This window comes from Acipenser ruthenus, chromosome 20, assembly GCF_902713425.1.
Source record: "Acipenser ruthenus chromosome 20, fAciRut3.2 maternal haplotype, whole genome shotgun sequence".
Taxonomy (NCBI): domain Eukaryota; kingdom Metazoa; phylum Chordata; class Actinopteri; order Acipenseriformes; family Acipenseridae; genus Acipenser; species Acipenser ruthenus.
This window is the reverse complement of record NC_081208.1, coordinates 12,151,958-12,224,046: the sequence shown is the minus strand read 5'-3', so window position 1 is coordinate 12,224,046 and position 72,089 is coordinate 12,151,958. Positions and strand designations below refer to the sequence as shown.

Genomic DNA, 72,089 nt, shown 5'->3' with positions numbered 1-72,089 from the left:
ATGAGAGAGGGGGTGTTGTGGAGTGTCACATGGTCGGGAGAGATTCTATCAGGTCCAATTGTTTTCTACTTGTGAAAAATACTATTAATGGTGAGTGTTTAAGAGTGTTTTTCTGATTTCCATTACACGAGAGTAGATGTTAAAACTTCATGCTGATTTGAACTCGGCTCTCGCCAAGATAAGCACCAACTAAGACGTAGCTTTACAGTAAACTAATGTGATCCATATGCGTCTCCATCCATTTACGTTTCCTTCCATATGATGATGTAGATATCCTTCTGTCTAGTGTTAATGGCTGAAGTGTAATGCTGGCTCCAGGGATCAGCTTATTTTGCCTCCCTGGCGCATCAGCACACACAACGGCTGCGATGCTGGCTCCGGGGATCAACCAAAGTGCGGCCTCCCCAGCGCATCAGCATGACAACCGTCTGGACTGAGCTAAGTAGGGTACATCTCTGGGGTTTTCAAGTGGGCACCTTCCATCCTCAGTGTTTCGTCGACTAGCCCACGACACCTCAAGAGGGCTCGACGGTGATTCTGGCGTCCCAGCATCACCCCCCTCCGTCCCCCACTCAACTCAGCCCAGCTTACTTACCTGTCCCCAGCCAGAATCTTTCCGTCTCAACCACAGCCAGTTGCTTCTCCTCTCTGCTGCTTCAGATAAGTTCTTCACTGTGCGACGCAACTCTTGGCCACTGAATCCGACGTCTCTGAGAAACCGGGTTGTAGAGTGTGCCACAAATCCTCGACAACCCACTTCCACTGGGTAAACCCGAACTCTCCATCCTCGCTGTTCCGCTTCAGTGGCTAGTTGAGCATACCGCAGTTTCTTCCTCTCATACGCCTCATCTACAGCATCCTCCCATGGCACTGTTAACTCTACCAGGTGAACAAGGCGTGCTGATCCAGACCAAAAGACAATATCTGGTCGAAGGTTAGTGGTGGCAATCTCAGGTGGAAAAATAGGCCGTTGACCAACATCTGCCAGCATATTCCAGTCTCTAGCAGCTTCCAGTTGTCCTGGGCGAGGATTGGTTTTAACACCTTTTCTTGGTGGTTGCTCTCCTGGGCGGAGGAATGTTGTCTTTTGTGTGTAATGTTTTGATGGAACTGGCTTACAAAGGGAGAGAAATCGGGATGGTCCCGTATTAAGCAAACAAGTGCACATGTTTACGTCGATCGTAAGACGTAATACAAGGGAAAGTTAGACAGATTCTTCTCGTCTAAAAGAACATAAACAAAAATAGGTAAAAATTGATAAAAACTGACCAGGATATTTTGAAAGTGATCACTTCATTTATGCCTAATTGAGTAGATTATTGGAAATTGATAATACTCTTGACTTGCAGTATACATTGAGTGGGATGGATTGTAGTTATCTGTTACGGATCTCGCATTTTATTTTATTTTCCTCTTATTTTTTAATCGAGAAGTACCGTCTGGAAACATGATTTTTAATTTGCTGTAACCTCAAGACGTATGTTGAGTATTCTGGCGGTATGTTTTTCTTTTTGATGTAACTAGACTATGTAAATGCTGTTGGTTTAATTTACAGTTCTGGTCACCTTGTTACAAAAAGGATATTGCTGCTCTAGAAAGAGTGCAAAGAAGAGCAACCAGAATTATCCCAGGTTTAAAAGGCATGTTGTATGCAGACAGGCTAAAAGAATGGAATCTATTCAGTCTTGAACAAAGAAGACTATGCGGCAATCTGATTCAAACATTCAAAATCCTAAAAGGTATAGACAATGTCGACCCAGGGGACTTTTTGACGTGAAAAAAGAAACAAGGACCAGGGGTCACAAATGGAGATTAGATAAAGGGGCATTCAGAACAGAAAATAGGAGGCACTTTTTTACACAGAGAATTGTGAGGGTCTGGAACCAACTCCCCAGTAATGTTGCTGAAGCTGACACCCTGGGATCCTTCAAGAAACTGCTTGATGAGATTCTTGGATCAATAAGCTACTAACAACCAAACGAGCAAGATGGGCTGAATGGCCTCCTCTCGTTTGTAAACTCTTATGTTCTTCTTATGTACTGTAACCCCAGACGAAGTTGGGTATTCTGGCAGTATTGTTTTTCTTTTAGAACTTGTTTATTTCCTGTAAATCCCTAACATAATTGGGTAAGGTAGGTGTGGCAGTCTGGCTCGCAGTGGTGATGTGGATGACGTCACGGACCAGGAAGTAACTCAAACCAAAACAGTGGATGGGCGGTTGAAGCTGAGTGCTGGTGCACTCAGCGTATTTAATAAACAAAACAAAAACAAAAAGATTTAACAAAACACCAAACCAAAGGGCACGAGGGCCGAACGAATAAACAAACAAGTAAGTTTCGTGCTGGATACTCCAGCACGTTTTAGCAATTGTTTTCTTCCTCTCTCTCTCCCGTTCTCCACTCTCGAACACTCCACACCCCGAGTGCAGAGTGCTGCTGGTTTATATACTCTGGCCGAGGGATTTAACTAGTTGGTAATTATCTTATTATCCCCCGGCCAGAGTCTGCACGTGTTTGGTAAGGATGCATGACTGTCAGCTAGTTAAATAATCAGTAGCTGATCAGCCATGCATCCTCACGAGGTTTTTAAATATAACAATAAAAGACGCGGCGCTTTTACCCGCGCCGCAAACAAAAATACAAATAATAATAAATAGGGGCGGGACACTCCGCCACACATGCCCCCCCTTGTGCGCAGCACACATGGCCTTTTCGGCCACCTCCCCCCTTAGTCCCCAAAGTCCCGGTTAGCAGTCCCGGCGCAGGAACAGGGGCAGCAGCGGACCAAAGGTGGCGGCCACGGTGGGATGTCCTCCTCCCACCCAAACAGCCGTAGCGTTCCAATGGCCCGCGCACCGGCCGGCTCCTCTGGCCAAAAAAATTTTGGGGGTGGTCTCCAGACCTGCCCCCCCTTCTTCATGGCCGGCCACCCTTTCTCCTGCAGCGAAATTGCTGCGGGGGAAGCTGGTCTCCTGACCTCCCCCCCCTTCTTCATGGCTGGCAGCTGCCCTTCATGGGGCTCCAGCCACAGTATTTCCTGCCGCGAAAGTGCGGCTGGGGGAGCTGGTCTCCTGACCTCCCCCCTCCTCTTCACGGCCAGCAGTTCCCCTCCGTGGGGCTCTGACCACATGATCTCCGGCCGCGAAAGTGCGGCTGGGGGAGCTGGTCTCCTGACCTTCCCCTTCCTCTTCATGGCCAGCAGTTCCCCTCCGTGGGGCTCTGACCACCCAAACTCCTGCCGCGAAAGTGCGGCTGGGGGAGCTGGTCTCCTGACCTCCCCCCTCCTCTTCACGGCCAGCAGTTCCCCTCCGTGGGGCTCTGACCACATGATCTCCAGCCGCGAAAGTGCGGCTGGGGGAGCTGGTCTCCTGACCTCCCCCCCTTTCTTCATTTCTGGCAGCTCCCTTTCATGGAGCTCCGGCCATCGTGTAGCGACCCCAGGCGAAGCAGGATCCCTGGCGACCCCAGGTGACGGCAGCAGCAGCGGACCCTCGGAAGGCGACGGCAGCAGCAGCGGACCCTCGGAAGGCGACGGCAGCAGCAGCGGACCCTCGGAAGGCGACGGCAACAGCAGCGGACCCTCGGAAGGCGACGGCAGCCGCAGCGGACCCTCGGAAGGCGAACTCGGGAGGGGAGCCCCTGGCCATGGAGGCGGCAGCGGGAGCTCCACTTCTCCCTCGTACCCTGTGTCCTGTGGAGAACAAAAGGCAGCCCCAGGCGATGCAGAACAGCCATCCCCAGGCAATGGCAATGGTGGGAGGGGAAAGCAGTCCTCCCACAGCGGCTGAGACGGAACCAGCAGGTATTCACCCTCTGCTGGTGGAGCTGGGAGTGGCAAGCAGTCCTCCCACGGCGGCTGAGGCGGAACCAGCAGGTATTCACCCTCTGCTGGTGGAGGTGGGAGGGGCAAGCAGTCCTCCCACGACGGTTGAGGCAGAACCAGCAGGCATTCACCCTCTGCTGGTGGAGGTGGGAGGGGCAAGCAGTCCTCCCACGACGGTGGAGGCGGAACCAGCAGGCATTCACCCTCTGCTGGTGGAGGTGGGAGGGGCAAGCAGTCCTCCCACGGCGGTTGAGGCAGAACCAGCAGGCATTCACCCTCTGCTGGTGGAGGTGGGAGGGGCAAGCAGTCCTCCCACGACGGTGGAGGCGGAACCAGCAGGCATTCACCCTCTGCTGGTGGAGGTGGCGGAGGCAGAGGCAGCTCTTGCTGCTCTGCTCCTGGTGATGGTGGAGACAGAAGCAGCTCCTGCTGCTCTGCTCCTGGTGGTGGTGGAGACAGAGGCAGCTCCTGCTGCTCTGCTCCTGGTGGTGGTGGAGGCAGAGGCGATGGGGCGGATGCTGGCCACTCAGAGGGAGGCTGTGGCGGTGCTGGCTCCCTCTGCTGTGGCGGCTGGGCTGGTGTGTGCCGTGCTCCCTTCAGCAGCATAAATAGAGGCTGCTGGGGAACACCAGCATCCTGCCCTTCTCCCCCCCAGAAAAATTCAGGGGGTTGAGCCTGTAACTCCTCCCCTTCTGGCTCTTGGGACTGCAGCTTGGGTCCTAGGGCTGTGGAAGCCCCGACTTCCCTCTCTTCGGGCCGTGGACACACCGACTCCTCCCTTTTGGGCTGTGGACGCACCGACTCCTCCCTTTTGGGCTGTGGATGCACCGACTCCCCCCTCTTGGGCTTAGGACGTTCGGGCTCCTCCCACTCAGGCGCAGGACGTTCGGGCTCCTCCCACTCAGGCGCAGGACGTTCGGGCTCCTCCCGCTCAGGCGCAGGACGTGCGGGCTTCTTTGCCTTCTTAGCACCGCCCCTCCTTCCCTTCTTCGGGACCAGCAGTTCCACCTCCTGCCATGGAGGGGGTTGGTCGGGTGCTTTGTGCCCGACCTTGCCGACGGCAAAGCACCACTCCTCCCCTTTGAGGCAGGTGAGGCAGGTTTCCTGATCCACCTGCGGCGATGGTATGGCCTTCAGGTGGATCCACTCCTCCGCAGTCTCCACCTCACCTCGATCAAAGGCCTGCACAAAGAGGGGGTCTTCATATGGGCACACCTCAGGGAGGTGCCCATACTCCAGGCAGGCGAGGCACCATGTAGCCCCTCCTTCCTTCAACTCCCTCTGATGCGCATGCCACCTCTCCATATAGGCGTCCACTTCATCCATTTTTTTTTTTTTTTTTTCAAACACAAAAAACACTATTTGAAAAAACGAACACGAAAAAAACTTCCTTTGCTGTTCCTGGTCCGGCTGTTGGAGGCGTTGTTTGTCCCACGCAGGACACCATATGTGGCAGTCTGGCTCGCAGTGGTGATGTGGATGACGTCACGGACCAGGAAGTAACTCAAACCAAAACAGTGGATGGGCGGTTGAAGCTGAGTGCTGGTGCACTCAGCGTATTTAATAAACAAAACAAAAACAAAAAGATTTAACAAAACACCAAACCAAAGGGCACGAGGGCCGAACGAATAAACAAACAAGTAAGTTTCGTGCTGGATACTCCAGCACGTTTTAGCAATTGTTTTCTTCCTCTCTCTCTCCCGTTCTCCACTCTCGAACACTCCACACCCCGAGTGCAGAGTGCTGCTGGTTTATATACTCTGGCCGAGGGATTTAACTAGTTGGTAATTATCTTATTATCCCCCGGCCAGAGTCTGCACGTGTTTGGTAAGGATGCATGACTGTCAGCTAGTTAAATAATCAGTAGCTGATCAGCCATGCATCCTCACGAGGTTTTTAAATATAACAATAAAAGACGCGGCGCTTTTACCCGCGCCGCAAACAAAAATACAAATAATAATAAATAGGGGCGGGACACTCCGCCACAGTAGGGCTCTTGTTTCTCTATTTTTTTAAGCAGCTATTAGTCTAGGGAATCGCAGTAACACAAGCACTACTGTGAACTACTGGGTGAATGCTGTAGTAAGAGTGTGTAAAATGGATGAACTTGTGGAGCAGTCCATTGCAAAGCATGGGCTGAGAGAAGACCCGTTTGAAGGTATAGAAAAGCAGGAAGACCCTATTACATAGGGCAAAGAACAGTTTGAAACTAGTGAAAAGGCAGATTGGCTACTGTTTTATCAGGACAACGAGGTATGGTGAAAGTACTACAGAAAAAATGACTATGTCAGGACAATGCACGTAGGTTAAAAAATTGAAATGAGTTTGAGAAAGAGCAAATGAAAAGTATGGCGAGTAGTGTTGCGCGTCTGGAGTCGCAAGGGGCGCTGGCCGCTGACTTTCAGCTTCAAATGCGTAAGGAGAAAGGAGTTATTGGAGAGCAATTGCAAGTGATTAAGATGGAAAATAGGGATTTGAAAGAGCAGTTGCAGAAAGTGCTTATGATTGTTTAGTGAGAAAGTGTGTTAATACACCTTCTTCTCAGAGCAGATCGAATAGTACCGTGATTGATAAACTTAAACAACAAATGTGTTTGATTGAGGGACACATTGCAGCTGTGGGTGTTCCTCTACCACAGGGTATGATGGATGATGACACAGATCACGACTCAGATCAGGGCGAGGAGAATGGGGATGAGCCCAGCCTCGTAGAGGAGGAGTGGAATTGGCATAATGGTGGGGAAGTTAACGTAAGCAGATGTTGAAGTTGGAAACAAAAGGGACACCCAAAGGGGTTGCCTCTGCATAGGGATGTTTGGCCTCAATCAAGCCAGTGGTGCCATTGAGTAGGGATGACTGGGGCCGTCCAGTTGTCAAAGTTACAGTAGGAGGCCACTGTAACACATGGTTAGTAGACACTGGAGCCTCCCTCACTATTCAGCATAACACGTGAGAGATACTACACTTGAGAGGTTCAATGGCAAAGTATCTTTGGCAACAAAAACCTAGTTGTTATCGTTTCAAATTGGCAATGATAAATTTAAAGAGAAAATAGGGATGAGTCCCACAGGGGATAGCAGGAACATATTGAGTTCTGACATAATTGGGAAACGTAATTATATAATTGATTATTGTAACAGGTATATATGGCAGGATACTAATGGGACCACAGGGAAAACAGCATATGTATCAAATGCACACACAGTGTTCGCAATTAAGCAGGTGGAGGGATATGACTTAGACACATTGTTACAGAGTGACAATTTAAATCTTTCCATTATACTGCAGCAAAGAAAAGCAGTTTTTGCAACACACAAACACGATTGTGGAAACATGGGCTCTTGCAACATACAGATTTAGTGCAGGGCAAGGATCCACCTCCACAGCGCCAGCATAATTACCCAAGAAAGGCGATCTCACACATACAAACTACCATTGACTTACTTCTCCATCAAGGTGTGATCAAACCTTGTTCATCTCCTGTTAATGCTCCTATATGGCCAGTCTGGAAACCAGATGGTTCATGGAGATTAACTATTGATTACAGGGTATTGAACAAATACAGTGCCATCTGTGTACTGATAGTTGCCTCAGCACCTGATGTAATGGCTGCATTATCTTCCACGGCGAAGGTTTACACAGCATTGGACATATCTAATGGATTTGGGTCCATACCTGTGCATCCTGATGGCCAGTACAAATTTGCTTTCATGGTTGGCGGTCAGCAATATTGTTGGGCATTTATGCCTCAGGGATATGCAAATTCACCAACACACTTTCATCAGGCTCTGGTATCAATATTGTCTGCATTTTCGAAACCACAGTGTTTGTTGCAGTATGTAGATGATCTATTATTGCAAACTGAAACTGAGGAGGAACAGTCACAACTATTGGAGGAGTTGCTGTTGTTGTTGTTGTTGTTGGAAAAAGCAGGACTTAAGTTAAACCCTAAGAAAGCTCAGTTTATGAAGAAGGAGGTCACTTTTCTGGGAATCAAGATTGGTGAGGGGGGTCGAACACCTGATCCTCATAAAATAGCCTGTGGTGGAAAAATTACTCTTTGCTTTCTGTTTAAACTCTTATGTCAGAGGTGCCAATACGATAAGTAGAAAAAGAGTTATCAAGTAATATGTGTTTTGACTTTTAAAAGTATTATAAATATTATATAGAAATAAATTGATTTCTATCTCTCTCTTGTCCTTTCTAACTTCATTTTGACTTGTGTTTGCAGTTCCAAGTACTCTTTCTGTGTACTTTGTTTTTGGTCCCTTTTAAACGCTCTGTAAAGTGCCTTTTTTTGCTGAATATTTTTTTTAAATAAGACATTTGAATTGGAACAGGCCTGTGAAATAAAAGTACTGTGTGATGTTATACACTGACACTCGCTGGTGATTCTTGGAACTGCAATGAAATAAGTTAGGAAAAGCATTGCCAATTGTAGTTTTAATTTTTCAATGGATGATGTTCTAATTACAAGAAGATATTTGTTTGTGTTGAGACAAAGGGATGATTTGCACTTTGTATGTCTCAATAGAGATCTTGCAAATTAATAATCATAATTATTATGATGAACAGATCATTGAAAAAAGAAGCAAACATTTCTTCTCTCGCACAGACTGCATTATGTGGGCAGACATCAGGTGCAGAGGAAAGGTATAGGGGTGAAAGATGTTAACAAAGAATTGATACTGCATTTCTCTTCGCAGGTAAACGAGAATGTGGATACTACTTTGTTTCCTGGGAAATGCGATTGGAAGTTGTCCTATTGAATCTCTGGGACCGGAGAATGGTTTGGTCTTCAGCTCAGATGATCCCAGACCACTGATTGATCAAGTATTATGGATTCGAATTCCAGTGGTGTTGGACTTCACTTATGGAACATTGGATATCAGAAACTGTGTGAAAGTTTTTTGTTGATACAGGTGTATACAATGACTTGATTCAGAGACAGTTAAAAGAATATAATACTTGAACCCAAGGCATGTTTGTCAAGGAGCAACATCAAGGTCAAAGAAAGAAGAGAGAACTACTAAGTGACATTATGGGAATGTTTGGGTCGGGAAATTCTTTGTATAAACATTTCAGATTGAAGAAGTTAAAAGATACCTGGTAATTAAAAGAGAGATTGGGAATAGGAAAGAAAGATCAAGATAGTTTCATTAGAAATGTGATTAAACAACAGATCCATATGATAAATGCTAGTGAATTAATTGTGACAACGCTGATGAATTACATCGAACAAAGTTCAGCTAAGCAAGCATGTGATATGATAGGACAGCATATGGCAAGTACAGTGTCCAATGTGGTGAGTGATCTCTTGGAAGCAAAATTTCCTAGACATGTAATGCCAGAGTCAGTGTTACGTGATGCTTGGAGCAATGGTTGTGACAAAATACAGCAATTGTCTAAAGATATGACTTTATGTGAAATGGCTGTACCTAACCTTTACTTTGCAACTACAAAGACATGTTTTTACTATTTGAATTTGCACAAAGAAACTTATCTCAGGGAGTTGTTGATTATAGGAATTTTTGATTTAATAACCATATCGATGACAGGTATTCGAAGATGGGTAAGATCTAGAGTGCATCTAGACAACCTAAGACAGAAGCTTGTCGTTGGAATTAAATTCAATCTTAAATCAATTCCTTATAAATCACTGCTTTTGATAAAGTTTGTATTCTTTTGTATCACTGTTATGTAATTGGATATGAACTATTATGTACTGTGTATGATGGTGAGATACTCTCATATATTATATTTATAGAATCTAAGGGAGGATTGTAAGGAAATTTGATAGTCTATATTAATATTTGGGATGTATGGTACATTCAATGGAGAGATACTGAGCACAGAGTTTAGGTGGGGTATTTTGGAATGCAGAGTGTGTCTCAATACATTGCAGGGTCAGCAAATATGACCATTTAAGGGCATTTCTGAAAAAGGTCCCCTGTTTTACAGCTCTGCTCTGTTTTGGTTGCATGGGAGATGGGAGAATCTCAGAGATAACAGAGGCTTGGCGACTGGCCACGTACACAGGTTTACATGGGGAGGGTCTCAAATGATGTAATTATAGGGGAGTGTTCTATGTTATTAAAAAGTGATTGCAGCCATTGTCTGAGGCACAGATTCCATCCGCTGTGACCCAGAGCATTTGTCTCTGCTTTCTTCAAATAGTTCTATTCTTGTATTACACCAATAAACATATTTTTGACGATCACTGATATTGTATTTCAGGCTTCATCAATTTTTCCCTACACTACTGTTATGCTTTGTAATGCTTTGGGGTGAATTGAAGGGATGAATTGAAGTATTAGTTACTGGACTGTAGGATTTTACTTGTTAAATAAGGTTGTGTTTATATTGTGAAAATGTGTTTTCTGTACATGTTTTAGGAACATACAGTTAGTTATATTGTTCAATTGTATATTATTTACAAGTTTTAAGACAAGGGTTAGATTAGTAATGTTTACACGTTTTAGCACAGTTGTTCCTTTAGAAAATGTATTCAAAATATTTTAAACGATTAAATTGTAGCAATAAAACATTTTAATTGATCATTTTCAATGTATTTTAAACTAATGTCAGCTTTCAAAATGCGATACATTTCTTAACAGTTCATAAATTAATAAAGTTTGTCGATATAACAATGTGTCAATGTCACTGGTGTTACTTTGTGTCAGTGGTGTTACTGCACGGTGGATTGATGTTCTGGTAAGAAGAATCCCACAACCTAAATATTCATCATTTCAACATGCCTGCTTGTAACATGAATTGAAAGACAACATGTAAAGGACATAGTTATGCAGGTTTGATGACACATATTCAATTATTGTTTAATTTTGAGGAAAAATGGGCCAGTTTAAATCGATAATTACCATGCAATGCAATTTTACACTTACTTTTTTTTACAAAGAAATAATTATAAAAATCTTATTTTAGAATTCTTAGAAGACATTCCTTTCCTAAACATGTTGAGCAAAAAAAAAATAACAAATACGATTGTGGTTAACCAATATTTGCATTTTAGGTATGAGTAACACCACTGACAAAAGAGCTGCTTAACCACAATTTGATTAAAAGTATTAAAATAACTGAAATTCATTAAGCTCTGAAATTAGTCATATAAGAAAGAGAAGATGTTCACAAATGCATTAACACAACTTTTTCTTAATGAATGGTGAGTTTCATTTCCAATAAATTTTCAGATCCAAAAGCCACCGCATTTGTAGAATGATCCATGAGCTCGGGGAAAATACATGTTCGTTCCCCCGTAGTGCACGAGTGTCAGACGGCCGGGCGAGGGTTCCATGAGCTGGGGGGAAATATATGCTCGTCCCCCGGCTGCAGAGACCCATTAGAAACAGCTCTGGAGTTCGGCGAAAACAGCCGAGTATTAAACTCTGACCGAGCGAGATCCCTGTAGCCTTCCGCAACTTAAAAACGAACGTGACTCTGGTCATGTAAACGGACCAGAGTCACGTTTATCTTTAAGTTGTGGAAGGCTACAGGGATCTCAGTCGGTAGGAGCTTAATGCTCGGCTATTTTCAAGGTGGGCGGGACGGCACTACGAGGCTCCATTAACGGCTAACTCCCCGCGATCCCCACTGACCGATCCAAGACGGTTTAGCGTTCCAGGCAGTCGGATACATTAGTGCCTCAGCAGCGGGGGACGACCACTAACATTGCCCAGGGCTGCACGAGTGTCAGACGGCCGGGCGAGGGTTCCATGAGCTGGGGAAAAATATTTGCTCGTCCCCCCGGGGCTGCAAGAGTGTGGGCAGGGTCACGTGAGGGTCATTCTACAATGCGGTGGCAAATGCTGGCTATTTATAGTAATTACATTCAGATTAAAATGGCAAATAATCACATAATACCAAAATACTTAGTTTAATTATGAATATTCACATTATTTTCTACTCTTTTAGCAGCAAAAGTTGAATTTTATTTTACATTTCAAAATCAGTGAGAGCATGAAATTTGGCCCGTCACTCATATTATGAGCAGAGGTGTTATGACATTTTTCTAGTGTAAAAAATATATATTTTCATAGTTTTTAAAGCTTGGTTGTAAACAAGTGTATTTAAATATTTGCATAGATGTGTGGAGAAGTAGTAGCCTTAAATAATTCTTTAAATATGTTTAATTAAAATGTGTCACTCAATTTAACGTCACAAACGACACCTGGCACCTTCCCAGCACGAGCACGGGCCCCAGTTACCCCGCGTGGGGTCCCAGCAGCTCGGCAAATGACAGCTGGCACCTTCCCAGCACGCTCACGAGCCCCAGCGATGCCGCGCAAGGTCAAAGTGGCTCGCCAAACGACACCTAGCACCTTCCCAGCAAGCACACTGTCCAGAGCTACCACTCGCGGGGTCCCAGTGGCTCGCCAAACAACCCCTGCCACCGTCCCAGCACACGCACGGGCCCCAGAGACCCCGCGCGGGGTCCCAGCGGCTCGCCAAATGGTCCCTGGCAACTCCCCAGCGCACGCACATGCACCAGCGACCCAATGCGGGGTCCCAGCGGCTCGCCAAACCATCCATGGCGCCTCCCCAGCGCACACACGAGCCCCAGCGATCCCGCACGGGGACCCAGCTGCTCGACAATTGGTCCCTGGCACCTCCCCAGCGCGCGCACTGAACCCAGCGACCTTGCGCGGGGTCCCAGCAGCTTGCCAAATGGTCCCTGGCAACTCCGCAGCGCGCGCACAGGCACCAGCGACCCAATGCGGGGTCCCAGCTGCTCGCCAAACCATCCTTGATGCCTCCCCAGCGCGCGCACGGGCCCCAGCGAACCCGCACGGGGACCCAGCTGTTCAACAATTGGTCCCCGGCACCACACCAGCACGCGCACGTGCCCCAGCGACCAAGTGCGGGGTCCCAGCGGCTCGCCAAATTGCCCCTGGCTCCTAAGCAACGCGCGCACAGGGCACAGCAATTGGTCACAATTGGTCCCTGGCACGTCCCAAGCACGCGTACGGGCTCCATCGACTTCAGGTGAGGTCCCAGCGGCTCGCCAAACTGTCCCTGGCACCTCCCCAGCACGTGCACGGGCCCAAAGCGACCATGTGAGGGGTCCCAGTGGCTCGCCAAATGTTCCCTAGTACCTCCCCAGTGCGTGCACGGACACTAGCGACCCCACGCTGAGTCCCTCCGGCTCACCAAACGGTCCCTGGCACATCCCCAGCATGCGCTCTGGACCCAGCGACTTCACACGGGGTCCAAGCAGCTCACCAAACGGTTCCTGGCACATCCCCAGCGCGCGCACTGGACCCAGCGACCTTGCGCGGGGTCCCAGCGGCTCGCCAAACTGTCCCAGGCACCTCCCCAGCGTGCGCACGGGCCCCAGCGACCCCGCACAGGGTCCCAGCTGCTCGCCAAATGGTCCCTGGCACCTCCCCAGTACGCGCACGGGCCCAAAGCGACCCCAAACGGGGTCCCAGCGGCTCGCCAAATGTTCCCTAGTATCTCCCATGCGCGCGCACGGACACTATCGACCCCACGCTGGGTCCCACCGGCTCACCAAACGGCCCCTGGCACATCCCCATCGCGCACACTGGACCCAGCGACCTTGTGCGGGTTCCCAGCGGCTCGCCAAATGGTCCCTGGCAACTCCCCAGCGTGCGCACATGCACCAGCGACCCAACGCGGGGTCCCAGCGGCTCGCCAAACCATCCATGGCGCTTCCCCAGCACGCACACAAGCCCCAGCGATCCCGCACGGGGACCCAGCTGCACGACAATTGGTCCCTGACTCCTACGCAACGCACGCACAGGGCCCAGCAACCACGAGCGGGTTCCCAGTGTCTCACAATTGGTCCCTGGCACGTACCAAGCATGCACACGGGCCCCATCGACTTCGCCTGAGATCCCAGCGGCTGGCCAAACTGTCCCTGGCACCTCCTCAGAGAGCGCACGGGCCTCAGCGACTTTGTGCAGGGTCCCAAGGGCCTGCCAAATGGTCCCTGGCACCTCCCCAGCACGCGCACGGGACCAAAGCGACCCCGTGCCGGGTCCCAGCGGCTCATCAAATGTTCCCTAGTACCTCCCCATCGCGCGCACAGACACTAGCGACTTCGCGCAGGGTCCCAAGGGCCTTCCAAATGATCCCTGGCACATCCCCAGCCCGCGCACGGGCCACAGCGGGTTTGCATGGTGTCCCAGTGGCTCACCAAATGACCTGGTCTCTCCCCAGCGCATGCGCGGGGTCCCAGCGGCTTGCCAAATGGTCCCTGGTACCTCCCCAGTGTGCGCACAAGGCCCAACAAAACCGCACGGGTCCCAACGGCGACCCTGCGCGGTTTACCAGCGGCTCGCCAAATGTTCACTGGCACCTCCATAGCACACGCACTGGGCCCAGTGACCCCGCGCGATTTCCCAGTGGCACGCCAAACGGTCCCTGACACCTCCCCAGCACAAGGACGGGGCCCAGCAACCACACGTGGGGTCCCAGTGGCTGACAAATGGTCCCTGTCACATCCCCAGCACGCGCACGGCCCCCAGCGACCCCACACGGGGTCCCAGCGGCTCTCCAAATGGTCCCTGCCACCTCCCCAGTGAGCACATGGACACTAGCGACACTACGCTGGGTCCCAGTGGCTCACCAAACTGTCCCTGGCACATCCCCAGCGCGCAGGTGCCCCAGCGACTTTGTGCGGGGTCCAAGCACCTCCCCAGTGCGAGCACGTGGCCCAGCGACCCCGCACGGGTACCCAGCGGCTCACCAAATGGTCCCTGGCACCTCCCCAGCGCGCGCACATGCCCCAGCGACCCCGTGAGGATTCCCAGAGGCTCGCCATACGGTCCCTGGCACCTACCCAGCTCGCGCACTGGGCCCAGTGACCCCGAGTGGGGTCCCAGCGGCTCACAAATGGTCCCTGTCACATCCCCAGCGCACGCACGGGCCTCAGCGACTTCACGCGGGGTCAAACCAGCTCACCAAACTGTCCCTGGCACCTCCCCAGCGCACACACGGGCCAGCGACCCAGCGCGGGATCCCAGAGGCTCGCCAAATGGTACCTGGCACCTACCCAGCGCACGCACTGACACTAGCATAAGAACATAAGAAAGTCTACAAACGAGAGGAGGTCATTCAGCCCATCTTGCTCGTTTAGTTGTTAGTGGCTTATTGATCCAAGAATCTCATCAAGCAGCTTCTTGAAGGATCCCAGGGTGTCAGCTTCAACAACATTACTGGGAGTTGGTTCCAAACCCTCACAATTCTCTGTGTAAAATAGTGCCTCCAATTTTCTGTTCTGAATGCCCCTATATCTAATCTCCATTTATGACCCCTGGTCCTTGTTTCTTTTTTCAGGTCAAAGAAATCCCCTGGGTCGACATTGTCTATACCTTTTAGGATTTTGAATGTTTGAATCAGATCGCCGCGTAGTCTTTGTTGAAGACTGAATAGATTCAATTCTTTTAGCCTGTCTGCATATGACATGCCTTTTAAACCCGGGATAATTCTGGTTGCTCTTCTTTGCACTCTTTCTAGAGCAGCAATATCCTTTTTGTAACGAGGTGACCAGAACTGAACACAATATTCTAGGTGAGATCTTACTAATGCATTGTAGAGTTTTAACATTACTTCCCTTGATTTAAATTCAACACTTCTCACAATATATCTGAGCATCTTGTTGGCCTTTTTTATAGCTTCCCTTACATTGTCTAGATGAAGACATTTCTGGGTCAACATAAACTCCTAGGTCTTTTTCATAGATCCCTTCCCTTCTTCAATTTCAGTAAATCCCATATGAGATTTATAATGCATGTTTTTATTGCCTGTATGCAATACTTTACACTTTTCTCTATTAAATGTCATTTGCCATGTGTCTGCCCAGTTCTGAATGTTGTCTAGATCATTTTGAATGACCTTTGCTGCTGCAACAGTGTTTGCCACTCCTCCTATTTTTGTGTCGTCTGCAAATTTAACGAGTTTGCTTAGTATACCAAAATCTAAATCGTTAATGTAGATTAGGAATAGCAGAGGACCTAATACTGATCCCTGTGGTACACCACTGGTTACCTCGCTCCATTTTGAGGTTTCTCCTCTAATAAGTACTTTCTGTTTTCTACAGGTTAACCACTCCCTAATCCATGAGCATGCATTTCCTTGAAGCCCTACTGCATTCAGTTTGAGAATTAATCTTTTATGCGGGACTTTGTCAAAAGCTTTCTGGAAATCTAAATAAACCATGTCGTATGCTTTGCAATTATCTATTTTCAATGTTGCATCCTCAAAAAAGTCAAGTAGGTTATTTAGACATAATCTCCCTTTCCTAACACCATGCTGACTGTCTCCCAGGATATTGTTACCATATAGGTAATTTTCCATTTTGGATCTCATTATAGTTTCCATAAGTTTACATATAATAGAAGTCAGGCTTATTGGTCTGTAGTTACCTGGTTCGGTTTTGTCTCCCTTTTTGTGGATCGGTATTACGTTTGCTATTTTTCCAGACTGTTGCATGATCTTGGTTAGCGGTTTGTAAATAACTTCTTTCATTTCTTTGAGTACTATTGGGAGGATCTCATCCGGCCCAGGGGATTTGTTTATTTTAAGAGCTCCTAGTCCCTTTAACACTTCTGCCTCTGTTATGCTAAAGTTATTTAAAATTGGATAGGAACAGGTCAACATGTGGGGCATGTTGTCCGTGTCCTCCTTTGTAAAAACCTGTGAAAAGTAATCATTTAATATATTTGCTATTTTTTTTCTTCATCTATGATTTTGCCATTTCTGTCTCTTAGACATTTAACCTCTTCTTTGAATGTTCTCTTGCTGTTATAATATTGGAAAAACATTTTGGAATTGGTTTTAGCCCCCTTAGCAATATTGATTTCTATCTCTCTCTTGGCCTTTCTAACTTCCTTTTTGACTTGTGTTTGCAGTTCCAAGTACTCTTTCTGTGTACTTTGTTTTTGGTCCCTTTTAAACGTTCTGTAAAGTGCCTTTTTTCGCTGAATATTTTTTTTTATTGATCTATTAAACCATTTTGGCCATTTTGTTTTAGATTTAGATTTGTCTACTTTTGGGATGTAATTGTTTTGTACCTATAGTACTACATTTTTAAAAAACAGCCATCCTTTTTCTGTGGATGTTTTCTCTATTTTACTCCAATCTACTTCTGTTAGTCTCTGTTTCATACCTTCATAGTTTGCTTTTCTAAAATTGTAAACCTTAGCTTTAGTCATTACTTCTGGGGTTTTAAAAAATATTTCAAATGAGACCATATTGTGGTCTGAGTTTGCCAATGGCTCTCTGATCTCTGTTTTAGTTATTCTGTCTTTATTATTTGAATTTCGTCCGTCGTGCCCCCCATCGGATTTTCCCATTTTATATGGGGGAAGTAGAAATCCCCCATTAGTATGGCTTCTCCTTTTCTACACGCATTTCGAATGTCATTGTATAACAGATTATTTTGCTCAGCGTCTGAATTTGGCGGTCTGTAGCATGGCGGATGAAAACAGAGAACCCCCCCCTCGGTCGGGGCCTGCTTGGCAGGTGGAGGCACGGCCTACTGCATGAGGGGGCTGAAATGGTCCTGGACCTGAAATGGAAGAGAGGAGATGGGACAGCAAGGTTGAGGCCTGGAAGGCTTAGCACATAAGGAGCAGAAGAATAAGATGTGGCCAGGGGTCCCCTCAGGCCGGCGAGGAACAGCCGAGCGGCAGTGGTTGAGACGAGAGGCCGACCCGGACAGCCGGGGGAGTGAGACTCACTTCCCACCCAAAAGAGGACCCCCGGCTCCCCGCAAGAACCGCACCGTGGGATAAAAAAGAGATCGCAGAGCCGCACACATAGACAAAAGCTAGAAGAAAAGAGAAAAGACAAGAGATGTTAGTAGACAACCTATGCCTATTAGCCGTCCGCACTGTGGAGAGGCCCCCCCCCCCCCCTCTGCAGGGAGGAAACCTCTGGTGGGCCTTAGCTTGCCCCACTCCGGGCAAGCTAACGAGTGCTTGGTGAGCTGTGGCGATGTCTGCAGAGGATGATCTAATATAAAGTTCAACAGCTAAAGAGATCCAGCACCCCATAGACTTAATCAAGTGTTGATTGATTCCTGCCCTGGCCACGGAGGCAACTGCTCCGATCCAGAATGAATGGGGGGAGAAAAAGTTTGAAGAAAGTCCGATCCGTGACAAGAGGGTGCATAAACAGGATGAGAACCAGTGTCTCGTAAGTATAGATCTGGAGCTGTCGATGAAGAGGGGATCCGACGGAAGACACGGAATCCTTGGCTTAAATGGACCGTTTTTTGAAGATCTGATGTGGAGGATAAAGTGGTTTCCGGGGATTTGAGAGAGATCGGAGCACTTGAGGCCTAGAGCTGGGAAGCTGGAAGTTGATGGAGTTGAGAATTCTGCACAGCGGAGAAATCCAAAGGCGGTGGTCAGGCACAGGGTTTCCATGATGATGTCGTTGAATAGGTTGAAGCATCCTTGCTGGAGAGCAGTGATGAGACAAAGGAGAAGGTCTGTAGAGATTGGTTAACTTGATGGAGAGGATGGGAGCAGGCTTTTCTCCATGCATCTGAGCGTTCTCTCTAGAGATCCGCCATCTTTAGAATGGACGAGAGGAGATAGATTGAAGGCGAAATTGATACTGAATGCCCGCTAGGTAGCATCTAAATAGAGGAGGGGGCTAAACATAGAGACAGCCTGAGGTGAGTGATGAAGGCGAGGAGGTGCTGTAGGTTGAAAGAAGTATGAGAGATTTGTTTTTGCTCGCAAATGTGAGTAAATGAAGACCAGGCAGTCGAGTAGGAAGAACGGGTAGATGGGGCAAGAGCGTACTCCATGAATCCACGTGCTGATTGAAGGAGGCCGGAGAGAGAGTTATTCAGTTGAATATTGTCTTCCTGAAGGGTGGTACGAGACGAGGGTTGGGGTCTGCTCCTGGGACCAGGTTGCGGAACTTCTGGATCTTGATGTAACTGTCTGTTTTTGAAGTCCTGATGAATAGGAGGACTTCAGTGAGGTCAAAGTGCCGCAGGCTGGTGGCTGGGAAACTGGAGATTCCGATGAGGTTGGTTGTCTTGATGGAGAGGAGGATGTGAGACTCTGACGGACCTCCAGGATTGAAAGGAGGGGGGGGGGGGGGGGGTGGAGGAGGAACTGATGCTGGATACCTGAGAGATAATTCCTGATGGAGGAAGGGGCCAGGTTAAGGGATAGCCTGAGGTCTGTCATAAAGGCAAGGAGGTGCTGAAGGTTATAGATGGTGAGAGAGCTACGAATCTGGGCACAGAATGTGGTGAAGGAAGACCAGGCAGTAGAATAAGAGCGAGTGGAAGGGGCGAAGGCAATTCTCCCTGAAGCTGCAGGCTGACTGGAGGAGGCTGGAGAGTGTGGAGTTTAGTGGAACACCAGCGATTGAAAGGAGGAACTTGCCACGGGTTGGGGTCTGCTTCTGGGACCAGGCTGTGAAACTTGCGGACCATCACACAACCTCCACCATGTTTAACACTGGGCATGGTTAACTTTTTTTTACTGCAAGGTGAAGTATTCTGTAGTGAAATTACTACAGCTGGCCCAAAGTCCAGTATCTGGGTGCACGGAATGGTTCACAAAACCTCATCGTTGAAATGGCTTAATGCTCCGAGTCTATCCATTGTATTCCCCTTGACGTCCTGGTAACACTTGCTTTTTTTTTTTTTTTTTTAACCGGTAAATCACTGGTGTTGTCACGGTAAATTCACAGGGTGCACTCTATTCCTTCAGGAGTCCTGCAGAGGAAGTGCTTCACAAGAGCAGTTAGACATAATACTTCCATGGTCAGGTCATTGCATAGACAGAGCAGCTTTTTCTGAGGGTAGATATTAAAGAGTGAAGGATGTCTATTGATATAGGGAGCCAGGAGGGGGGGGGGGTCCCTCTGAGTGTCAGCAAACTGATGGGATGGATAGGAGTGTTGGAGAAGGGACGGAGATGAAATACTGAATTCCAGAGATGTAGGCTTTAACGGTAGTGGCTAAGTGAAGAGAATCCCTTGCATTTGCGATGGAGGCTAGAATCCGTTGCTCATTAAATCGGAATGGGATGTATTTTGTTTTGAGTGCAGAAAGTTGTAAATGTTTTCCATCCAGTGGTAAATGAAAATTTGGTCGCTGGGGCTAAGGGTATGGCCATGTAGTGGAAAGCTGGAGCGTTGGAAGCTCTAGAGGAGAGCAGTTGCAGATTTAAACAGTAAACTAAAGCCACTTCTGCATGCTGCAATAGTGAGCAGATCTGAAGAGGCAGCGGAGATTTGCTGCAATGAGGAGATATTAACAGTAGAGGCAAGATCTGCTGAACGGGCAGAGATCTGAGGGAGTAGACGATGGAATGCTGTCAGTAGTGTGCAGTGGCTTGCTGTAGAGAGCAGAGAGCTGCTGAGAATTGGTATTTGAGAGTTAAGGCGTTTTTAGATGATGTCGGAGATGGGGCTGCCTTTGGGCAGAGATGAAGAATGCATAGATCTAAGGCCGCTGCAGAACCTGAGAGGATGGGAATGCATTGCTCGGAGGCTGCTGCAAAACCTATTGATTTGATCAGGAGCTGTCTAAGAGTGTATTGTCTATTGTGGGGTAGGAGGACGCTTGACTGAAATGTTGATAATCGTAGCACATAGTTTCTGTATGTGACTGGTAGCTCAAATTGAATGAAATGGACTTTGAAAGTTATATTAAGTGCCTTGATGAAGTTGGGGGCAAATGAGGAAGTGCAAATCCGGGAACAAGAAGGTTGCAGGAATGGCCTGATGCAGGGAAGCTGGAAATTAATGTGACGGTGGATTCTTAACATCTCAGAAAGCTGATAAGCTTATCTTCATGACGAGGTCCTCGAGGGGAGAGGTTTGGATTTGAAAAATTCAGGAGGGTACTGAGAATCCCTTGGAATGACAACAAACTGCAGGAATTGATAGAAAGTTTGGAGTGTGCAAGATTCGCAGCAATAGCAAATCAGCTTAAATTATATAGAGCTTGTGGTGTTATGCTGCCATCTAGAGGTTGTGATTGGAATTGAAACTATTGGCTTCAGTGAAGCAGGGTAGCATATATTTGGTTATTGCGATTAAAATCCTTGACTATGTATAAAACATTAGCTTTAGAACAGTTAGTGATGATATAAGGTCTAGAAGAGGAGCCTGGTCTAGAAGAGGAGCCTAGGTCTAGAAGAGGAGCCTGTAGTATTTAGATGTCACAATTCGGCGAGTTGAAGCTCTCATGTTGCAAAAGTGCAGCAGCAGGAGCCAGAAGATTGCAAGGACCAGGAGTCACAAATGGAGATTAGATAAAGGGGCATTCAGAACAGAAAATAGGAGGCACTTTTTTACACAGAGAATTGTGAGGGTATGTAACCAACTCCCCAGTAATGTTGTTGAAGCTGACACCCTGGGATCCTTCAAGAAGCTGCTTGATGAGATTCTGGGATCAATAAGCTGCTAACAACCAAACGAGCAAGATGGGCTGAATGACCTCCTCTTGTTTGTAAACTTTCTTAAGTTCTTAAATAAAGCTTGGAGATTGCAGCAGGATTGTGCAGAGCAGTAACCGCGGAGTGAGTTTTTAAAAACAGCGAGTGGAGTACGAGCAAACCCAGCGATCAGTGAGTACAACGTATTATCACAACTGAGCTGTGTGCAAGATTGTGGTGGAAGTTTAAGAGTAATGTAGTGTGTGGACCCCTTGCCGGAGATTCGATTTGTTGTATATTTAGCACAGTGTTAAACTTACCTGTGTGGAAGCAACGCTCACTCCTCTAGCCTGTATGATCTTGCTTCAAAATGCAGACGGACTGGTTTAAATAACTGCAAGGCATTTTTAAGACCAACGTGAAAGAGCACTCTGTGGATTTGCCTGTGCGTGGATTACAAACAGCAGTATTAGTTACCTAGAGACCTATCTGCTTACTTTTGAACTGTGTGCTCAAGCACTGATAAAGGAAACACATGACACAGACTGTGTAATTTTATTTTTAGTCGTGGTGTATAACGCCAGCATGGATACTGCTGGTCCAGCTAGTGTCCATTCCTTCTTCCACCAGCAGAGGTCTCCTGCTAACCTTGAAAGAAAAAGAAACAGACGCTTCATTTATTTGAAATACAGGACTGTGTAACTATCATTACAACCTCTATGTACCTGATGTCCTTGTGCGGGCCAGACTGGACACCTTTCCTCTTGTGTGGAGGGAAGTAAAACCTGGAGAACGTACTTGAAACACCTGGAAGGGAACAAAGTAACAGTTACAGCCAGTCCTGGGTTTGGATTATAAATGCACCTTTAAAACCAGTACTTACCTTTGTGGAGGGATAGATAGATAGATAGATAGATAGATAGATAGATAGATATATAGATATACAGATAGATAGATAGATAGATAGATAGATAGATAGATAGATAGATAGATAGATAGAATATTGTTATATATTTGCCAACACATATTAAAAAATATTTCTCTCAGATACTCCATTCCTCTAGTAAATGCATTTGATTTTTGTTGCCTAAAGCTGTCACACAAAAGGTTCTGCAGAGAGGTGGCTAGGGTGCTGATGGTAACTGACAGTGACCCTGAGTCACACTCCAAATTTCCATCTGACTCTGATAGTGATTTTTACCCCACTGATAGTCCCAGTGATGACACTATTGTTACTCAGGAAGAGGATTCTCCATCTGTTATGGAAGAGCCTGTTGAAGGTCTAGAAATAGAGACAGAGGAACAACCTGCATGTTCTAGTAGGCCAAAAGGGTATGTGCCACTATACAGTTGGATGCCCCCCGATAATTTATGCTAAATTCAGACTAAACAGAGGTTTTAATCCTGGGGCCTAAAAAACTCAGGATAAATTGACATTTTATGACGTCAACGTTGCTGGACACACCGTTAGCCCAAAAGCATTATCACACAACTTGGGTGTGATTTTTGACCCTGATCTTTAATTTGACACGCACATAAAAACACGTTAAAACATGGAAGAGCCCAGGTATACAGGCGATGTCACACTCCAGACGATTGTTCTAGTTTTCTCGACTCACTGCAAGCCCCCTGCACAATCCAGAAGCAGGCATATTTAGAAGATCATCGATTCTCTCATTGTCTCTCATTCTCTCATTGTCTGCACCAACCAAAAACAATAAGTAAAAACGAAGTCAATATATATATTGTATTTTAATTTATTTATTATTTATTTCTATATTTATCTCATTTTAAATTTAATTCATTTTGACACAAATTATCCTCCATACTCCCTGGACATGAACCATCTTGTGCAGGTAAGTGCTTTGAGCGTTTTTCCCTTTACAAGTTCAGTCTCATTAAAGTTCAGCAGTTGTCTCTCCCAGTGAGAGATCACGCTGATACTTGTTGTTATAATAAAATGAAACTTTAACAGCAATATTGATTTTGTATAATATGCCTTTGGCAAGTTGCTAAATACAGTTTTTGTAATGCAATTTGTTTGCTTCTGCTTTCTTACTACGTTCCGAGGTCTACCCAGATAGCACCTATACAGGGGCGCCCCCAGAAATATTTCACATGGTACGCAAAACTGAATCACACCGACATCGCATAAAATACTGAACGGTAAAACAAATAGCATACTACAACAATAAAAAGTATACATAAATCTATTTGAAATATATACTTCAACCAGAGGGGAAACCACAAATCATACATTTCTAATTACTTTTACAATCACTAATGTAATTTTTACTCATCCCATTTAACTAAACATGCATGTTGTAGCAAAAAATTGTGCAATTATAATAATAACACTATGTAACACAATTTTTGTTCCTGGGTAGTAAGTGTTATTTTCTAATTGCTTATGCCTCAAAAGTATAGAAAATGGCTGTTATTCCCCACAAACTTTGCTTTTGTGACCAGGACAGTGATATTTTGAAATTTACCTATTTCCAATGAGAAAACGGGCGAATTTGTGTCTTTTCATTCACAAAAAGTCAGAAAAAAACAACATATGAATCCAAATTAACATGTATTTATACTAAAGTAATACAAAAATGACTACAAAAGATTTAGAAGTGGCTCCCACTTGACGTTGTTCCTCCCCACAGAGAACTCGGTCCGCTTGGAAGGGTCCACCATGCAGAAGTAGCAGTTGCTTGAGTGGTCAGTGGGTTCCCGCCAAATTCTTGGGATAGCAAACTTCATGGCTCTCTTTTCCCCTCTGTACCATCCTACAAAAATACATTTATTTCACCCATGACTAATGTGTAAGAGATTCTCGCAACATTTTTCATATATGATATATTTTTTCAATAACATTGAAAATTGTAAAATATTTTAAAATTAAAAACTTTTACAATTTTAAAAATTTTAACACATTTTATAACATAAAATTCCGAGCAACAATTGTCCATCTTACCTTCCAGAGTTTTTTTGCAGTGCTCGCAGGTGAAATGAGGTGCCCAGGGTTTGTATTACTGGAAAGTTCTAGAAAGTTCTAGAAGTTACTCCAAGTTTACTCAGCACTGAATCTATCTGGAATGTTCTGGAAAATAGGTAAATTTCAAAATATCACTGTCCTGGTCACAAAAGCAAAGTTTGTGGGGGATAATAGCCATTTTCTATACTTTTGAGGCATAAGCAATTAGGAAATAACACTTACTACCCAGGAACCAAAAAAAAAAAAATTGTTACACGGTGTAATAATAATAATAATAATAATAATAATAATAATAATAATAATAATAATAATAATAATAATATGTTTTTCATTGTAATATTAATAGAACTATAAATGTATTTTTACCTTGGTCAATCCTGAAAGAGCAGAGGAATTCTTCGAGTTCCCGTTGCATCAAAGTCCCGCAACACTTTCTCACTGTCGATCGCCACATCGTGGTGCATGTTCATCAGTGCTAGTCTGGTGAGTCGCGTCTCTGACATGGTGCTGCGCAGGTACGTTTTCAAGCGCCTCAAACAGCTGAAAAAAGCTCTGAAGTTGCTGCGCTCGTCGGTGTGACCCCTGATTGAAATCTACAATTGCTCTCAGAGCTGACTTACTGCGTTCTGGTGGGCTTTATTCAAAGATGAAATTATGGACTGTTGCTTGTTATCACAAACACGTAAACATTCAGCAGCACGTATTTGAGCACTCAGACGCGCTTGTGTTGTAAGATGCTTTGTAATGATTTTCTTTGTGTTGCTCCAGTCCCAAGAGGCTGTGATCGTAGTACCAGATGAAAATATGATAAGGCAACACAAAACACACCATCCTTTGCTTCACTGTACCACAATGTTGGATATAAGGCCTCGTCAAAGAATTCATCTGGGACTCGTCGTTTATTTTCAAAAAATACAGCGGAATGGTGCTGTCCATCCCTTTTTTGGCTGAAACCGGTTTCGTAAAGCACTTAATTTTATTGCGTCGGGTGCCGTTTTAAGTGCATCTGCACTGACAAGGCCAATATCTTGTACATCTTCAACCTCAGATATACTACTAGTACTTGCACTGAATGCTGGTCCTGCCATCTTTTCAGTACTGAAAATCTCACTTCTGAAAGTCCCTGAAACAGACGGTTCGGTACTTGTTCTAATATTGTTATTTTGATCCGATTCACCCTTCCTGCTCTGATCATCAGAAGAAAGCACTTTTTTGAAGCAGGCATCAAATAAACTCACTTGCTTCCGTTTGCTCATATTGTACTATTTGAAAAGCTTAAAATAAAAAAGACCACTTCCCGCCGCGGACCATGCCAAATTAATAAACAATAATAAATAACTGTCTTTATATATTCTAAATAATCGTTCGTCACACTTCTCATCGATCAGCTTTCTTTTTTTAATCTCCTCTCCACACACCAACACTCCCCTTCCTCTCAACTCCGCCCCTGTCAGTATTCAACAAACCAGGTAAGGCATTAGCTGAACGCTTCATAAATACAATATCCGTCTGCGGATCGCACAAGATTACTTAAATATTAAGATCCAATGGTATGCACAGTGCGTAACGTGCGTACGGCTGCGGGTGCCACTGCACCTATATGGCGGCCCTATGTAGGCCCTACATTGTACGGTTAAGTTGGCCCGACATCGGGTGCCAATGTAGGGCCTACGTAATTCTGCCCAAGCCTACAGTGGCTCTCAAAAGTGTTCATCCCCCTTGGACTTTTCCACATTTTATTGTATTACAACATGGAATCAAAATGGATTTAATTAGGAGTTTTTGCCACTGATCAACACAAAAAAGTCTATAATGTCAAAGTGAAAAATAAAATCTACAAATTGTTCTAGATTATTACAAATACAAAACAGAAAATAATTGATTGCATAAGTATTCACCCCACTTGAGTCAATATTTGGTAGAGGCACCTTTGGCAGCAATTACAGCCATGAGTCTATTTGGATAAGTCTTTTCCAGCTTTGCACATCTGGACACTCCAATTTTTGCCCATTCTTCTTTACAAAATTGCTCAAGCTCCGTCAAGTTGGATGGGGACCTTTGGTGAACAGCAATTTTCAACTCTTTTCACATATTCTCAATTGGATTGAGGTCCGGGCTTTGACTGGGCCACTCCAGGACATTGACCTTTTTGTTTTTAAGCCACTCCAGTGTGGCTTTGGCTGTATGTTTGGGGTCATTGTCCTGCTGGAAGATGAATCTTCTCCCAAGTCCCAGGTCTCTTGCAGACTTCAGCAGGTTTTCCTCCAGGATTTCTCTGTACTTTGCTGCATCCATTTTGCCTTCTATCTTCACGAGCTTTCCAGGTCCTGACGCAGAGAAGCATCCCCATAGCATGATGCTGTCACCACCATGCTTCACAGTAGGGATGGTGTTCTCAGGATGATGTGCAGTGTTAGGCTTGCGCCAAACATAGCGCTTAGTGTTGAAGCCCAAAAGCTCTATTTTGGTCTCATCAGACCATAGAATCTTCTTCCATTTGGTCTCAGAGTCTCCCACATGCCTTCTGGCAAACTCCACCCGAGATTTGATGTGAGTTTTTTTTCAACAATGGCTTTCTTTTTGCCACTCTCCCATAAATGCCAGTTTTGTGAAGCACCCGGGCTATTGTTGCTGTATGCACAGTGTCTCCTAGCTCAGCCATGGAAGACTGTAACTCCTTTAGAGTTGCCATAGGCCTCTTGGTGGCCTCCCTGACTAGTGCCCTTCTCGCCCGGATACTCAGTTTTTGAGGACGGCCTGTTCTAGACAGATTCACAGTTGTGCCATATTCTCTCCATTTCTTAATAATGGACTTTGCTGTGCTCCGGGGGATATTCAATGCCTTAGAAATGTTCTTATATCCTACACCTGATTGGTGCTTTTGAAGAACCTTATTCCGGATTTGCTTTGAATGTTCCTCCGCCTTCATGATGTAGTTTTTGTTAGGAAATGTACTAACCAACTGTGGGACCTCCCAGAGAGGTGTATTTAACCTGAAATCATGTGAAACACTTTAATTGCACACAGGTGGACTCCATTCAACTAATTATGTGACTTCTAAAGACAATTGGTTGCACAATAAAACACAATAAAATGTGGAAAAGTCCAAAGGGGTTGAATACTTTTGAGAGCCATTGTATGTAATTCTGCCCAAAGGGTCTATGTTTTTCCCATGCTACATAATGTGGGTGTAAGGCCGGGAGGGAGACTCCCTTTCTCTGAGGAATCCATCATATCCTACAGCATTACAAACTTAAATATCAGTGAATCCTTTTTACTACTAAATGTACTTCCGAATGTCCTTTTTCTTGTTAAAAGCACCTTGGGATGGCATGCCATGAAAGGTGCTTTATAAATAAAATTGGATTTGATAATTCCAGTGCAGTCATTCTTTTTTTTATTGTATCCTGCACTTGGTCTAAACTCTTATTTTTGTTTTCACTGTTACTTGTGTAGTCTCCTCCCAATTTGGGGGACTTGTAAATTGTTGTGTTATTATTTTGAAAACATTTTAATTATAACTGCATTTCATTTTATTTTGCTGTTGCTGAACTACAAAATGTTCATAGACTTTAATACAGCCTCGTTTTGAAAGAACTACAGTTCCCCTTGTGCTACTATGCTGAAATGCATGCTGAAAATAAAAGCAACGTAAAAAGGGAAGGAAAGTTAGAGAAGGGGAGTTGGTGACCTGTGAAGCTGTGTAGAGTACATTCTGTTAGCATTCCAGATTCAAGACCAACTCAATGACACAACATAATTAAATAAATAAATAAAAAGACGAAGAGCTAAAGACTGCGATTTGGCTCGGTGGGAAACTGTCTTTAAATCTAAAACAGCGATTAATTCAGTTTGTACCCTCTGCTACTTGTATACCAAGACCAGACTCGCGCTGTGCTGCTGAAGCTACGCTGGAATTGGATCCACACAGATCAGACTCACGCTGTGCTGCTGAAGCTACGCTGGAATCGGATCCACACAGATCAGACTCGCGCTGTGCTGCTGAAGCTACGCTGGAATCGGATCCACACAGATCAGACTCGCGCTGTGCTGCTGAAGCTACACGGGATTCGGATCCACACAGACCAGACTCGTGCTGTGCTGCTGAAGCTACGCAGGAATCGGATCAACACAGACCAGACTCGTGCTGTGCTGCTGAAGCTACGCAGGAATCGGATCCACACAGACCAGACTCGCGCTGTGCTGCTGAAGCTACGCGGGAATCGGATCAACACAGACCAGACTCGCGCTGTGCTGCTGAAGCTATGCGGGAAACGGATCCACACAGACCAGACTCGCGCTGTGCTGCTGAAGCTATGCGGGAATCGGATCAACACAGACCAGACTAACGCTGTGCTGCTGAAGCTACGCAGGAATCGGATCCACACAGACCAGACTCGCGCTGTGCTGCTGAAGCTATGCGGGAAACGAATCCACACAGACCAGACTCGCGCTGTGCTGCTGAAGCTATGCAGGAATCGGATCCACACAGACCAGACTCGCGCTGTGCTGCTGAAGCTACGCGGGAAACGGATCCACACAGACCAGACTCGCGCTGTGCTGCTGAAGCTACGCTGGAATCGGATCCATACAGACCAGACTCGCGCTGTGCTGCTGAAGCGACGCAGGAATCGGATCCATACAGACCCCGGTTCCCTGAAAGAGAAAATAACCATCAACATGAGATATTGCCGTCAGGCAGCACCGGTAGCTGAGCTTTTATAGCAAAGCTGCCGATAGGCCCCCACGCCAGCTGCAGTGTAAGCCCGCCCCCCTGGGAGCTTACTTAACTGCGCGCGTGGGGATGCACTTCCTCTTTTGCTCTTCAGGCCGTGAAGGCTACCGGAGCGACCTCGCAGCTTGATGGTTATTTTCTCTTTCAGGGAACCGGGGTTGCATCCGCAACCTATCGTTCCCTTTCAAGTCGAAAATAACCATCAACATGGGATACAGTGTACCCTAGCTGTCGCGAGGGAGGATTCTCGGCAGTAGGACAGACTTACGTCATAACGCAACTGCGTAGGCAGTACATCTAGGCATATGCGGAGCTGTGCCTCAGTGTCTATGCTCGTAATGACACCTGTCTTAAAGGTGGAACAGTCAACACCATGCTATCAACCACTCTATACGTCCGCATCCTGAGGCGTCGTAGAGTGTAAAACAGATGCTCCAAACAGTGGAGCAGAGGAATCCAGTACATTTAACCTGTAAAACCTCATGAAAGTATGCGGCGTAGCCCAACTGGCTGCCGCGCAAATATCAGACACCGGCACCCCTCGAAAGAGGGCCCAGGATGTCGCCATACCCCTGGTAGAATGCGCCTTCAACTGCCCTGGTGGTGGAAGGCCTGCAGATTCATACGCTAATTTAATAGCATCCACTATCCAGTGGGAAAGGCGCTGTTTAGACAGCGGCTGACCCAAAGATCTAGAACCATGGCATATGAACAACTGTTCTGCCTGCCTCACTGTCTTTGTACGGTCAATATAACACCTCAATGCCCTCACGGGGCAGAGCATGTGTAACCGCTCTTCCTCTGGGGAAGAAAAAGGAGGAGGATGGAACGCCATCAACTCGACTGACTGATTCATGTGGAACGGGGATATAACCTTTGGTAAAAAGGCCGGATTAGGGCGCATGGAGACCTTAGAACCGTCTCCTGCAAAACGAGTACAAGAAGGATGCACTGAAAGTGCATGTAACTCGTTCACGCGTTTTGCTGATACCACAGCCAGCAAAAATGCAGTCTTAATAGATATGAGCTTCATATCCACGCTGTGGAGAGGCTCAAACGGTGCCTTGGTAAGGGCTTCTAGCACCACATCAAGGCTCCACGACGGTAAACTGGTCGTTCTTAGAGGCCGCAAGCGTCTTGCGCCTTTCAGAAACTGAGATGCCAAAAAATGGCAACCAGGTGATAAACCATCAATGCGTACATGACAAGCCGAAATGGCGGCTAAATACACTTTAAGTGTAGAAGGAGATTTCCCTTCATCCAGCAGTTTCTGCAGAAACTGCAATATTACTGCCATAGGACAGGAGACTGGGTCGTGGCTCTCAGCCAGACACCAACTCTGAAACAACTGCCACTTATACGCATACTGCGACCTAGTAGAGGGCGCTCTCGCACTCTGGATTGTCGATATAACTGCAGTCGAAAGCCCTAAGGCTGACAGGCGCTCCCGCTCAGGGGTCAAGCCCATAACTGCATGAGTTTGGGGTTCGGATGCCAAAGCTCTCCTTGAGCTTGGGACAACAGGTCCGCTCGCAGAGGGAGCTCCCTCGGGCGACCGTGCAGTAATTGCACTAGACTCGGGAACCATATTCTCCGAGGCCACCGAGGAGCGATCAGAATCACTGTCGCTCGCTCTACCCTGACCTTCTCCAAGAAGGCGGGGAGCATCGGAATCGGTGGAAAGGCATACAGGAACCCTGGCGGCCATTCGTGAGCCAGTGCATCCACCCCCAGGGGGCTGTCGCGGTCCTTCACCGAGAACCATAGAGGACAGTGCGTGGTCTCTCGCGAAGCGAAGAGATCGACTTGCGCTGTGCCGAACCATTCCCAGATGCGCTCTACCACCCGAGGGTGAAGACGCCATTCGCCCGCAAGAGGACCTCCTCTGGACAGGAGATCCGCTGCGTAATTGACTCTGCCCGGCAGATGAACTGCACGCAGAGAGGCTAAACGCGGTTGAGCCCAGAGCAACAGCCGCGTTACCATCCGGTGAAGACCGGGGGACCGCAATCCGCCCTGGCGATTGATATACGCCACTACTGTGGTGTTGTCTGACCGCACTAACACGTGCTTGTCTAGAAGCACTGGCAAGAAGTGCCAAAGGGCGAGGTCCACTGCTCTGAGTTCCAGAGCGTTGATGTGGGCTGACCTCCAGGGTCCTGACCACACTCCACGGGTCCCTGTCCCGTTCCAGACTGCTCCCCAACCTTGGTTGGAAGCGTCGGTTGTGATAACTTCCCTTCGGAAGATGGGACCCAAGCGCATGCCCTGGCGGATGTTCGACTGAACTTTCCACCAGCGTAATGCTTCCCAGCAGGTTCGGGATACCCTCAACCTGCGGTGCTTGTCTCTCCGCGGGTGCAACGCGAAGGCATTGAACCAGGCCTGCAGAGGTCTCTGGTGTAGTAAGCCCAAAGGAAGGGCTTGCGAGGCGGCAGCCATCAACCCCAGCATGCGCTGACAGAGCTCCATGCTGACTGTTTCTCTCAACCTGAATAGGGAGAGACACCGCTCTAATGAGGCAACTCTTTGTGTCGATAGGATCGCTTCCATGGACACTGAGTCCAGATGCAGACCCAAAAACTCGGTCTGTTGGCTGGGCACGAGGCGGCTCTTGTCTGGATTGACCTTCAGACCTAGCCGCTGAAGATGGTCTGTAACCATCACTGTGTGCTGTGCCAGCTGCTCCTTTGACTGTGCGCAGACGAGCCAGTCGTCCAGATAGTTCAGCAGTCGGACGCCTTGAGCCCGCAAAGGAGCTAAAATGGCGTCCATACACTTCGAAAAGGTTCGAGGAGCTAGAGACAGGCCGAATGGCAGGACGCAAAACTCGTAGACCCTGCTCTGGAATGCGAATCGTAGATACTTCCTGTGACCCGGACAGATGGGAACGTGAAAGTACGCATCTGTCAGATCTATGGTGGTAAACCAGTCGCCCTGTCGGACAGACTGGACAATGTGCCTGTGCGTGAGCATCTTGAACGACAACACCCGTAGGTATTTGTTCAGTACACGCAGGTCTAGAATAGGACGGAGCCCGCCGTCCTTCTTTGGCACAAGGAAGTATTTGGAGTAGAACCCCTGGTCGGTCAGAGCAGGGTCTACTAGTTGAATGGCACGCTTCCTGAGCAATGCCTGTATTTCCACATTCAGAGCTGAGGACTGAACCACGTCCTTCACCACAGTTACCACCACTGTGGGGGTTTAACCGGAACTGAAGGGTGTACCCGGTGAGTATAGTTTTGCGCACCCAGATATCGCTGGTGCATTGTTGCCAAAACAGAAGCTGTGGAACAGTATAGGGTTGGGTTAATGGCTGCCTGGTTTTCTCAGGGCTGCTTAGGCTTCGCTCGCTCACGAGGGGCCTGGCCAGCGCCACGAGGGCGTGGTCTGCCGCCTCCTCTAGGTCGCCACCCTGTGCGCTGCGGTCGTCCCCTTGGGATTTGGCCACGCGCTGCCGTATCCGCCGGGGAGGTCTTAGTACCCCCTGGACGCGGCTGGTGTTGCGGTGGTGTTCTACGCCACTGATGTTCTTGTGGGCGTTTGACCTGGAAAGGCCTACGCGGCCATATCGTAGCCAACTGCTGTGATGCCTCTCTAGCCTTAGCTGAGCTTTGCAGCATCTCTTCCACCGCTGGGCCAAATGTGTGCCCCGGTGTAATTGGTGCATCCAACAAGGGAGCTTTGTCATGCTCCTGGACTCTCGCCTGCGAGAGCCAGAGCTGTCGTCTGGCCACCACCAGAGACGTGATGCTCCTGCCCTGGGCCCGCGCGTTAAGCTGGGCTAGCTTGACCAGCAGCTGGGCAACTAGCCCCAACTCCGCTCTCAGAGACACCGAAGGGTAGTCTGGGAGATCCTTTATTAGCGCAGCCTGATAAACTGAGAGGAGGCTGGCCAGATTGGACAGCCTAACTGCCTCTGTAGCCGCCGAATAGCCCCTCTTGAGGTGCACCTCAGTGATCCTGCACTGCTTGTTAGGACAGGTGGGGTCTTTCACCAACCCAGAGAGTGTTGGTGACTTCACCAACGCTGCGAACGCAGCGCCAACTGGCGGAAATGACGCCAGACCCGCTTCACTCGCACCTTGCATGGTAAAGGCAGCCGCCTTACGCGAGGTTGCCTGGGCGGAGGCTGGAGTCCCCCAAGTGGACTGCACCTCCTTAACAAAGTCTGGGAAGGCCGGAAGCGTCCTAGACTGCTGGCCCTGTGCCAAAGGCGACTCAAAAAGAGAGCGCCTAGGTTCTTCAGTGGCAGGCCATTCTAAGCCCAGGTGGCGAGTCGCCCGCTCTACTAGGGACCATAAAGAGTCATCTACTCCTACCTCCATCTCAGACTCTGAGTGGTGGGACGTGAGCTCTGCCTCCACACTATCCTCTCCGTGGAGAGGCTCACCCTCTGATGCATCTCGAGAGATAGCATCCACGTCCCATGCGTCCTGTTGCGCAACTGGAACGGACAGGGGTTGTGGTAGGATGATCGGCTGGTTGACAGCCGGTCTGACTGGCTCCTCTGCGGCCCGAGCTGTGGCCAGGGACATGAGCAGCGATTGCTGCCCCATCATAAGGTCCATAAACTGAGACATCTTATTAGTAAGTTCAGTTACACCACCTCTCCTGTCGCGACGAGGAGAACGGGAACGTCCTCTCCTTCGGGGCGATCTAGAGCGGGATCTCGAGATCTGACGGGGGCGTTCGCCGCGAGGAGAAGGGCCTCGCCTTACAGAAAGGCTGTGGGAGCGGTCTCTCTTACGCCTAACGTCAGGAGATCGTTGACCAGGGGTAACCTGGGAAGGCGAACTCCTGGAAAAAGGCAGCTTCGCTGGCGGGGAAGCCAAAGAAGGCTGCGGGGCGGAAAGGGTGTGTGACGACCCAGATGAAGGGGAACGATCCCCGACTGCTCTCCTCGCCCTACGACGCAGAGTGCGCGTCTGAAAGCTTGCACATAACGTGCAAAAGGCCTTGTCTGCCAAAGCAGATGCCGCATGCTCCGGCCCCAGACAGGACACGCAGTCCTCATGCGGGTCATTAGCCGGTAACTTCGTCCCACAGGTGACACAACGGTGAAATGACATGGTGCAGCACGTTGTATGCCGAAGCGTACCGTGCCAGTAATAGGAGCGCCGAGCGTTAAGCACTGAGCACCAAGCGAACAGCTTTAAGGTGCGTTGAGGCGCGTGCACCAAGCACTGAAAGACAATCGTCGAGTGCGTGCACTAAGGCACCGAGCGTCGAGGTGCGTGCACCAAAGGTGCGTGCACCGAGCACCGAGCGTCGAGGTGCGTGCACCGAGGCACCGAGCACCGAGCGTCGAGGTACGTGCACCGAGGCACCGAGCGTCGAGGTGCGTGCACCAAGGCACCGAGCACCGAGCGTCGAGGCACATGCACCGAGGCACCGAGCGCCGAGCGTCGAGGTGCGTGCACCGAGCACCGAGGGTCGAGGTGCGTGCACCGAGGCACCGAGCACCGAGCGTCGAGGTGCGTGCACCGAGGCACCGAGCACCGAGCGTCGAGGTGCATGCACCGAGGCACCGAGCACCGAGCGTCGAGGTGCGTGCACCGAGCACCGAGCGTCGAGGTGCGTGCACCGAGGCACCGAGCGTCGAGGTGCGTGCACCGAGGCACCGAGCACCGAGCGTCGAGGTGCGTGCACCGAGGCACCGAGCACCGAGCGTCGAGGTGCGTGCACCGAGCACCGAGCGTCGAGGTGCGTGCACCGAGGCACCGAGCGTCGAGGTGCGTGCACCGAGGCACCGAGCACCGAGCGTCGAGGTGCGTGCACCGAGGCACCGAGCACCGAGCGTCGAGGTGCGTGCACCGAGGCACCGAGCGTCGAGGTGCGTGCACCGAGCACCGAGCACCGAGCGTCGAGGTGCGTGCACCGAGGCACCGAGCACCGAGCGTCGAGGTGCGTGCACCGAGGCACCGAGCACCGAGCGTCGAGGTGCGTGCACCGAGGCACCGAGCACCAAGCGTCGAGGTGCGTGCACCGAGGCACCGAGCACCGAGCGTCGAGGTGCGTGCACCGAGCACCGAGCGTCGAGGTGCGTGCACCGAGGCACCGAGCGTCGAGGTGCGTGCACCGAGGCACCGAGCACCGAGCGTCGAGGTGCGTGCACCGAGGCACCGAGCACCGAGCGTCGAGGTGCGTGCACCGAGCACCGAGCGTCGAGGTGCGTGCACCGAGGCACCGAGCGTCGAGGTGCGTGCACCGAGGCACCGAGCACCGAGCGTCGAGGTGCGTGCACCGAGGCACCGAGCACCGAGCGTCGAGGTGCGTGCACCGAGGCACCGAGCACCGAGCGTCGAGGTGCGTGCACCGAGGCACCGAGCGTCGAGGTGCGTGCACCGAGCACCGAGCACCGAGCGTCGAGGTGCGTGCACCGAGGCACCGAGCACCGAGCGTCGAGGTGCGTGCACCGAGGCACCGAGCACCGAGCGTCGAGGTGCGTGCACCGAGGCACCGAGCACCAAGCGTCGAGGTGCGTGCACCGAGGCACCGAGCACCGAGCGTCGAGGTGCGTGCACCGAGCACCGAGCGTCGAGGTGCGTGCACCGAGGCACCGAGCACCGAGCGTGGAGGTGCGTGCACAGGTGCGTTGCGTGCACTGAGCCCAAGCACTAGGCGCCGAAGCGCTGACACCGAAAGCGCCGGAGCGCGTGTACTGCACCAGACGATCCACGTCAGCTGACCCGCAAAGCGGAGACGCTATGTGCTCTAGTACTGTGTCTGAGTCTCGAAAGACAAGGTGTTGTGCTGCTTATAAGGGCAACAGTTAATGCACTTGGTGGTCGTCTTCCTTATACTGTATGGGAAAAAAACTTTTTTTTTTTTTTTTTTTTATTTGTTTGGACGCTGCAGCAGACACTACGTATAGTGTAAGAACAGTGGGGCTATACTCAATAGCAGCCACGTGGCGGTAGAATGCGCCGCGGTGGGGGGGGAGACTGCAATGCAGGCTGCACGCACACACACACACACACGCGGTCTAGCCTAAGCAAGACCGAGGCTGCAAAAATGCGCGTGGCCTAAGGCCAACGCAACACGCGTCCCAAACAATATACAATAAAGAATATATATAACAATATATATATATATACACAAAAACCCAAATAATAAATATAATATAAATTATATATTATAATAATAACAAAGAAAAGGAAGACGGGAGACCACGAAGACGCGATGCCGAAGCAAAGCGAAAGGAAAAATATATATTAACAAGAAAATATATATAATCCTAAAAACACAGTAACTGAAATAAACTCAGAGAAGGGGTAATTAACCAGCTTCTCAAGCGTAAGCTAATCGAGTACAATCAGTTAACAAGATCTATTATCTATTACCTACCGTACCAAGGCTGAAGACAAAAGAGGAAGTGCATCCACACGCGCGCAGTTAAGTAAGCTCCCAGGGGGGCGGGCTTACACTGCAGCTGGCGTGGCAGCTTTGCTATAAAAGCTCAGCCTACCGGTGCTGCCTGACGGCAATATCTCATGTTGATGGTTATTTTCGACTTGAAAGGGAACGTATTATCACAACTGAGCTGTGTGCAAGATTGTGGTGGAAGTTTAAGAGTAATGTAGTGTGTGGACCCCTTGCCGGAGATTCGATTTGTTGTATATTTAGCACAGTGTTAAACTTACCTGTGTGGAAGCAACGCTCACTTCTCTAGCCTGTATGATCTTGCTTCAAATTGCCGACGGACTGGTTTAAATAACTGCAACTTGCAGTGCAGTTGCAGTGCAAGGCATTTTTAAGACCAACTGTAATTACAGCACCAGTAGGCAACGTGAAAGAGCACTGTGTGGATTTGCCTGTGCGTGGATTACAAACAGCAGTATTAGTTACCTAGAGACCTATCTGCTTACTTTTGAACTGTGTGCTCAAGCACTGATAAAGGAAACACACGACACAGACTGTGTAATTTTATTTTTAGTATAACGCCAGCATGGATACTGCTGGTCCAGCTAGTGTCCATTCCTTCTTCCACCAGCAGAGGTCTCCTGCTAACCTTGAAAGAAAAAGAAACAGACGCTTCATTTATTTGAAATACAGGACTGTGTAACTATCATTACGACCTCTATGTACCTGATGTCCTTGTGTGGGCCAGACTGGACACCTTTCCTCTTGTGTGGAGGGAAGTAAAACCTGGAGAACGTACCTGAAACACCTGGAAGGGAACAAAGTAACAGTTACAGCCCAGTCCTGGGTTTGGATTATAAATGCACCTTTAAAACCTGTACTTACCTTTGTGGAGGTCACTTTTGAAAGGGTGTGGCAGGAACCTGTACCAACCAGGAAGATCTGAGACTGGAACTATTTTTGTTTAGTTCTCCAGTAGGGTGGTTTTTGTACTGCAGTAATTTTACTACACACTGCAGTATTTTATTTTATTTTTACTACACACTGCAGTCATTTTTATTTGCACAGGGCTTAGCCTCTGCAAGGATAGACAGGGATCAAGAAGTGAGCGAGGGCCCAAGTGGGCAGGTGTTATTTTGGTTTTTGTTTATTTTTATTGCTACAAATACACTGTGTGTTGCCGTGAAAAATAAAAGCCTGCCCAGGTTAAACCCACACCTCTGTGTCAGTGTCGCCTCTTTTACTGCAGGTTAGGCTACCACACCAAACAACATTTTACAATATATATATATATATATATATATGTGTGTGTAGAGAGAGAGAGAGAGAGATAGATATAAATCATTTTGTTATATATTTGCCAACACTTATTAAAAAACATTACCCATTTTTCTCAGATACTCCATTCCTCTAGTAAATGCATTAGATGTTTATTGCCTAAAGCTGTCACACAAAAGGTTCTGCAGAGAGGTGGCTAGGGTGCTGATGGTAACTGACAGTGACCCTGAGTCACACTCCACGATTCCATCTGACTCTGGTAGTGATTTTTACCCCACTGATAGTCCCAGTGATGACACTATTGTTACTCAGGAAGAGGATTCTCCATCTGCTATGGAAGAGCCTGTTGAAGGTCTAGAAATAGAGACCGAGGAACAACCTGCATGTTCTAGTAGGCCAAAAGGGTATGTGCCACTATACAGTTGGATGCCCCCCAATAATTTATGCTAAATTCAGACAAAAAGGTTTTAATCCTGAGGCCTAAAAAACTCAGTGATGAATTGATGTTTTCTGATGTAAACGTTGCTGGACACAACGTTAGCCCAAAAGCATCATCACACAACTTGGGTGTGATTTTTTACCCTGGTCTTTCATTTGACACACACATAAAAACATGTTAAAACATGGAAGAGCCCAGGTATACAGGCGATGTCACACTCCAGATGATTGTTCTAGTTTTCGCGACTCACCGCAAGCCCCCTGCACAATCCAGAAGCAGGCACATTTAGATAATCGATTCTCTCATTGTCTGCACCAACCAAAAACATTAAGTAAAAATGAAGTTTCTATATATATGGAGGCTGTGTGGTCCAGTGGTTAAAGAAAAGGGCTTGTAACCAGGAGGTCCCTGGTTCAAATCCCACTTCAGCCACTGACTCATTGTGTGACCCTGACCAAGTCACTTAACCTCCTTGTGCTCCGTCTTTCGGATGAGATGTAATTGTAAGTGACTCTGCAGCTGCTGCATAGTTCACACACCCTAGTCTCTGTAAGTGGTCTTGGATAAAGACGTCTGCTAAATAAACAAATAATTATATATATTTATATATTTATCTCGTTTTAAAGTTTGTTTTTTTTAATTTTGGCACAAATTATCCTCTATACTCCCTGGACATGAACTGTCTTGTGCAGGTAAGTGCTTTGAGCGTTTTTCCCTTTACAGGTTCAGTCTCATTAAAGTTCAGCAGCTGTCCCTCCCAGTGAGAGATCATGCTGATACTTGTTGTGATAATAAAATTAAACTTTAACAGCAATATTGATGCTGTATAATATGCCTTTGGCAAGTTGCTAAATACAGTTTTTGTAACACAATTTGTTTGCTTAACTTTTGCTTGCTTACTACAGTCCGAGGTGCCAGAGTTGGTGGAGGAGGTGGAAAGGTACTGGCTAGATATAGTCAGTCTCACCTCCATGCACAGCATCGGCTCTGGAACCAAACTTCTCGACCAAAGGTGGACTCTATCCTTCTCCAGAGAGGCCCCCTGTGAGCAGCCCTGGGCAGATGTGGGAATATACAGTTGGAGTTTGTGCAGGTGGACGAGAGGGTTGCCTCGGTGAGACTTCTGGAATCTAAGAGGAAAACTCTGACTGTTGTAGGTGCATATGTGCCAGACAGCAGCTCTGAGTATTCAGTCTTCTTGGAGACAGTGGTGCTTGAAAGGGTGCCACCTACTGACTCTTACAGTCTTCGTGGGTGACTTCAATGCTAACGTGGGCAACGATGGAGATACCTGGAGGGAAGTGATTGGGTGGTACAGCCTCCCTGATCTGAACCTGAGTGGTGAATTGTTACTGTACTTCTGTGCTAGTCATGGATTGTCCATAACGAACACCATGTTTGAACACAAGGAGGCTCATAAGTGTACCTAGTGCTAAAGCACCTTAGGCCAAAGTTCAGTTCTTTGTTTGGTTTGATTTTTATTAACACTTATCGTGTCTTTGTTTAACAGACAATAAAAGTCTGATGACCAAGCTTAAGCAAAGACAGAGTGACAGTCTTTGTCACAATAAATTAAGCCAAAATACATATAGACAAAAATCCACTGGGAGCAAGGGACAAGAAGGAATGAGCACCATGAGCATCTGAGAGAGGACACTGTGAGTCGACCAGCAGAGGAAGTGTGGAGAAGATGTTAGGCTAGGTGAAGTCAACGCAATGGACTGTTCAAAATACACATGAGAGTGACTTACTTACTGCCTTACACCTGAATTACTGCCTGGAAGGAGGCAACCCATCAGGCCTTGGAACCCCAGAGATTTATTTTGTTTTTCTCTCCTCTGCCCCTATAGTTATTCTGATGTACTGTGTTCTAATGCACTGACCAATAATGTGAAAGCACTCGGTGGCAATTCATTGCGAAGGGCGCTATATCAAATAAAAAATGATTGATTGATTAACATGTTGTGTAGCTTTTCAGAGTACAGCAGCACCAGTGTATCCAATGTGTGTGTAAGCCTGTCTATTAACCGGTATGCACAATGCAGTATAGCATGCCTCCTCTTATTTGAAGGAATGATTCAATAATCACTACCCTATTTAATCAGACGTCGCACTGCAATAGCTTTTGTTATTAGTTTGGAGTCATTTTAGATGTAATGTGTACAATGTACAAAAATATTAGTTTGTTTTTGTAAGCTAATCATTATAGCCTATTTTCAACTGTGAGATGTTCAGGTCTGGATTATAACAAAACTTTGACCAACCCGCTAACAGTAAACTACAAACTTGTAGACTTTTTGTTATTCATGAGGAGAAGAAAGAAGCCTCTGACAAAATTTGAAGGCACCTACCCTACAGGTTAAACTTTGCTACAATGGGTCGATGTGGCAATGTGCCCCGCCCCTGTGTGCATTTTTGTGTTTTATGTTGTATGTAGTGTGTTAATGTTGGTGTATTGTAGTTGGTACACGGGATATAATGTGGGTAATGAGCACGAGTGTTTAAAATGTATAATTTTATTTAGGCACAGGGATTGCACTTCACTTCATGTGCATTTAAAGTATTTAATAATATGTGAGCACAGGGTTGCACAGATTTAGTTCATGTGCTGGGATTCAAGTGACTCACTGAACACACAACCCCAAGTGAGTGAAACGTGCATCTATATATACTGTTGTGCCGGGATTCAATTACTAATTAATTATTCTTATTTCTGCTAAGAAATAAGAAATAAGAATAATTAATTAGTAATTGAATCCCGGCACAACAGTATATATAGATGCACGTTTCACTCACTTGGGGTTGTGTGTTCAGTGAGTGGAGAACGGGTGTGGAGAGGAGAGAAAGTAAAGTAAACTAAAATAAACTAAAATAATAATTGTTATTTGTTTTGACTCACCGTGTTTGTTTGTCTGTTTGTCCACTGTTCGTTTAAGTGTTAGCCCGTTTTGTTTGTCTATTTACTTGGGCCTCAGGTGCCGTGTCATGTTTTCTATTTAAACCTTTTATCTTACAATAAAACACTGAGCACCACAGCGCTTCAGTTTCACTTGCCACAAAAAAAAAAAGATTGTTTTGTAACTAACAGCTTTGTCTGAGTTTTATTATAAAACAAAATCAGCTGAATTTGTTTAAAGGGACTTCATCTGATAAAAAATAAAACCTGAAAACGTCAAGCCCTACTTGTGTGTGTGTGTTCGGATTTACTTTTTCCACAATACTTGTTATATTTCATTTATGCAATATGGACCTCTGTTAATATGGGGCATAACACATTATTTTAAAATAAAATACAGTGCATATTGGGATACTATCGTATTAATTTCCACGGTTTGTTACGCTGCTGGGAATTGTAACTGAACTATTCTAATGGTGTGTGGACGCATTAAGCCTGACTAAACATGAAACGGTACTTCAGTGTGGAGGCTTTGAGCTGGATTAATTAGAGCGGTTTCGAGTACGGTTCTCGAGATCGGTTATGTAGTGTGGACAGGGCCTTTGTGTTTCTTTCTGGCCTGATGTCATGCCTACAGCCAGCCTGTCACAGTCGGTTAAAGTTTATTTTAATAGTTGAGAAAAAAGAATCCACACCAGGTTTCAAATGTAACCACACCCCCTGCATTGGTGCACAAAACAGGTGCTTTTTTTGGCACTGATAATAGTTTTTGTTTTATTATCAATAAAATTTAGCAGGGCAGGACAAAGATGATTTAAGGCCGTTGTTGCTTTTAACTTTATGATTTAATGGTCATTTATGGTAGAATACTCACCTACCCCAGGGTGTCAGCTTCAACAACATTACTGGGGAGTTGGTTCCAGACCCTCACAATTCTCTGTGTAAAAAAGTGCCTCCTATTTTCTGTTCTGAATGCCCCTTTATCTAATCTCCATTTGTGACCCCTGGTCCTTGTTTCTTTTTTCACGTCAAAAAGTCCCCTGGGTCGACATTGTCTATACCTTTTAGGATTTTGAATGTTTGAATCAGATCGCCGCATAGTCTTCTTTGTTCAAGACTGAATAGATTCCATTCTTTTAGCCTGTCTGCATACAACATGCCTTTTAAACCCGGGATAATTCTGGTTGCTCTTCTTTGCACTCTTTCTAGACACCTTTTTGTAACAAGGTGACCAGAACTGTAAATTAAACCAACAGCATTTACATAGTCTAGTTACATCAAAAAGAAAAACATACCGCCAGAATACTCAACATACGTCTTGAGGTTACAGCAAATTAAAAATCATGTTTCCAGACGGTACTTCTCGATTAAAAAATAAGTGGAAAATAAAATAAAATGCAAGATCCGTAACAGATAACTACAATCCATCCCACTCAATGTATACTGCAAGTCAAGAGTATTATCAATCTCCAATAATCTACTCAATTAGGCATAAATGAAGTGATCACTTTCAAAATATCCTGGTCAGTTTTTATCAATTTTTACCTATTTTTGTTTATGTTCTTTTAGACGAGAAGAATCTGTCTAACTTTCCCTTGTATTACGTCTTACGATCGACGTAAACATGTGCACTTGTTTGCTTAATACGGGACCATCCCGATTTCTCTCCCTTTGTAAGCCAGTTCCATCAAAACATTACACACAAAAGACAACATTCCTCCGCCCAGGAGAGCAACCACCAAGAAAAGGTGTTAAAACCAATCCTCGCCCAGGACAACTGGAAGCTGCTAGAGACTGGAATATGCTGGCAGATGTTGGTCAACGGCTTATTTTTCCACCTGAGATTGCCACCACTAACCTTCGACCAGATATTGTCTTTTGGTCTGGATCAGCACGCCTTATTCACCTGGTAGAGTTAACAGTGCCATGGGAGGATGCTGTAGATGAGGCGTATGAGAGGAAGAAACTGCGGTATGCTCAACTAGCCACTGAAGCGGAACAGCGAGGATGGAGAGTTCGGGTTTACCCAGTGGAAGTGGGTTGTCGAGGATTTGTGGCACACTCTACAACCCGGTTTCTCAGAGACGTCGGATTCAGTGGCCAAGAGTTGCGTCGCACAGTGAAGAACTTATCTGAAGCAGCAGAGAGGAGCAGCAACTGGCTGTGGTTGAGACGGAAAGATTCTGGCTGGGGACAGGTGAGTAAGCTGGGCTGAGTTGAGTGGGGGACGGAGGGGGGTGATGCTGGGACGCCAGAATCACCGTCGAGCCCTCTTGAGGTGTCGTGGGCTAGTCGACGAAACACTGAGGATGGAAGGTGCCCACTTGAAAACCCCAGAGATGTACCCTACTTAGCTCAATCCAGACGGTTGTCATGCTGATGCGCTGGGGAGGCCGCACTTTGGTTGATCCCCGGAGCCAGCATCGCAGCCGTTGTGTGTGCTGATGCGCCAGGGAGGCAAAATAAGCTGATCCCTGGAGCCAGCATTACACTTCAGCCATTAACACCAGACAGAAGGATATCTACATCATCATATGGAAGGAAACGTAAATGGATGGAGACGCATATGGATCACATTAGTTTACTGTAAAGCTACGTCTTAGTTGGTGCTTATCTTGGCGAGAGCCGAGTTCAAATCAGCATGAAGTTTTAACATCTACTCTCGTGTAATGGAAATCATCGTGTGGACAGGGCCTTTGTGTTTCTTTCTGGCCTGATGTCATGCCTACAGCCAGCCTGTCACAGTCGGTTAAAGTTTATTTTAATAGTTGAGAAAAAAGAATCCACACCAGGTTTCAAATGTAACCACACCCCCTGCATTGGTGCACAAAACAGGTGCTTTTTTTGGCACTGATAATAGTTTTTGTTTTATTATCAATAAAATTTAGCAGGGCAGGACAAAGATGATTTAAGGCCGTTGTTGCTTTTAACTTTATGATTTAATGGTCATTTATGGTAGAATACTCACCTACCTTGCCCTGAAGCAAAGTTTCATTTTGCCTGTGTGGGTGTGTGGTTGTGTGTGGGGGGGTGTGTGTGTATATATTGTGTATATAAAGAATAGCTCTTTTCAAGAAACTTACAGCTTTCTCTTGGTCTGGTACCAGAACACCCCTTGTCTGCACAAGTGAATTTGGGTAAGATCTACCATTTATATCTAGAACTTACAACTTAAAATGTTCATGAACGTGTTCTAGTAGTTAATATGTAGCAGACCATGTGTCAATTCATTTATTGTAACTTTTCTCACAGTTAATGAATTAATTACTACATTTAATTAACTATTAATGAACAAGTAAGCATTATATATATATATATATATATATATATATATATATATATATATATATATATATAATGTTGTTCATTAATAGTTAATAGGTGCTGTCACAATATTTAGCCCATACATTTACGTTAATTTAGTAATTAATTAATTGTGAGAAAATGTACAATAAATGAATTGACACATGGTCTGCTACACATTAACTAACTATTAAAATAATATGAAATCATGTTTTATTAATCTGTTTACTTCTTGTTCATTAATAGTTAATAAGTGCTACTAAACATTTACTTCAATTTATGAATTTATAAACTTTTAGAAATGTTACTACAAATCAAGTAACAAATTATCTACTAACTGTTAACTAACTATTAACAGACATAACAAATGTGTATTAATATATTTACTGTTTGTGTGTTAATAGTTAATAGGTGCTCCTTAAAATAAAGTGTGACCTTTAATTATACTCGAGATTTATAGGTACACTGCGACTCCTAAATTTTATGACTGTTTGCGGCCAACTTCTCTCTCCCAATGAGCTATTTTCAGCTATATATAGGTTTTGAACCCATAGCCCCTCCCACGGGTTAAACTATGTCCAAAGTCGCGTTCACGACTATAATAGGTTGCGTTATCTGCGCACACATTCTCTAGAATGGCTGTCCCGACAGCTTCAGCCAACACCAACTCATTGGGGCCTATGTACTAAGAAAGGCCAGTCGCAGGGCAAACTACCGCAATTAGCGTTTTTGTTGCTACTGTTGGCAAAAAAATCCTCTGTACTCAGAGAAGATATGTAAATGAAGAGACCAGCAATATATTCATTTGAATTTCTGTTGCGACACTTTAGCGAGATAAGCATTCCGTGAGATATGCAACATTTTTCAGAATAAATGACCGTTGTCTTTTGGATAGACTGACCTATATAGCCAGCCTCAACCTGGGATGAGTGGTGAAGGGGAAATATAGAATGCGATATTCGAAAAAGCAATGAACAAGGAGGCAGCAAATAAACTCTGAGTGATACAAAAGCATGGTATTAATGTCCTGTTCACAAGCAGGCTACAGTTTCTTTTGGAATAGAAACCACTTTCTGTATTAACTCACTTTCAATACCTGTACAGTAGCAATACAGTTATGATGACGTGTTTCTGAATTCATTGCTATGACAGCTGTATCACTTTTTATACAAACAGCTCCCTCAAGTAATATGCCTATGGCATGATTTACCGTATGTCAATGTATTTTTGTGGAAAAGCAGGCTAATATATTTCTGTAAGTAGTTCCAGTTTTGTTAGAGAAACCTGTAAACAATTTTTTTTTTAATATAGGCTACTATTCAGTGGTGTGTGATGACATATTTAGCAAGGCATTCAACATTTTTTAAAATTACCTTTTTTTAATAGTCCAATATCATTTAGATAGCAATGAAACCTATATTTGACAATGGCATTAAATGTGACTTCACTCACTGATTTGGTAATTCTGAGTCCTTTTGATGTCCAGGATAAAAATAAAAATATCAGAGCTTTACAATGTGTAACACTTGTTGATTCGTTTATCTGAAGATTAATGCAAGCTTGTTATAATGTGCGTCACTGCAGGCTAACTGCTTCAAACTTTTCTTCAGCTTTTTTTCCTGGGCTATCATGTCTGAACTAGGTTATATGCACGTATATTCTTCTGTTATATTTATTTATTGAGCATATTGAACAAAAACTCTTGTTCTAAACTAACTGATCGACCAAACCCTGTGCCAATACCAAATCAGGTGAGTATCTGGGCTTCCTTATAATAGGATAGATTGGGCTCCCATTAGCGCTATGCAGACTTAATGCACTTAGAACTGAGTGCTGTAGTACATTAGAATTGCAGTAGTGGGTTTAGCTGCATAGGATCAAACAAGAGAATAAAGACATAAAACAGTGACTGATCATCACTCCCTCAGAAGGTCAAAAACATTCGCCTATATATGTAGATAAATATATAGGACGACCATTGTAAAACATTAGCCTATATATGTAGATAAATATATAGGACGACCATTGTAAAACATTTACCTATATATGTAGATAAATATATAGGGCGACCATTGTAAAATATTTACCTATATATGTAGATAAATATATAGGGCGACCATTGTAAAATATTTACCTATATATGTAGATAAATATATAGGACAGTCGACCGAACCCACATCAACAACTTTTCCCTCTCTTTCAGCCTGGCCTGCTTTCCGATAGGACACACACTCTTAAGCTCCTGCAGTATGTTGTGAAATAAACTGCAAATCTTTTTCTTTTCAAACACTGAAGTGATTATTGGTTATTTGTGTGTGTTGGTGAGCATTGCTAATATTAATAATATTGTTTAGGGGTTAACCCAGAGCATTTAATAGAAATTAAATGTTAGTTTGTGTCTGTTGTGCTCTGGCCCTTGAGGTCTGTGTATTTATCAGGTCTCTAAAAGCTGTTTTAACTGGTAATTAAGAAAGAAAAGGTAACAACGTCACCTGACACTTCTGACTAGCTTGCGACAGGTTTACGACTCTTAAAACAGGCGCAATACTTTAGCACATCTACCCCATTGTCTCTAGATCCGGTAAGTATTTTATTTTGAAATAAAAAATTAGCAAAACTTTACCATTGTTTTAACCCAAAAATAAACCATGAGCTTAATCTTTCTCAACTCGCTGTTTTCTGGTCCTATCTACCGTAAGGAATATGTGCTCCTATTCCGCACAATAGACACAAGCAGGCACCGCTTTCAAACTCAAAGAAAAGTTTCCAACCGTCTTTTTATTTTTCTTTCTTTTACAGGTTTGGTTGCAGCCAACATACCACCCCAGAACAAAGGATCCCCTCTCTCCCTCCCAGGTAAGTTATTTGACATGTCATCTTTTTATATGTATAGGATTCCCCTCCCGCAGCACCTTTCTTTATTTAATTCAACCCATTGTAAACACTGTTAATTTATCAATCAGTTATGGAATGTTCGTGAGTCTCGTTGTGCTTTGCTGTGGGGATTAACAGTGATGGAGTTCCTTTTGTTTTTCACTCTGTTGTAAGATACAATAGTTCCCAGCCATACAAAAGTTCCCAGGTCAACTTCTGGTTTTAGTTTTTGTAGTTATTTTCAAATAAAAGAATTCAACTGCATATTTGATTTGGCATTTTAAAATCATAAATAACTAACCTACATCGTCACAGTCATGTAATGATGTCAAGCTGCAGTCTCAGGAAGAGACTCCCTACTTGGAGTGTTTCTTTTTAGCAGATTTGTGGCATCTTAAAGTGATAAAACGTCACCTGTATAAATAGGGGATTTGAAAGAAAAAAATGAAATCAATAACATTAATGTTTTCAACATAAACTACAATGATCAAATAAGAACCGTGAGTTTTTACAGCCATGACAATCATATCTGTCTCCTTCTAGTCTATATCACCTTTCGAATTGTAGATTGTGAGAAGTATACACCATCCTGACCACTTTTAAACTACAGTCCACTGTGCTCTTTCCAAGATGGCTTCACATGTCATTTTTAGAAGATGTTCAGAACTACATTTTTCATCATCTCCACCAATACATAAGTGTGCAGGAGGATGATGGGAAATGTAGTTCCTGTGTAACTGGCATACTCTCACGTTACACCCCAGCACAAAGCCAGTAACAAAACACATATAGAAAAGTAAATAAATGCAAAGACATGTTGTTATGCCCACGCTTTTTAAGTTCCCAGTGATAGTTAACCTGGCCCTTGGATCCCATCTAAATTAATTTAATGATAATAGCAACAAAATGAAGGATGTGCGTTGGTGCTCCATGCTACCATGCTTGGTGCCTCAGTGCCCTTGCATCAGCTCACAGTGCTAGAGCAACCCACCTAAGCCTTGGTGTGTACTTTACCTTGCGCTGCACATCCAGTGTTTCTAACAATTTCATCCCGAGGGCTACAGTGAAACGTACTGTCTCTAAATTGGGACTTTAGTGAAGACCGCATGTGTACGTGCATTATAGATAGTAATTCATAGCCAGCCAGCATTTTTGTAAATAGCAACACGTAATGTACAATCAGATAAACATTGTGTCAACGCTGTCAGTTTCAGGCAGAGCTTCATGGTCGGCAGGGTGACACAGCTGAGAGAATGCTTTCCTCTGTCATCCTGTCTGGTGCTGTCAGTGTCAGTTTCTCAGCACACAAGAAACGAGGTGCAAATAGGTGACTGATCGATCTGTATGAGTGTTTACGAAGGTGCTTTGTTAAAAAAAAAAATGTTAGTCTAAATTTATAACGGTGTTTTGTTTTTTAGCAAAATAAAATCTAAGCCTGTTTTTGGGACCCTGTCACACGGCTAGCTGAGTGGTGCCGTCAGAACCAGGAAATGAATACACAGAGAAATGAGGTGAAATGATGAAAGTGCTGTTGCGCGGTTTATTATAAATAAAAGGTTTAAACAAACAGAAGACAGGACACGGCACTTGCTCCAAAATAAATAGACAAACAAAACGGACTAACACTTAAACAAACGGTGGACGGACAGACACACAAACACGGTGAGTAAATAAACAAACAAGCATTGTGCTGGTCCTACCAGCACGCGATAGCAATTGTTATAAATATTTATCTTTAACTTTATTTCTCCTCCTCTCTCTCCCGTTCACTACTCACCGAACACCCAACCCCGAGTAAGTAAAACGTGCATCTATATATACTGTTGTGCTGGGATTCAATTACTAATTAATTATTCACTTGAACCAGCACGTGAATTAATTATGTGCAACCTCGTGCTCACATATTATATACTTTAAATGCACGTGAAGTGATGTGCAATCCCGTGCCTAAATACAACTATACATTTTAAATCACACGTGAAACACAGACCCGTTTATATCCCGTGTACCAATGCCTATACACCAATATTAACTCACCACACGCGACATACAACACAGAAATGCACACAGGGGCGGAGCACATTGCCACATATACCCCCCCTTGTGCGCAGCACACATGGCCTCAACGGCCACCTCCCCCCTTAAAAGCCCAAAAGTCCAGCACAAAGTCCTGGGCCAGAACCAGAGGCTTCAAGGGGCCCACAGGTTGTAAGGCTGTCAGCAGCAATGCTGACAGCGGGGTGGCATACTCCTGCGGAAATGCTGTCAGCAGAGACATTAATAGTCCCAAGTCTGGCTCCTCCAGCCGGGGTAGTCCTGGTAGCAGAAAGGCTGCTTGGGGGGTGGTCTCCTGACCTCCCCTCTTTTTCGTAGCCGGCAGCTCCCTTTTGTGGGGCTCCGGCCACAGTACTTCCTGCAGCGCACGTGCTGCAGTGGGAGCAGGTCTCCTGACCTCCCCCACGATCTCCGGCAACGAAACTGCTGCTGGGGTTGGTGGTCTCCAGACCTCCTCCCCCTTCTTCGTGGCCGGCAGCTCCCCTTGGTGGGGTTCCGGCCACAGTACTTCCTGCTGTGATGCGGAGCAACAGGCAGCCCCAGGCGATGCAAGGCAGGCATCCTTGGGCGAAGCGAGGCTGGCATCCTTGGGCGAAGCGAGGCTGGCATCCTTGGGCGGTGCCGGAGTCAGGACCAGTCGTGGTGCTGTGGTTGGCCACTGTAGCAGTGGCTGCGGCGGTGCTGGCCCTCTTCGTAGCCGCTGCAGCCGGGCTGTTTTCTGCTGTGCTCCCCTCAGCAGACTATGTAGTGGTTGCTGAGGAATGCCAGCAGCAAGTCCTGCTACTGTTTGTGAAGGGAGAGGCAGCTTCTGCACCTCTTCCCCTGGTGGTGATGGAGGCAGAGGTAACTCCTGCTCCTCTCCTCTTGGGGGTGAAGATGGCGGTCGGGGAAGTGATACCAGCAGGCATTGACCCTCTGCTGGTGGAAGTGGACCCAGCAGGCATTGACCCTCTGCTGGTGGAAGTGGCGGAGGTAGAGGCAGCTCCCAGCTGCTCTGCTCCTGCCGGTGAAGGTGGGAGCAGCGTGTAGTCTCCTGGCGACGAAGGTGGGAGCAGCGTGTAGTCTCCTGGCGACGAAGGTGGGAGCAGCGTGTAGTCTCCCCCTATTGCAGGGGACTGGTGCGGCTCTCCCCCTATTGCAGGGGACTGGTGCGGCGCTCCCCTTATTGCAGGGGACTGATGCGGCGCTCCCCCTATTGCAGGGGACTGGTGTGGCTCTCCCTCGGAAGGGGAAACCAGCAGGCATTCTTCCTCTGCTGGTTGTGATGGGGTAACCTGCAGGCATTCGTCCTCTGCTGGTTGTGATGGGGAAACCAGCAGGCATTCTTCCTCTCCTGGTTGTGATAGGGAAACCAGCAGGCATTCTTCCTCTGCTGGTGGAGATGGGGACAGCAGGCATTCTCCCTCTGCTGGTGGAGGTGGGAACAGCAGGCATTCTTGCTCTGCTGGTGGAGGTGGGAACAGCTGTCTCTCAGGCTTTGGATTCCCGCGGTCCCCCCGTCTGGGCGCTGGATGCACGGGCTCCTCCCACTCAGGTGCTAGTTCCTCCTCATAACTGCGGAAGGGACAGACGTCAAAGTAATGCTTACCCTCGCATAGGCATTATTTATTTATTTTTTTAAACAGTCCTGTGGGGTTTTTTTTACACAAAAACACCTCTCCTGGTCTGACGCTTGGAGGCGCTGTTATCCCACGCAGGGCACCATATGTCACACGGCTAGCTGAGTGGTGCCGTCAGAACCAGGAAATGAATACACAGAGAAATGAGGTGAAATGATGAAAGCGCTGTTGCGCGGTTTATTATAAATAAAAGGTTTAAACAAACAGAAGACAGGACACGGCACTTGCTCCAAAATAAATCGACAAACAAAATGGACTAACACTTAAACAAACGGTGGACGGACAGACACACAAACACGGTGAGTAAATAAACAAACAAGCATTGTGCTGGTCCTACCAGCACGCGATAGCAATTGTTATAAATATTTATCTTTAACTTTATTTCTCCTCCTCTCTCTCTCGTTCACTACTCACCGAACACCCAACCCCGAGTGAGTAAAACGTGCATAAATACAACTATACATTTTAAATCACACGTGAAACACAGACCCGTTTATATCCCGTGTACCAATGCCTATACACCAACATTAACACACCACACGCAACATACAACACAGAAATGCACACAGGGGCGGAGCACATTGCCACAGACCCCAACTGTTGTTCGGCACTTCACATTAGGACTAGTAAGTTTACACCAGGCCTACCAAGTTTACTGGTTTAAAAGTTTAAAAGGTACTGGTCCTTTGGACTAGCAGCACAGTATTGTTAGTTTCTAACCCTGCACACAGATACACTCATGCACTGATGCACGCAAACTGACACACACACATAGTGACACACTGACACATGCAAACTGACACACACACATAGTGACACACTGTCACACACACAATGACATAGTGACACACACACACATTGACACACACACACAGACATTTTTACTCACCCAAAGCAGGACATTGTAATGAGTCCAAGTACAGTGTTGTGACGAATGTTTCCAGAAACATTTACACAGCCGCTGCCCCTGACCGAGAAAAAAAATACTTCTTGCAATACATTATCAAAATGTATTACAAATATACAAGTAATTCATATTGATATCAGTGTACCAGTTTATCAGGGTGTATTAAGAACATAAGAAGAACATAAGAAAGTTTACAAACGAGAGGAGGCCATTCAGCCCATCTTGCTCGTTTGGTTGTTAGTAGCTTATTGATCTCAGAATCTCATCAAGCAGCTTCTTGAAGGATCCCAGGGTGTCAGCTTCAACAACATTACTGGGGAGTTGGTTCCAGACCCTCACAATTCTCTGTGTAAAAAAGTGCCTCCTATTTTCTGTTCTGAATGCCCCTTTATCTAATCTCCATTTGTGACCCCTGGTCCTTGTTTCTTTTTTCAAGTCAAAGAAGTCCCCCGGGTTGACATTGTCTATACCTTTTAGGATTTTGAATGTTTGAATCAGATCGCCGCGTAGTCTTCTTTGTTCAAGACTGATAGATTCAATTCTTTTAGCCTGTCTGCATACGACATGCCTTTTAAACCCGGGATAATTCTGGTCGCTCTTCTTTGCACTCTTTCTAGAGCAGCAATATCCTTTTTGTAACGAGGTGACCAGAACTGAACACAATATTCTAGGTGAGGTCTTACTAATGCATTGTAAAGTTTTAACATTACTTCCCTTGATTTAAATTCAACACTTCTCACAATATATCTGAGCATCTTGTTGGCCTTTTTTATAGCTTCCCCACATTGTCTAGATGAAGACATTTCTGAGTCAACATAAACCCCTAGGTCTTTTTCATAGATCCCTTCTTCAATATCACTATCTCCCATATGATATTTATAATGCACATTTTTATTGCCTGCATGCAATACTTTACACTTTTCTCTATTAAATTTAATTTGCCATGTGTCTGCCCAATTTTGAATGCTGTCTAGATCATTTTGAATGACCTTTGCTGCTTCAACAGTGTTTGCCACTCCTCCTATTTTTGTGTCGTCTGCAAATTTAACGAGTTTGCTTACTATATCAGAGTCTAAATCATTAATGTAGATTAGGAATAGCAGAGGACCTAATACTGATCCCTGTGGTACACCACTGGTTACCTCACTCCATTTCGAGGTTTCTCCTCTAATCAGTACTTTCTGTTTTCTACCTGTTAACCACTCCCTAATCCATGTGCATGCATTTCCTTGAATCCCTACTGTGTTCAGTTTGAGAATTAATCTTTTATGCGGGACTTTGTCAAAAGCTTTCTGGAAATCTAATTAAACCATGTCGTATGCTTTGCAGTTATCCATTTTCAATGTTGCATCCTCAAAAAAGTCAAGTAGGTTAGTTAGACATGATCTCCCTTTCCTAAAACCATGCTGGCTGTCTCCCAGGATATTGTTACCATATAGGTAATTTTCCATTTTGGATCTTATTATAGTTTCCATAAGTTTATATATAATAGGGGCAGCAGTGTGGAGTAGTGGTTAGGGCTCTGGACTCTTGATCGGAGGGTCGTGGGTTCAATCCCCGGTGAGGACACTGCTGTTGTACCCTTGAGCAAGGTACTTTACCTAAATTGCTCCAGTAAAAACCCAACTGTATAAATGGGTAAACCTTAGCTTTAGTCATTACTTTTGGGGTTTTAAAAAATATTTCAAATGAGACCATGTTGTGGTCTGAGTTTGCCAATGGCTCTCTGACCTCTGTTTTAGTTATTCTGTCTTCATTATTTGAAAAGACTAAATTAAGGCATGCCTCCCCTCTAGTCGGTGCCTTGACAAATTGCGTTAGGAAGCAGTCATTTGTCATTTCCACCATTGCAATTTCGTCCGTCGTGCCCCCCATTGGGTTTTCACATTTTATACAGGGGAAGTTGAAATCCCCCATTAGTATGGCTTCTCCTTTTCTACACGCATTTCGAATGTCATTGTACAACAGATTATTTTGCTCAGCGTCTGAATTTGGCGGTCTGTAGCATGCTCCTATTATTATGCCCTTTGAATTTGTGTCCATTATTCTGACCCATATTGATTCTGCATTGTTTTCTTTGTCCTGATTTAACACCTGGGCTTCAAGGCTATTTCTTATGTATAGCGCTACCCCTCCCCCTCTTCTGTCCTGCCTGTCTTTCCTATACAGTGTGTACCCACTAATATTATATTCGTCTCCATCACTCTCAGACAACCAAGTTTCTGTAACACCTATCACATCGTAGTTATTTGTTAGTGCAGTAGCTTCAAGTTCTAACATTTTGTTTCTGAGACTTCTAGCATTAAGATAAATACATTTAATAGTGGTCTTACCTGAGTTGTTGCCCTTGTTTTGATGTAGTCTCCCTTCTGTTTTTTTGTTTTCTCCCCCTTTCCTTTCTAGTTTAAATGCTTCTGTACCGCCTGAAGGATCCTTTCTCCGAGTAGATTGGTTCCCTTTCTGTTTAAGTGCAGTCCGTCCCACCTGTATAGATAGTCCTTGTTGTAGAAAGTGCTCCAATGTTCAAGAAAGGTGAAGCCTTCCTGTGTGCACCACGATTTCACCCATGCATTTTGATTTTGTATTTCCAGCTGTCCATATGGTCCTTTGCAAGGCGCCGGCAGTATCCCAGAAAATACCACAGTTTTGGTCTTGTCTTTTAATTTCCTTCCTAGCTCTCTGAATTTGTTTTGCAGGGATCTTGGTCTGTCTCTTCCAATGTTGTTTGTACCAATGTGGACGACTACTACCGGGTCATCTCCTGTTCGTTCTAGGAGCCTGTCCACATTATCAGTGATGTGCTTGACTGAGGCTCCTGGAAGGCAGCACACTGTTGTAGTAAGGGGGTCCAAACTGCGAACTGAACTTGCTGTGTTTCTCAGTATGGAGTCCCCAACAATCATGACCTCCCTTCTTTTTGTAGGAGGTATAGCATCGGGGTTAGTGTTGTAAACTGATACCAGAATCTAGTGTAGTAACCTTATACCGTACCAGAGTTTATAATGCTGTACTACAGTTTATTACAGTATTGGATGGGTTGTTCTGTATAATCTATTGCACTTCGCTGTTTATTAGTAATAAGAAGAAGAAGAAGAAGAAGAAGAAGAAGGAGGCATGCTAACGGAACGTTTTTGGGGTTCGCATTTAAATACTATGCAACAGCAGTAGCTACGTTTTGAAAGCAGTGAAGCTGTGCATGGTTCGAGAGGAGGCTACAGTAGCTGACTGCCTCGCTTGGGTGCGTGGTACAAAAAGTGAAACATAATAGTGTGTTAAAAGACAGCTAACGTTAAAATTGGGGGTTTATTTTCATTGATTATTCATATAGCTAGGTTATTCAGCAGGTCTATATTGATATATTTATTGTTGGTTACGCAGAGAGCTTCTGGTACATGTTGTTATATATGAGGGATTTTGTAGGTAATATTTGTCGAAAGGATAATAATAATTTCATTTAAATGCCAGTTTGTTTTATTTCTTCACCGATGACGCTGTGCTCATGTTCATGCCCACGCTGGGTGTTCTGTTGTGACGTGCACGTGCAGTTTGTCCGTTCAAGCAGCTCAGTTGAGTTTTTGGAAATGAACTTTGCTCTGAGGGCAGATCAGCTCTGGGGGCAGAACTAATGTGTCGCGTCTGATTGGTTACTTGATTTTTGCCAAAGGCGGGACTAAAAGGCTTAGATAGAACATGACCTGTATCGTCTAAAAAATATACGTAGCAGAATATATTTACATTTTTCGATTATAGGAGTTGTCAAGAATTCCATTATGAAACATGGGATTTATCAGGTGCAATGACAGCTGAAAGTGGTAAGGGAAAATATTGGAGCACTAAAACAGTTCATTTTTAAATGCATGAAAAACAATGCTGCTAGTGGTTCTTTTTTGTCAAGATGGTTTTAGACATGCTTTTTTTTTTTATTTTAATTTAGTTGTTGCCAATTATTTTTATTATTTTCTCCCAATTTGGAATCGCCAATTATTTTATTATGCTCAGCTCACCGCTACCACTCCTATGCTGACTCGGGAGGGCGAAGCCGAACACACGCTGTCCTCCGAAGCGTGTGCCGTCAGCCGACCGCTTTTTTTCACACTGTGGACTCACCATGCAGCCACCCAAGAGCTACAACGTCGGAGGACAACGCAGCTCTCGGGCAGCTTACAGGCAAGCCCGCAGGTGCCCGGCCAACTACAGGGGTCGCTGGTGCGTGGTGAGCCGAGGACACCCTGGCCGACCCGTCGAACTCGCGACGTCCAGACTATAGAGCGCATCCTGCACTCCACGTGGAGCGCCTTTACTGGATGCGCCACTCGGAAGCCCCAGACATGCTTTTTAATAATGCATAGTAAGCTATTTAATGTTGCTGATACAGAATGAGGCTTGTCAGTGTAATTCTTCCCCAAAGGACAAGCAGATCTGTTTCCCTCCTGTCCTGAGAGCAGGACTGTCACTCCTGTCCCGAGAGAAGGCCTGTACCCCTGCCCCGAGAGCAGTCCTGTGCCCCTGCCCCGAGAGCAGTCCTGTGCCCCTGCCCCGAGAGCAGATCTGTGTCTCATATCTGCCCCTAACAGAGCCCCATGCCCCTCGCTAGGGCATGTCTGCCTTTTTCACATTGAAATTATACTTTGTTTAAATGGGTAATATTCTGTTATTCTAGGCCAGGTTATATTAATGTTGTTCATTATGTTAACCTAACAATCTTTTGGTTTCTAGACATCATGGTAAAAGGAAATAAGACTGGGTTAGGGGCAGAGATGAGAGAATATCTGCCACTGATGCAAGGGCAAACTTGTTCTTTCGACAGGAGGGGCTCAGACCTGTCTGCTTTTAGGGCAAAAAGGATACAGACCTGCTCTGGGGGCAGGGGCACAGGCCTGCCCTTGGGGAATGAGGGCACAGGCCTGCCCTTGGGGAATGAGGGCACAGGCCTGCCCTTGGGGAATGAGGGCACAGGCCTGCCCTTGGGGAATGAGGGAACAGGCCTGCTCTGGGGGAATGAGGGAACAGACCTGCTCTGGGGGCAGGAGAGGAACAGATCTTATTTATTTTATTTTTGACCAAAAATCTATATGGGGGTGAATTTGGGTATCTAACATGTTTATTTCAAACATTATTAGCCTTTAAAAGCAGTGTGTGTGTGTTTTCACAGAACATTGGCAGGGTGGTACCCCCTAGGTATAAACACGAAAATCTCAGGAACTATAAAGAGTTGACCGCTCAAATTTCACAAAGTTTCTAACAAACACTTTTACTAACTTTTTGCCGATTTTTAACCAAATGTGTGACGTATGGTGACATTGGCTGGTTGAATTGACAAGGAATGACCCAAGGAGGCTGTGTGGTCCAGTGGTTAAAGAAAGGGGCTTGTAACCAGGAGGTCCCCGGTTCAAATCCCACCTCACCCACTGACTCATTGTGTGACCCTGAGCAAGTCACTTCACATCCTTGTGCTCCGTCTTTCGGGTGAGACGTAGTTGTAAGTGACTCTGCAGCTGATGCAGCTGATGCAGAGTTCACACATCCTAGTCTCTGTAAGTCGCCTTGGATAAAGGTGTCTGCTAAATAATAATAATTATATATATATATATATATATATATATATATATATATATATATATATATATATACAGTGCCTATAGAAAGTCTACACCCCCTTTCAAAATGTTCACCTTTTGTTGCCTTATAGCCTGGAATTAAAATGCATTAAAATAGTTTTTTTTTCATTTATCTACACATCATTACCCCACAACTTCCAAGTGAAAAAAATATTCTAGAAATTTGTAGAAAATTAATTAAAAATAAAAACTGAAATAGCTTGGTTGGATAAGTGTCCACCCCCCTTGTAATAGCAATCCTAAATTAACTCAGGTGTAACCATTCGCCTTCAAAATCACATACCAAGTTAAATGGCCTCCACCTTTGTTAAATTGTAGTGATTCACATGATTTCAGGATAAATTCAGCAGTTCCTGTAGGTTCCCTCTGCTGGGTAGTGCATTTCAAAGCAAAGACTCAACCATGAGCACCAAGGCGCTTTCAAAAGAACTCCGGGACAAAGTTGTTGAAAGGTACAGATCAGGGGATGGGTATAAAAAAATATCAAAGGCCTTGAATATCCCTTGGAGCACGGTCAAGACGTTTATTAAGAAGTGGAAGGTGTATGGCACCACCAAGACCCTGCCTAGATCAGGCCGTCCCTCCAAACTGGATGACCGAGCAAGAAGGAGACTAATCAGAGAGGCTACCAAGAGGCCAATGGCAACTTTGCAAGAGCTACAGGCTTTTATGGCCAAGACTGGTCAAAGTGTGCATGTGACAACAATATCCCAAGCACTCCACAAATCTGGCCTGTATGGTAGGGTGGCAAGAAGGAAGCCATTACTCAAGAAAGCCCACCTTGAATCCCGTTTGAAGTATGCAAAAAAAACACTCGGGAGATTCTGTAGCCATGTGGCAAAAAGTTTTGTGGTATGACGAAACTAAAATGGAACTTTTTGGCCTAAATGCAAAGTGTCATGTTTGGCGCAAACCCAGCATAGCGCATCACCCAAAGAACACCATGCCTACTGTGAAGAATGGTGGTGGCAGCATCATGTTACAGGGATGTTTCTCATCAGCAGGGACTGGGGCACTTGTCAGGATAGAAGGGAAAATTAATGGAGCAAAGTACAAAGAAGTCATTGAGGAAGACCTGCTGCCCTCTGCAAGAAAGCTGAAATTGGGACAGAAGTTCACCTTTCAGCATGACAACAACCCAAAGCACACAGCCAAAGCTACACTGGAGTGGCTAAGGAACAACAAAGTAAATGTCCTTGAGTGGCTCAGTCAGAGCCCCGACCTAAATCCAATCGCAAATTTGTGGCATGATTTGAAGATTGCTGTCTATCAACGCTCCCCAAGGAACTTGACAGAGCTTGAACAGTTTTGTAAAGAAGAATGGTCAAATATTGCCAAATCTAGGTGTGCAAAGTTGGTAGAGACCTATCCCAACAGACTCACAGCTGTAATTGCTGCCAAAGGTGCCTCCACCAAGTATTAACTCAGGGGGGTGAAGACTTATCCAATTATGATCTTTCAGTTTTGCATGACAGGCACACACACACTGGGCAGCCAGTGGGGCTGTGTGTCCCTCTCCCAGGAGGACTGCCATTTTTTCTGGCTTTTTGGGAAATGGGGGAGGAAAATTTACATTTTTTCAAGTAAATGATCTTGGGTTGGGAGTATATGGCAATTTAGGAGAAAGTGCATCTCTGTTTCCAGTTCTTCTGTCTCACAGTGACCACACAGCCAATCTGGTCTGTGCAGAATTTTTTGGTTTACCTCTCTCTCTCTCTCTCTCTCTCTCTCTCTCTCTCTCTCTCTCTCTCTCTCTCTCTCTCTCTCCCTCCTCACCCTCCCTCTCTTTCTATCGCACACTCTATTAACCTGTCTTTCTCGTTCCCTCTCTCTTTCTCATTCCCTCTGTCTCTCTATTAACCTCTCTCTGTCCGTCTCCCTCCCCTTCTCTCCAGACCTCCCCTCAGTTCTCCCGATCGAGGAAGACCTTCCTCCTTACTCCCTAATGATGTCGGGCAGCACTTCCAAGATCAACTGTCGTGTATGTCAGTCCCTCATTAGTGTGAAGGCAGACAGCCACCAGCACCTTGTTAAGTGTGGGGTCTGCAACGAGGCAACGGTGAGGAGAGTGTGTGTGTTTGCATCTGTGTGCGTGTGCGTGTCTCAACATGTGTCTAAGTATGTATGCGTGTACGTGTGCATGAGTGTGTGAAGCTAGGTCTGTATTATTGTATTTCTGTGTTATTGTATTTCTTGCTCTTATTGTATTACTTGTATTGTAACGCTTGAAATGTTTTTGCTTACGATTGTAAGTCGCCCTGGATAAGGGCGTCTGCTAAGAAATAAATAATAATAATAATAATTATTATAATTATTACTGTACTGAAAAGTAGTCAGTGTATCTGTGTTAACCTCCCTTCTTTCTCTCTCTCTCCCCCTTTCAACCCCTCCCTCTCTCTCTCTCCCCATCTCTCTTTCTCCCATACCTCATTCTCCCCCCTCCCTTCCCCCCCCCCCCCCCTCTCTCAGCCCATTAAGAACCCTCCTCCTGGTAAGAAGTATGTGCGCTGTCCTTGTAACTGTCTCTTGATCTGCAAAGCAACTTCACAGAGAATGGCCTGTCCCCGTCCTTACTGGTGAGAGAAGGAGGGGAGATGGGGGAGAAAGAGGAGAGGGGAGGGGAGGGGGGATGGGGGAGAGGAGAAGGAGGAGGAGGGGGAGAGGGGAGGGGAGAGGGGAGGGGAGAAAGGAGATTCAGGCCCACACACACACACACACATATGTAATTATGTCTCTCTTCTGCTCTCTCTCCCTCTCTGCCGCTCCTTTTCTCTCTATCTGTCTCAGTAAGAGAATTATAAACTTGGGTCCAGTGGAGTCAGATTCAGGTCCTGTCAGCCCAGAGCTGCAGCCTTGTGGAGCCAGAGTGAGCTGTGGACACTGCGCTCACACATTCCTGGTGCGATTCACAATTCATCTTCATCTTCATATTCATCATCCTAATTAATAATCACAAGTACTGTAATAATAATCAGAATAAGAATCAATAAGATTGATAATAATTCTCTCTCTGTTTCAGTGGACTGACTTTACAAAGAAGAAACTCGCCAGATGCCCTCACTGTCGGAAAGTGTAAGTCTGTGTGTCTGTCTGTCTGTCTGTCTGTCTGTCTGTCTGTCTCTCACACACACACACACACACACACACACACACACACACATTGACCCTGCCACTTACACAGTCCAGAATTGAGCCTCACATTTTATCATAATGCAATCATGTTATCATGTATAACTGTCTCTTTTGCCCTCTCCCTGTCTTTCTCTCAGGTCCTTTATTGGACGGCGTTACCCCTGGCAACGCTGTGTTTACTTTTTCATGCTGGGTCTCTTCTTTGCTGTCATTGCTGGAGGACTAATGGTGAGATGGAGGAAGGGAGGGATGGGGGGGCAGGGGGAGCTACATGGCCACACCCAAAAATCTTTTCATTCTAGAATGTGTTTAAATGGTATATACCATCAGACTCAAGTTCAGTCTTTTTCAAATGAATTGGTGCGTCACCTCCCAAAAAATATCAAGGAATTAAGACCAAACAGGTCAAGAAAGGTCTGCACTCAAATAGAGCAACTCACTCAAACTCTGTTTTCAAAAACACTTTTCATGGTTTCTTTTTAATATCTTTCAGCTTTTAATATGTTTCAGCTCACAGCCTTCATCTGATGAAGCAGGAGTAAAAAGAGAATGTAATTGAATAATAATATTTGCAAATATTATTCATTCTCTCTCTCTCTCTCTCTCAGGCTTGCACTTGGCAGGAGGCTGAGCAGTACGGAGCGATCTATGCCATCTGGGCTGTGGTTCTGGTTCTGTGTGTGGTTTGTCTGGGTTGGGCGGTTTACTGGGCCTGCATTAAAATCAGCGAGCCTGTACAGAACTACACATAGAGGGAAAGAGGGAGGAGAGGAGGAGGAAGAGGAAGGAGAGGGGTGGAAGGGAGAGGGGTGGGAGAAAAGGAGAGAGAGGAGCTGATTTATAACTATACTGATTAAACTGGAGAGAGTGAGAGTTAGAGGAGCGGGGGGGGGGGGGGGGGGTTACAGAGACAGACATTATTATAAAAAGTTTCTTGTTAAAGGAGAATTCAAAAGTAAGGCAACACACCCGCCTATTGCTACAAATGTGCCTTACAGTAAAAATCCAGAGTGAGTGAGAGAGAGGAGGGATGGAGCAAAAGAGAGAGAGAGAGAGATGTTAATTAGCCAATCTCAATAATAATAATTGTTCTGTCATTAAATTCAAATTGACTTTATTAGCATGTAAAAATAAGTGTTGTCAAAGCACATACATGGCACAAACAACAACAATATATACAAATAAATAAAGAAAATGCAGTGCACATAAATATATATATATATATATACACACACACACATATACAGCAGCCTCCAGGATCATTCATACCCCCAATACACTGCAACTGGTTTGAGCAAAATAAATGCAAGCGCTCTCCCAAGACTGTCCGCATGAAAGCTTCAAGACCATCGGCACTGGACACTGCCAAGAAATATCTGAAAACACGACGTTCAAACCTCTTCACACCCTTTAAATTAAAATGCAGTTATCCCAGACAAACATGCCCCCACAATTCCTCATGCCCAATCTATCCATGCTACAAACACCGAACGCACACCTGCATCTTCCACCAAAACTTTCAGTTACATTGTATCAAGTGCATGAACAGTCCCAGAGTCCACTGCACACATACATATACATACATATAAACACTTCCCTTACAGGATATGTCGATCCGCTTTTATCTAAGTCAGCAAGCAACACTTATAAGCCGTATAAAACCGTATAAGACAAAATGTGTTCCATTTCCTTACCCTAAGCACAGTAAGTATGTAAGCCACAGCATACTCTAGCCTGTCTCAGCAGTCAGGTGAGCGAGCAATCAGGAATCCTGTTTGTGACGCCAATTCTGTAAGAAATATTTTTAGAACACGGAAACAATACAATAGAGGTCAAGCTTAAACAGTTTGACAAGTTTATTGTCTTTTGGTCACAACGACCACAGAACTGGAAGCTCCTCTCAAGGATACTTAGTGAGATACATCTTCCCTGTCCCTTTATACAGTTCTCTCCCTACAGCAAATCAGCATTAGGTTACAAAGTACAAGAAAACAAAAAAGTACACATATTCATTTGATTGGTTAAAGACTTATTCCCATTGTAAATATTTGCTATGCCAGATCTTATCGTGGCACAAGGTTTATGGCTGGCCATCTGCACTTTACCAGGTAAATATTTAATAATAGCTAACTCACCCAGACACTATAGCCCACCTCACACTTAGCACACAGAATTCCCTGAGAGTGCAATTTGTCAAACTTTTGCTCAGGTTTGAGCTTTGCTGTTACCCAGAACACTTGATAATCAGAGAAACACAAAAACACATTCTTCACCTGAAAAACATCTTTCATCTGTAAATGTTACAAAATGTGATGGCTCACAGACCTGTACAATTATAATGTTGAGATCTGTTTCCATGGGTAAGGGTGCCGTTAGTGTTAGGAGTTTATTATAGGAGAGTATTACTAATTTGTTTTGGCTTTTCCTACTTTTATTTATTCATATATATATATATATATATATATATATATATATATATATATATATATATATTCCAAGAAAGTAATGGTGTTTGTATGTGAGTGATAATGATTTATAAAAGTATTTGAAAGGGAAGCGGGAAGGGGCAAATATGTGTACTATTCACTGGTAAACACTTCAGTTTGCCCTCTTGTGTGAATTATAATTCATAAAAACTAAACCTCCAGCACTGCGATCCAGGCAGCTTGCTGAATGTGCGCTCATTCACACCCCTGAAGTATGTCTGGTTGATGTTTTCATCTGTAGGTGAGTTTGGGCTCAGTACAGGCGTCAGGATCTACGGTTGTAAGGGGTCGCCACTGTCTGATTGTGGCAATTTTATGTCTGCTTTTCAGAGTTCTTAAAATAATCACGAAAATATGAGGCCCGCAATTACTGACAGCTTTAATAAATTAGTTGGAATATTAGAACATAAGAACATATTTGATAGACCTCATTTGCAAAATCTCTCAGAAACCCCCAGAATTACATATGCATATGCACAATTACATATGTATCAAGGGCTAAAGTGCAAAGAGACACCACTCCCGGAAATTACATCTTAATTGCGTGTTTATGCATTGCGTGCCTTTTATAAATCCAAACCAAAAATTGAGAACCCTCAATGCCATTTTATACAGTCGTAAAACATCCTTTGTGCAATCCTTTTATAAATCTGGGTCTCTACCATTCCTGATTGATTGACATGACGGCACCATGTCTCTTGTAGAACAATAATGTGTTTTATGTTGATAAGAAATTCCGGGTCTGTGCTGTTCAGCCCTAAAGTTGAGGAATACAGGCCCTGAATGTTCCAGATACTAATTGAAAGAGATCTCATTTTTATATATATATATATATATATAGATATATATATATATAAATATAGATATAGATACATATTTTTTCTAGGTTACCTTTTTATGTAGAATGAAACAAATTGAATTTAAGCCGTTCATGTCTTTATATGTGCGTGGGTTTTTTTTTCAGTGTTTTGCTGAATCGCCAGTAGGCTTGATGTACATTACCAGTGTGCATCCGGGTTTCTCAGCTCATCAGCCGTGTGCAGATGAGTTTAGGAGCTGCTTGATCTCCCCAGCTCAGTGAGGGCAGGGCTGGCTGGCTGGGCGAGGGCAGTAACGTGGTTGGCTGTTGGGCTGCAGTCTAGACTGTGTGGGAGTTTCCCCTAGGGGCTCTCCTCCCTGGCTCGTGCATTGTGGGACGGGCTAGATGGGTCCCGGCCCAGGGCACATTCTTTCAGGACCTTGGCAGACTTGGAGGCCCTGCTGGTTGAGGTGGACCCTGTGGTACAGGTGCTGGGTGCTCAGGGTGGGTCAGAGGGACACGTGGCAGCTGTGCACAGCATCCTGAGATCTCCAAAATCACTTCCTCTCTTTGAAAATGTATTCATTTTGGTCTTTGTTTATTTTTAAGAATTAGCTTATTCTCCACAGCAATCCACACACTCCGCACACACAAGTCTGCGTGCATGTGTGAATTGCTGGAATGCTGTACGAATTCATCTCTTAAATCCAAACGTGACGATAATGTTTTATTTTAATAATGTTTTATTTCCATTGTGTAAACATTCCTGTAAAAGTCCTGTGATTTTTATTCTATTTCTGCTCTATTTCGACTCTTACTGTCAATATATCTGTGTGTTATATTTACCCTGGTTTTATATATATACAGACATGCTCAAATTTGTTGGTACCCTTACAGCTCATTAAAATAATGCTTCATTCCTCCTGAAAAGTGATGAAATTAAAAGCTATTTTATCATGTATACTTGCATGCCTTTGGTATGTCATAGAATAAAGCAAATAAGCTGTGAAAAGAGATGGATTATTGCTTATTCTACAAAGATATTCTAAAATGGCATGGACACATTTGTTGGTACCCCTTAGAAAAGGTAATAAATAATTGGATTATAGTGATATTTCAAACTAATTAGTTTCTTTAATTAGTATCTGTCACAAAGACGGCCGGAGTGGGTGGCGTCAGACCAGAAACAGGAACACAAACGACAGAGAGATGTGGAGTTTGGTGGAGCTGAGCGAATGCTTTCGCTCAGCATTTAATGAATAAACAGACAGAAAATAAACGGTTGTAACAAAACACAGGACACGGCACTTGAGGCCAAAATAAATAGACAAACAAAACGAACTAAACAGTGCACAGACAGACGAACACAACACGGTGAGCAGATTACTACTACTACTTCTTCTTATTCTTAACATTTACCTCCGCTCCAATCCCGTTCTCCACTCACCGAACACCTAACCACGACTGAGTGCTACGTGTCTCTATATATACTGTTGTGCTGGGATTCAATGACTAATTAATTATTCACATGAATCCCAGCACGTGAATTAATTACGTGCAACCCCGTGCTCACATATTATACATATTTTATCTGCACGTGAAGTGATGTGCCATCCTCGTGCCTAAATATAATTATACACTTTAAACACACGTGAAACACAGACCCGTTTATATCCCGTGTACCAATCTATACACCAACATTAACATACGCACGCATACATACATACACAGAACACACAAATGCACACAGGGGCGGGGCACTTTGCCACAGTATCACACATGTCTCAAATCTTGTAATCAGTCATTCAGCCTATTTAAATGGAGAAAAGTAGTCACTGTGCTGTTTGGTATCATTGTGTGCACCACACTGAATATGGACCAGAGAAAGCAAAGGAGAGAGTTGTCTGAGGAGATCAGAAAGAAAATAATAGACAAGCATGGTAAAGGTAAAGGCTACAAGACCATCTCCAAGCAGCTTGATGTTCCTGTGAAAACAGTTGCAAATATTATTAAGAAGTTTAAGGTCCATGGAACTGTAGCCAACCTCCCTGGGCGCGGCCGCAAGAGGAAAATCGACCCCAGAGTGAACAGAAGGATGGTGCGAATGGTAGAAAAAGAACCAAGGATAACTGCCAAAGAGATACAAGCTGAACTCCAAGGCGAAGGTACGTCAGTTTCTGATCGCACCATCCGTCACTTTTTGAGCGAAAGTGGGCTCCATGGAAGAAGACCCAGGAGGACTCCACTTTTGAAAGAAAAACATAAAAAAGCCAGACTGGAATATGCTAAAATGCATATTGACAAGCCACAATCCTTCTGGGAGAATGTCCTTTTGACAGATGAGTCAAAACTGGAGCTTTTTGGCAAGTCACATCAGCTCTATGTTCACAGATGAAAAAATGAAGCTTTCAAAGAAAAGAACACCATACCTACAGTGAAACATGGAGGAGGCTCGGTTATGTTTTGGGGCTGCTTTGCTGCGCCTGGCACAGGGTGCCTTGAATCTGTGCAGGGCACAATGAAATCTCAAGACTATCAAGGCATTCTGGAGCGAAACGTACTGCCCAGTGTCAGAAAGCTCTATCTCAGTCGCAGGTCATGGGTCCTCCAATAGGATAATGACCCAAAACACACAGCTAAAAGCACCCAAGAACGGATAAGAACAAAACATTGGACTATTCTGAAGTGGCCTTCTATGAGTCCTGATCTGAATCCTATCGAACATCTATGGAAAGAGCTGAAACTTGCAGTCTGGAGAAGGCACCCATCAAACCTGGGACAGCTGGAGCAGTTTGCTCAGGAGTGGGCCAAACTACCTGTTAACAGGTGCAGAAGTCTCATTGAGATCTACAGAAAGCGTTTGATTGCAGTGATTGCCTCTAAAGGTTGTGCAACAAAATATTAGGTTAGCAGTCCCATCATTTTTGTCCATGCCATTTTCATTTGTTTTCTTATTTACAATATTATGTTGAATAAAAAATCAAAAGCAAAGTCTGATTTCTATTAAATATGGAATAAACAATGGTGGATGACAATTACTTTTGTCAGTTTCAAGTTATTTCAGAGAAAATTGTGCATTCTTTGTTTTTTGTGGAGGGGTACCAACAAATTTGAGCACGTCTGTATATATACAGTACTGTGCAAAAGTTTTAGGCAGGTGTGAAAAAATGCTGTAAAGTAAGAATGCTTTCAAAAATAGACATGTTAATAGTTTATATTTATCAATTAACAAAATGCAAAGTGAGTGAACAGAAGAAAAATCTACATCAAAACAGTATTTGGTGTGACCACCCTTTGCCTTCAAAACAGCATCAATTCTTCTAGGTACACTTGCACACAGTTTTTGAAGGAACTCGGCAGGTAGGTTGGCCCAAACATCTTGGAGAAGTAACCACAGTTCTTCTGTGGATTTAGGCAGCCTCAGTTGCTTCTCTCTCTTCATGTAATCCCAGACAGACTCGATGATGTTGAGATCAGGGCTCTGTGGGGGCCATACCATCACTTCCAGGACTCCTTGTTCTTCTTTATGCTGAAGATAGTTCTTAATGACTTTCGTTGTATGTTTGGGGTCGTTGTCATGCTGCAGAATAAATTTGGGGCCAATCGGATGCCTCCCTGATGGTATTGCATGATGGATAAGTATCTGCCTGTACTTCTCAGCATTGAGGAGACCATTAATTCTGATCAAATCCCCAATTCCATTTGCAGAAATGCAGCCCCAAACTTGCAAGGAATCTCCACCATGCTTCACTGTTGCCTGCAGACACTCATTCGTGTACCGCTCTCCAGCCCTTCGGCGAACAAACTGCCTTCTGCTACAGCCAAATATTTCAAATTTTGACTCATCAGTCCAGAGCACCTGCTGCCATTTTTCTGCACCCCAGTTCCTGTGTTTTCGTGCATAGTTGAGTCGCTTGGCCTTGTTTCCACGTCGGAGGTATGGCTTTTTGGCCGCAAGTCTTCTCCGGACAGTAGATGGGTGTACCAGGGTCCCACTGTTTTCTGCCAATTCTGAGCTGATGGCACTGCTGGACATCTTCCGATTGCGAAGGGAAGTAAGCATGATGTGTCTTTCATCTGCTGCAGTAAGTTTCCTTGGCCGACCACTGCGTCTACGGTCCTCAACGTTGCCCGTTTCTTTGTGCTTCTTCAAAAGAGCTTGGACAGCACATCTGGAAACCCCTGTCTGCCTTGAAATTTCTGCCTGGGAGAGACCTTGCTGATGCAGTATAACTACCTTGTGTCTTGTTGCTGTGCTCAGTCTTGCCATGGTGTATGACTTTTGACAGTAAACTGTCTTCAGCAACCTCACCTTGTTAGCTGAGTTTGGCTGTTCCTCACCCAGTTTTATTCCTCCTACATAGCTGTTTCTGTTTCAGTTAATGATTGTGTTTCAACCTACATATTGAATTGATGATCAATAGCACCTGTTTGGTATAATCGTTTAATCATACACCTGACTATATGCCTACAAAATCCCTGACTTTGTGCAAGTGTACCTAGAAGAATTGATGCTGTTTTGAAGGCAAAGGGTGGTCACACCAAATACTGATTTGATGTAGTTAGTTAATTGATAAATATAATCTATTAACATGTCTATTTTTGAAAGCATTCTTACTTTACAGCATTTTTTCACACCTGCCTAAAACTTTTGCACAGTACTGTATATATATATATATATATATATATATATATATATATATATATATTGTAACACGATTGCCACTCACACGAGTTCGTGCCCCTTTAAAATTACGACCCAGCACACAGAAATGGATTTTCTTGCGCGGTTGCGCTAATTTTTTAAATAAAGACAAAAATAAAACAAATACACAAAATAAACACCTAGCTCTGTACGAGCACTAACTTACACAAGGGAACACCCTTCCTAACACGGGATAGCTAAGCTGTTTTCCCGACTTTTCAAAAACCACAAACTTAAACCCCAGATTTGACACCGCACTTACTTTTCTCTCTGGCTACTCGGAGACAGAGCACCTCTTCTGCCTCCTTCTACTCAGCAGCCTCGAGCAGACTGCTTGCTCTCCTTTTAAATCCCGCACCTGGACCTAATTTTTAATAACGTCCAGGTGCGGATGATAATTAACAATAAAACAATTAAACTAAACAATAAGCAAATCAATTAGCAAATTAAGTGAAACAATAAAGCAATACAAATCAAACAAAAAGGTGCATTTTCACAAGTTTTTCTTTGCAGGGAGGTTTTAACCCCCTCCCTGCCGTCTCTCACACCCCGCTATATTACAATAAATATATATATATATATATATATATATATATATATATATATATATATATATATATATACACTTCAAAATACAGGTACATTAACTACAATGTAGTTACACTGTAATTACAGTATATAATACATGTAATTCCTCATAAATCCTATAAGTGGACCAGTAACTACATTATGGAATTCAATAAATTAACAACATGTAGTTCTATTTAGTTACATATGTAACTAAGTTAAAACATAGTCTGACCTTAATTACAGTATTACTGATTGTGAAATGACCCCTTGTTACCTGTTGATAACAGGACATGGTAAATGTAACAACATTATGAATCATGGTAATTATAAAACAAACATAATTAAATGTAATTCCTTTGGCAGTGTATTGTATTTTGAAGTGACTCCTTGTTATCTTGTAATAAAAGAAATAATGAATTTAATTGCATTGTGAATCATGATAATTGCAATAAAACAAATATAATTCAATGTGATTCCTTTGGCAGTGTACTGTATTTTGAAGTGACTCTTTGTTACCATGTAATAAAAGAAAATACTGAATGTAATTACATTGTGAATCATGGCAAGTACACTGATAGGTAACCCTGTGCGATTTCTTTGGAAATGTTTTGTGTTTTTAGGTAACACTGCTTCACTTGCCAGTAACATCCAATTATAGTAATATAGTAGTGTACATTTAAAGTGAAAGGGGCTGGGTGTGACATTACTGTTAAAACGTTAAGTGATAGGTGGAAAATAAAATACACGTTATATTCAGTTTTATTTTTCTGTATGCATACATTCCAAACAGACACACATTTGAATCTATAATACATTAAACATACACGGTCACCTCACACTTTTAAGACAAAAAAGAATAGTTAGGAGTACCCAAATATGTAGGTGGGGATTTGCAAAGCATTTTACTCCAAAGAAAAAACCCTATTAATGTTACAAAATTTAAAATGAAAATAAATAAATAAATAGATAAAATGCTTAAACTCATTTCTTGAGTAATGCTTTCTTCGTTATATTTTGTTGGTAAACACTCTATAGAACTTTAATGTCAGTCACTTAACTTTACTAATATTGAATTTTTCAATGTTCATTCCAGCAGGTCCTGGAATGAATGGCCTCCTCGTGTTTGTAAACTTTCTTATGTAAAGTTTTAACATTACTTCCCTTGATTTAAATTCAGCACTTCTCACAATATATCCAAGCATCTTGCTGGCCTTTTTTATAGCTTCCCCACATTGTCTAGATGAAGACATTTCTGAGTCAACATAAACTCCTAGGTCTTTTTCATAGTTCCCTTCTTCAATTTCAGTACCTTCCATATGATATTTATAATGTACATTTTTATTGCCTGCATGCAGTACTTTACACTTTTCTCTATTAAATTTCATTTGCCATGTGTCTGCCCAGTTCTGAATGCTCGCCAAACGACACCTGGCACCTTCCCAGTGCACGCACGTCCTCCAGCGACCCCGCACGGTCCCAGCGGCTTGCCAAACAACACCTGGCTCCTTCCCAGCGCACGCGTAAGGGCCCCAGCGACCCTGCATGGTCCCAGCGGCTCGCCAAACGACACCTGGCACCTTCCCAGCGCGCGCAAGGGCCCCAGCGACCCTGCACGGTCCCAGCAGCTCGCCAAACGACACCTGGCTCCTTCCAAGGGCGTGCCCCAGCTACACTGCACGGTCCCAGCGGCTTGCCAAACGACACCTGGCTCCTTCCCAGCGTGCACAAAGGGCCCCAGCGACCCCGCACGGTCCGAGCGGCTCGCCAAACGATACCTGGCACTTTCCCAGCACGCACACGGGCCCCTTAGACCCGGCGCGGGGTCCCAGCGCTCGCCAAATGACACCTGACACCTTGTCAGAGCGCGCACACAGGCCCCAGCGACCACGCGCGGTGTCCCAGCAGCTTTTCAAACGGCACCTGGCAGCTTCCCAGCGACCGGACACGCCACAGAGACCCTGCGCAGTGGTCCCAGCAGCTCGCCAAACGAGACCTGCCACCTTCCCAGCGCGCGGGGTCCCAGCGGCTCGCCAAACGACACCTGGCACCTTCCCAGCGTGCGCACGGGCCCCAGCAACGCCACACAGTCCCAGCGGCTCGCCAAACGACACCTGGCACATTCCCAGCGGGTGCACATGCCCCAGCGACCCCGCGTGGGGTCCCAGCGGCTCGCCAAATGACACCTGGCACCTTGTCAGCACGCGCACGGGCCCCAGCGGCTCGCCAAATGACACCTGGCACCTTCCCAGTGCAAGCACGGGCCCCAGCAACCCCGCACGATCCCAGCGGCACGCCAAACGATACCTGGCACTTTCCCAGCACATGCACGGTCCTCTTAGACCCGGAGCGGCGTCCCAGCGGCTCGCCAAATGACACCTGACACCTTGTCAGAATGCGCACAGGCCCCAGCGAACCCGCGCGGGGTCCCATCGGCTCGCCAAACGACACATGGCACCTTCAAAGCGTGCACACGGGCCCTAGCGACCACGCGCGGTGTCCCAGCAGCTTTTCAAACGGCACCTGACACCTTCCCAGCGACCAAACCCGCCACAGAGACCCAGCGGGTGGTCCCAGCGGCTCGCCAAACGAGACCTGCCATCTTTCCAGCGCAAGCACGGGCCCCAGAGACCTCGCACGGCGTCCCAGCGGCTTGCCAAACGACACTTGGCACCTTTTCAGCGCCGCGCATGGGCCCCAGAGACCCCGCGCGGGGCTCAGTGGCTTGCCAAGCAACACCTACCAACTTCCCAGTGTGCGCACGTGCCCCAGTGACCCCGCTCGGTGCAAGCGGCTCGCCAAACGACACTTGGCAACTTCCCAGCGCACGCACATGCCCCAGCGACCCCACACAGGTTCCCAGCGTCTCGCCAAACGACACCTGCAACCTTCCCCTGCGTTCACGGGCCCCAGTGCCAGCTGCTCGCCAAGCAACACCTAGAACCTTCCCAGCGCACGCATGAGCCCCAGAGACCCCGTGCGGGGTCCCAGCGGCTCGCCAAACGACACCTGGCAGCTTGTCAGTGCGCGCAGGGGCCTCAGCGACCACGCGCGGGATCCCAGCGACTCGCCTAAGGACACCTGCCACCTTCTTAGGGCGTTCAC

At 45.5% G+C, this 72,089-nt stretch overlaps 2 protein-coding genes across 2 annotated transcripts; one reads left to right on the top strand and one right to left on the bottom strand.

Annotated features, from left to right (window-relative positions):
• Positions 1–38,697: 38,697 nt before the first annotated feature.
• Positions 38,698–61,313, top strand: LOC131698946 (type 1 phosphatidylinositol 4,5-bisphosphate 4-phosphatase-like). Its single transcript, XM_058994072.1, has 10 exons — positions 38,698–38,715; positions 38,929–39,087; positions 44,005–44,056; positions 47,022–47,078; positions 59,191–59,354; positions 59,765–59,871; positions 60,083–60,194; positions 60,315–60,367; positions 60,565–60,655; positions 61,036–61,313. Exons 1-10 carry the CDS (start codon positions 38,698–38,700, stop codon positions 61,177–61,179), a joined length of 957 nt encoding a protein of 318 aa, XP_058850055.1. The 3' UTR covers positions 61,180–61,313.
• LOC131698869 (skin secretory protein xP2-like) lies at positions 48,611–57,210 on the bottom strand. The gene is made up of 3 exons (XM_058993492.1): positions 54,011–57,210; positions 51,660–51,737; positions 48,611–50,705 (listed from the first exon to the last, which is right to left on the bottom strand). The coding sequence occupies exons 2-3, from the start codon at positions 51,671–51,673 to the stop codon at positions 49,892–49,894; spliced, it is 828 nt and encodes a 275-aa protein (XP_058849475.1). The 5' UTR covers positions 51,674–51,737; positions 54,011–57,210; the 3' UTR covers positions 48,611–49,891.
• Positions 61,314–72,089: the final 10,776 nt, after the last annotated feature.

What these genes read in the sequence shown, in the direction of transcription:
- LOC131698946 (XM_058994072.1), top strand. An exon ending in GTCTGCACAAGTGAATTTGG is followed by an intron (nt 44,057 to 47,021) that starts GTAAGATCTACC and finishes TTTCTTTTACAG; the next exon opens with GTTTGGTTGCAGCCAACATA. An exon ending in GGGTCTGCAACGAGGCAACG is followed by an intron (nt 59,355 to 59,764) that starts GTGAGGAGAGTG and finishes CCCCTCTCTCAG; the next exon opens with CCCATTAAGAACCCTCCTCC.